At 34.1% G+C, this 65,361-nt stretch overlaps 5 protein-coding genes across 24 annotated transcripts; 1 reads left to right on the forward strand and 4 right to left on the reverse strand.

Annotated features, from left to right (window-relative positions):
- Positions 1 to 3,068: 3,068 nt before the first annotated feature.
- On the reverse strand, positions 3,069 to 13,377 carry LOC110101546. Of its 14 annotated transcripts, none has more exons than XM_028699031.1 (4): positions 12,908 to 13,377; positions 8,331 to 8,353; positions 7,701 to 7,769; positions 3,069 to 3,916 (listed from the first exon to the last, which is right to left on the reverse strand). In XM_028699031.1, the coding sequence occupies exons 1-4, from the start codon at positions 12,934 to 12,936 to the stop codon at positions 3,705 to 3,707; spliced, it is 333 nt and encodes a 110-aa protein (XP_028554864.1). In that variant the 5' UTR covers positions 12,937 to 13,377; the 3' UTR covers positions 3,069 to 3,704. The 14 variants fall into 14 exon arrangements, 2 of the variants coding, with proteins under 2 accessions (XP_028554864.1, XP_020685137.1); XM_020829478.2 differs by lacking the exon at positions 12,908 to 13,377 and adding an exon at positions 11,521 to 12,008; XR_002303702.2 differs by lacking the exons at positions 3,069 to 3,916; positions 12,908 to 13,377 and adding exons at positions 3,923 to 4,066; positions 11,521 to 12,004.
- Positions 13,378 to 14,107: 730 nt separating this feature from the next.
- On the forward strand, positions 14,108 to 22,336 carry LOC110101607 (RING-H2 finger protein ATL74-like). The gene is made up of 3 exons (XM_020829573.2): positions 14,108 to 14,138; positions 15,389 to 15,453; positions 21,884 to 22,336. Exons 1-3 carry the CDS (start codon positions 14,108 to 14,110, stop codon positions 22,334 to 22,336), a joined length of 549 nt encoding a protein of 182 aa, XP_020685232.2.
- A 7,118-nt stretch (positions 22,337 to 29,454) lies between these two features.
- On the reverse strand, positions 29,455 to 37,968 carry LOC110101573 (transmembrane protein 87B). 2 transcript variants are annotated; one of them, XM_020829531.2, is made up of 6 exons: positions 37,654 to 37,792; positions 35,200 to 35,556; positions 32,820 to 33,756; positions 32,634 to 32,729; positions 30,118 to 30,254; positions 29,455 to 29,823 (listed from the first exon to the last, which is right to left on the reverse strand). In XM_020829531.2, the coding sequence occupies exons 3-6, from the start codon at positions 33,699 to 33,701 to the stop codon at positions 29,646 to 29,648; spliced, it is 1,293 nt and encodes a 430-aa protein (XP_020685190.1). In that variant the 5' UTR covers positions 33,702 to 33,756; positions 35,200 to 35,556; positions 37,654 to 37,792; the 3' UTR covers positions 29,455 to 29,645. The 2 variants fall into 2 exon arrangements, with proteins under 2 accessions (XP_020685190.1, XP_020685189.1); XM_020829530.2 differs by lacking the exon at positions 35,200 to 35,556 and having other exon boundaries at positions 37,654 to 37,968.
- Positions 37,969 to 39,639: 1,671 nt separating this feature from the next.
- LOC110101553 lies at positions 39,640 to 42,087 on the reverse strand. Its single transcript, XM_020829488.2, has 3 exons — positions 41,795 to 42,087; positions 41,515 to 41,655; positions 39,640 to 39,806 (listed from the first exon to the last, which is right to left on the reverse strand). Exons 1-3 carry the CDS (start codon positions 42,032 to 42,034, stop codon positions 39,717 to 39,719), a joined length of 471 nt encoding a protein of 156 aa, XP_020685147.1. The 5' UTR covers positions 42,035 to 42,087; the 3' UTR covers positions 39,640 to 39,716.
- Positions 42,088 to 44,241: 2,154 nt separating this feature from the next.
- Positions 44,242 to 56,932, reverse strand: LOC110101548. Of its 6 annotated transcripts, XR_003702220.1 has the most exons (5): positions 56,717 to 56,931; positions 48,499 to 48,975; positions 45,303 to 45,718; positions 44,905 to 45,174; positions 44,242 to 44,463 (listed from the first exon to the last, which is right to left on the reverse strand). XR_003702220.1 is itself a non-coding variant. In XM_028699034.1 (4 exons), exons 2-3 carry the CDS (start codon positions 48,961 to 48,963, stop codon positions 45,299 to 45,301), a joined length of 885 nt encoding a protein of 294 aa, XP_028554867.1. In that variant the 5' UTR covers positions 48,964 to 48,975; positions 56,717 to 56,930; the 3' UTR covers positions 44,242 to 44,572. The 6 variants fall into 6 exon arrangements, 5 of the variants coding, with proteins under 5 accessions (XP_028554867.1, XP_020685140.2, XP_028554865.1 ...); XM_028699034.1 differs by lacking the exon at positions 44,905 to 45,174 and having other exon boundaries at positions 44,242 to 44,572; positions 45,299 to 45,718; positions 56,717 to 56,930; XM_020829481.2 differs by lacking the exon at positions 44,242 to 44,463 and having other exon boundaries at positions 44,709 to 45,174; positions 56,702 to 56,932.
- Positions 56,933 to 65,361: the final 8,429 nt, after the last annotated feature.

Here is a 65,361-nt window from a genome sequence, read left to right on the forward strand (position 1 = left end):
TGTTGGCTTTGAGATTGACTTAAGCTAGTTTTTATTTATAAATAAATAAAAAAATCACCTTTTATCAATCTCAAATCCATCAAATTTTCATTGTTATTTTTAACAATCAAACATGCTAATATATATATAAATATATTTAATTAACGGTCCCGTTAACAATTATAATTTTTAAAGAGTTCTCACAGTTTTTGTAAAGATAAAAAATTTATGTTATGCACAATTATTTTTTTAAAATTTTATTTTCCAAATTATAATTCTACAATTTTTCTTACAAACAGATGCTCCAAATGAATCCTAAATCATTTAGATTTTGCGGTGAAAAAAAAATTGAGAAGTTTTTGTTTTCCAAATAGATCAAATTGCCTCATTTAATTTTTATAGAACCTCAGCACCTCTGAATCATCTATGGATGCTATACTAATCTGAATAAAAGACAAATAGTCTGGAAGTAATTAATAACTCAATGTGCAGATAAAACGTAAAAGCTTCTTCAATGATTTTGGTCGCCTAAGCTGTTTTCTTTTCTCTATTTTCTTTGTTTCTTTGCTGTTCTACTTTGCCTGTTTTGCATGAAGTAGAGTTTTGAAAGAGAGACTAAATCGTATAAAAGCTTCTTCGCCTCCTTCAATGACGACATTTTTCTTGTAGGATCGGAAGTCACATCAAGAGCTCGCTGTGAAGGTAACATTCTTTCTCCCCCTTCGCACGCCTCTTTGGCTAAATACCATAGAAATGACCATGTATTCTTTTTGCCTTTGACGAGATCCAACTCAAATTCTGCTTAAATTATATATTCAACCTCGCACTTGACCTAGCTCTACATCCAGACTCCAATACAATGCCGCCACGTGATGGCCCGATGACCCGACCCAATGAAATTATAATATATGTCGCATGTTTTCCACCAACTCACCGTGTGACCCGACTATACAATGATCTCCTTGTATACATGTTGTCACTGCGGGATATCCGAAAGCAATGTTTCATCATCAAGAGGTGTAAGCTACGATTGTCATTAGTCATAAGTATCTCTATTTTGATTGAAAATGAAAATTTTTAATTTTTTACAACTTTTTTGCTGTTTCAGTAAGACATGTTACTTGTTTCCATTGTCCCCAAGGCCATTATCATCACCTCCTGCTTTCACTGTGACATCAATCCATGTTACCAAACATTACCTCTTCTACGCCAATGTCAAGCTCTTTCAATACCACGCTTTGAGATTGACTTAAGCTAGTTTTTATTTATAAATAAATAAAAAAATCACCTTTTATCAATCTCAAATCCATCAAATTTTCATTGTTATTTTTAACAATCAAACATGCTAATATATATATAAATATATTTAATTAACGGTCCCGTTAACAATTATAATTTTTAAAGAGTTCTCACAGTTTTTGTAAAGATAAAAAATTTATGTTATGCACAATTATTTGTTGAAAATTTTATTTTCCAAATTATAATTCTACAATTTTTCTTACAAGCAGATGCTCCAAATGAATCCTAAATCATTTAGATTTTGCGTTGAAATAAATTGAAAATTTTTTGGTTTTCCAAATAGATCAAATTGACTCATTTAATTTTTATAGAACCTCAGCACCTCTGAATCATATATGGATGCTATACTAATCTGAATAAAGACAAATAGCCTGAAAATAGTTAATAACTCAATGTGCAGATAAAACGTAAAAGCTTCTTCAATGATTTTGCTCGCCTAAGCTGTTTCCTTTTCTCTATTTTCTTCGTTTCTTTGCTGTTCTACTTTGCCTGTTTCGTTTCTTTGCTGTTCTACTTTGCCTGTTTCGCATGTAGTAGAGTTTTGAAAGAGTAAATCCTGTAAAAGCTTCTGCGCCTGCTTCAATGACGACATTTTTCTTGTAGGATCGGAAGTCACATCAAGAGCCCGCTGTGAAGGTAACATTCTTTCTCCCCCTTCGCGCGCCTCTTTGGCTAAATACCATAGAAATGACGATGTATTCTTTTTGCCTTTGACGAGATCCAACTCAAATTCTGCTTAAATTATATATTCAACCTCGCAACGGACCTAGCTCTACATCCAGACTCTAATACAATGCCGCCACGTGGTGGCCCGATGACCCGACCCAATGAAATTATAATATATGTCGCATGTTTTCCACCAACTCACCGTGTGACCCGCTGCAATGCTTTATGGTGCCGAATGTTGGCCATTAAAAGAGAATCATAATACTAAGTTAAGTGTGGCAAAGATGAGGATGCTCAGGTGGATGAGTGGCTTTACCCTAAGAGATAGGATACGAAATGAGCATATACGTGAAAAGGTTGGATATATGATCGCTACATCGAGTTTATGATGTTATTCTCCTTCAAGCTATTTTAGAGCAAATTTTATCAAATATTGCCTATGGGAACATCATTAACCTAGTACTAAAAAATAGGTGTTTCCGTAGTCGTTATTATCAGCAGTTTTCAAACCGGCGTTAAAAGGAGATATATGCAATGGTAAGCTAAAACTAATGTATTACTCCACCCTTTCTTGCCCTAATCAGCTCATTCTACTCATTCCGACTCTTTCTCAATCCGCTCCGTCCTTCATGCAGGTCCTTCAACGAGATGTTCAGGTTCCAAACCTTTTGCATTCTACACTTACTAGATGTTCAGGCTCATCACAATTGAGAGTATTCTCTCATTCTCCTATCAATATTCTATAAGAATTAAACAGATGTGCATATAAAATTTTTTTTTTTAAAGTGTAAAAATAAATTTAAGAAAAGAAATAATAAATATAAACAAGTTAGGCTAAATATCATTCATCTCTTTACAACATTCTCATATGTATTGGAATCATTATTATGCGTTCTATTAATCCTCCGTTATTGCAATAGAACTTGAATAGATTGAACAAATCAAATCAAAGATTATTAGTTTATCAATTGTAATTCATGAATCATGTAATTAATTTCATACCATCTTTTGTTGCATTTGAATTTCATCGTTTGAAGGCATGCTTATTTCTTTTTTTATCTTTCAGTATTTCTATCCAATACTACTAAAAATATGAACTGAAATAGTTTCTCAATTATTATCAATTATGAAAAGCTGCAGTTGAATTCTAAAATAAATAAGAGTTGGATAACCAAGTCAATATTGAGTCGTGAATACAACAAAGGAGTTCAAGTTTTTTTAGATTTTGCAATTCATAGTAAGAATCTAGCTATCAGGAAATATATTATGCCCATGCAAATCATGCATCAACAAATACTTATGTCAAGGAACACATTATCACAATTAAATTCTTTACGGGATAAACTGTTTGGAATCGACATAAGGATGATCATCAAGTTATTGTTAGAGGTGCAAAAAATAAAAGTGTTGTTAGTATGTTGGGGGATTTACATACATACCACTTTATTATATAACAATAATAAAGTGAGCTCTTCATTCCGTGCGTACTCTATTTTATTTGTTGTATTTTTGTGTGGCTATTATTGCAGTGTCCGATTGTAGCTTAGCACTTCAGTTTTATTTCTCCCGAGACATTCAAAAAACGAAATCTAAAAATAAATCTGTAGAATCGGACATTTAGAGAACGAAGCCTAAAAATAAATCGTTAACAATCTGTAGAACTGGGAGCAGTTGATCAAAATAAGGCATATAATTAGTGATTCAGACAAAACAATACACCAAAACTCCTTTCAGATGGTGATTCTCACAAAACAATACACCTAAACACTACACCAAAAATCGGTGATTGTGACTTTAGAATCAACAATTTGTATAAAAATAGCATCCTCAAATTGATGATAATGCATTCTGTAAGACAATCTCAAAGCGTGTTGATTTAGAAAAAAAAAAATATATGCAAACATCTCAACAAACTTTGTAGGAAAATTTGACAGCACAACAGGTTGAAGCCCATGCCTCTTCCACGATCCATCTGTTTCAAGAATAGAAAGATCAAAAGACAAAGCTAATCCGCTACATACTACAACTCCCTTAACCAATTTGATCTGAAAGACCTTTTTATACGTTTAACGCACAATCACTGCATTCTCCGATCTTTATAAAAAGCTGACGAGAGAAATACCTTCAAAGGAAATAGTAAAAAAATCAACAAAGAGAAAAATGCTAAAAAGAGTCATCATGAGAGAACACAATCGCAAAGGGATCTCATAAATCCAGGAACAAACTCTGAGAAAGCACAGCGAAAATCCGATAAAATAAAAAGACTTAAAATAGGAATCAGAAGCCAAATGAGATCACCAGAAAACGAAATGGAGCATAACCGTTCACCAGAAAAATGCTTGAGAAAAAAGTACATCATGAAAATAGCATCCAGTTCGCGAGAGGAACAGAAGACTAACTGCAGCTTAGCGACAGTGCTAAATTGGAGGAAGACACAGCTCGTGAGAGGAATAGATCCTAGCGGGAGTCCATCGTCTAAGATCTCAATGGGTGGTAGAAAGAGCAAGCAAATAGAGGATTCCACGAGAAGAGCAGGCGAGGAGGTTGGGCTTCGCGGGAACAGCACGCGAGTAATTAGGGATTGGCGAAGGTAGAGATGGAGTGAGGATTCGTTTTAACAGAGTGGTATTTTTATTGTTAATTTAATGTTTATATATATATATATATATATATATATATATATATATATATATGTATGTATATATATATGTATGTATATAAAATAAGGTGGCATGTATGTAAATCCCCCTAGTATGTTTGATTTTGAATCACAAACTATTCAAAATTTCAAAATGAGCAACCATATATAAATGATATTTAAGGATTGTTGAGGAATACATTTACTCTAATCAATGAATATATACTATGTAATATACCGAAGTTTATTCTTCTTGATTCATACTTAGGGGTTATAGCCAGAGATCCAATTTTGGCACCAATCTCATTATCAGATTAGAGTTATAAAGACATGAAACCTTTTAAGAAGAGAATGCTAGCTGAAGTTAAGATAAATATCACAACAAATAATCATATATTTTTTTTTATTTGCTAACTAAAATTATTTAACTTACTTTAGGCCAAATTTGAGCTCCCCGCAAACATAAAACATTGTATACTATAATATAATGGTGTTAAGTGGTGCAATTATAAAACTAGTTTGAAAATATAGCACTAGGATAGTTGACCAGAAGATGAGATTATAAAGACTATTACTACAAGAGTAGACCCAGCGCAGTAACATCAGCTTGTTAATAAGTAGTCACAATCCAAAGACAATAAATTAGCAAAATAAATGGCGTACTAAGTTTCTAAAAAACATGAAATTAATATAAAGATTATTTGTTATAGGAGAGGATAGCAGGAAACGTGAAAAATGAAAAAAAAAATTCATATGCATATAATGAGTCGAGTGAACTCTGAAATGAGATATCAATAAACGATACATATTTCAATTGCTTATATATTTTTATTCTATGAAGAAAATTAATTTTCATTTTATGCAATCTATACGAGATCAATGTTATTATGAAAAATCAATCGCACGTATAAAGATGGATGCTGGTAATCTGAAAAGGCAAGAGAAAAATGAGTAATTCACATTATAAATTTAATGAATGCTAAATATATATATATTTTTAAATTTAAGAACATGCTTCTAAAATACTTGTCGAGGAAGGGTTGATGACAAAAGATAGAAATTTCAAGGCCAACAAGAAAGTCTTCAAAGCGATCATAGGGCAGAACACCAAGGGAGGGTACGAACATAAAGCTTCAGGGTCACTCCAAATAGATATTTTTCTCAGAGCAACACGACTCCAGACAGCAACAGTGAAAGCAATACTTCATTTGATCGAGTTGTAATACTTGAGAAGACGATGAGAACACTTTAAAGTAAGGTAAGATAATTCATGCAAAATTACTATGCACAACATACACCACCAGGAAGCTCAACTATGATATATAAAATAAAAAAAATTATTGATTTATTTATCATCTTCATTTTTCCTGATCACTTCTATATTATTAACAGAGAGACAATGATGAATATTCACCTAATTGACAACCAAGTTATAGAAGAAAAGAAGACAATATAAATGAGCACAATATTTTTCTTATATATGACCAATAATTTATTTTGAAATATTATAAAGATTTTAATTTTTTGTTTGACTTTAGGTAGTAATATATATTATGATGTATGACAATATGCATTTTATTATCTGAATAGTTATAATATTTAATGTTACTTAGCCTAAGTTTACAAATATTTGTAATACATGTTCAACTTTTATCATTACCACTCTAAATTTTTAGGCTAAGTAACATCAAGCATTATAACTATTTAAATAATAAATTCATATTATCATATATCAGAATATTAGATTACTATTTAAAACCGAACATAAAATCAAAATCATTATAATATTTCAAAATAAAATATTGACCGTATATAATGAAAATATCATACTCATATATATTATGTCTTCTCTTCTTCTATACATTGGATATCAATTAGGCGAAAATTGATCATCATCTCTCAATTATTAATATAGAAGTCAATGATAAAAATAAAGATGATAAATAAATCAATAAATGTGAATATCTAATTTTTTAATTTTATATATCATAGTTGAGCTTCCTGATGTTGGATATTGTCCATGCTAATTTTGCATGAATTATCTCATCTCACTTTGAAATATTTGCACCACCTTCTCAAGTCTTACAACTCAATTAAATACAATATTGCATCCACTGCTACTGCTTGGAGTCGTGAAGCTCCGAGAAAAATATCTACTTGAATTGATCCCAAAACCCTATGTTTGTATCCTCCCTAGTGTTCAAGCCTCATGATCGCCTTGAAAGTTTTCTCATTGGCTTCAAAATTTTTATTTTATAACATCAACCAATTCATGACAAACATTTCAAAGTTTTCTCATTGGCTTCAAAATATATATATAACTCATCATGTGAAATGCTTACGATTTTATCCATTTTTCTGGCCTCCTTAGATGATAATGATCTTTTTTTACACATGCAACTGATTTTTCATAATAAGAGGTGATCTCATATAGACTGGAAAAAATAAAATTTATTTTTTTTATATAAAAATATAAATATATAAGCAATTAAAATACATCGTTTCTTGCTATCACCTTACGGAGCTCACTCGACTCATCATATCCGGACATGTTTGTTTTTCGCATATTTCATATATTTTGTTGTTATCTCTTATAACAAATAATCGTCATATTAATTTCATTTTTTTAACAAACTCAATAATGTGATTTATTTTGCTAACTCATCTTATCATAAGGTTGTGACCACTTACTAACAAGCTGACACCACTGTACTGGGTTTACTCCTATATTGACAACCTCCATGATCTTTACTTATCTACTATCCTAGTGTTCTGCATTCAAACTAATATTATAGTTGCGCAACTTAACCCCAAGAGATTGTAGTATCTAATGCTTTATGTTTGCGGAGAACTTAAGTTTGACCTAAATAATGTAAATGATTTTAGTTATCAAATAAATATAAATAACATCTAACTATTTGTTATGATATTTACATCTACTTTAGCTAACCTCCTCTTTTTAAAAAGTTCTATATCATTATTGCATCAATCTGAGAATGAAATTGATGCCAAAATAGGATCTCTAGCTACAACCCTAAGTAGGAATGAACCGAACATAATAGACTTTGGTACATTACATGACACCATATTCTTATTTACTTTAATGTGAACCATGTACCTGGTGGCATGCTATGTATGTCTGCACAAGTAGTTTGACCTCTCTTTTTTATCGGAGCACCCTCATTATCTGAAAAAAATAAAAATGTAAGAGGGAATTATATTATTAAATTATTAAAATTGACATAAATAAAAATATATTTAAGTGAACAAAAACATATGAGCCAAATTTCATCATCCGCAGGTGACACATGCCGTCTTATTTCTTGAGATGACAAACTAGCAGACTATTCGTTATTATTGAAGTCACCAGCATTGGACTAATCTGGATGCACCAGAGTCGATGTATTATTATAAGTTCAACTAGTCTACTTTACACTGGAATATCCTCGACATATAACCTTTTTAACACGTCAGAATGAACCACTTCTTGTCATTCCTATTAGTACAAACAAAAACCAAGATAATTATTAAAATATCATGATATGGGACAGAATAATCAAACTAGCTATTTTCGGGTATAGAATCTGTACTTCTCATATTAACTGAAAGAAAAAGATACTTGTAGTTTGCTGGAGTTTAATTAAATGTGCAAGTCACAGGCAGGTGGAGCCATGAAGATGTTCATTTCAGGTATACAATTTTTGATGTAAACGTTATAAAACCAGATGGGAATAGTACAGGTACTCACCATACCATCGATGCTGTGGACTACTGCAAGCAAAACACATGGTTCAACGAGCGACTCTCCCAGCCAACAAGCAATAAAAGTTTATGAATTGAAAACAATAAAATAATTTACAAAAGTATATTGAGAAACTACAGACATCAAGCAATAAAAATTTATGAATTCAAAACAATAAAAGAAATAAACAGATGGAAGAAGCAAATTTAGATGTTTTGGACTTTATTCTTATTAAGGTCCATTCTAGAGTAAGGGTCTAGGTAGCCTTCCAGTTATACAAACAATAAAAAATAAATCTCGAGATTCATGATACTGTAATTCTATCAAAAATGAGTCTCAAGTGCATAGATTGTCCGAAAGAGCTAAACATCATATAACTGCTGCATGGCCTCACAATGCAAAAGCAATCAAATAGCTATATTTTATCTACGTCCATAAGTCTACAAAACTGTATAATAAATAAATGAGTGCTCAAAACAGTACAGTTGAATAGAATACGATATTAAAGGTTGAACAGAATACGATACATAAATTCATGCTTACTTTCTGTTAAACACAACAGATATGAAATTAAATGTAAATTTAAATGTTACGTTATTACCTTTGCATAAATTCATATATAATTGTTATGTCGAGAAAGGCTTGAATCAAAAACATCTCTAGCCTTTACTGGTAAGACAAAGTTTAAATTTTTATTCTTTGGATCTTCAATGAACAGAATAGGCTCAACTTGTGATGAAAAAACAAAAGGATTATCTGCCCATCTATCATCTGTGTGTATTAATCATGAAAAGTTAACCAATGTATTTCCATAATGATCTATTTTAATGCCAACTGAAGTTGTATTAGCCAAATCATACTTGAACAAAACCACGTGAAATAAGTCGGAGTAATCAAGCTCAATAAAATCATTCAGTCAACCATAATAAAAAAAATTTCCGACTTCAATTTTGTTAACAACACCATAATTTTGTGTTTTCTTGTTCTCATCGCAAGTTTTAGTATGAAATTCATACCCATTAATATAAAATCCTTTAAATCTTCGTGTGATTTGCTTAGGACCAACCGCGAGGGATCTAACTTCTTCTAAAACAATTGACTCATCTGTACATGTAATCTAAAAAAAAATTATTAATCAATTTAGGCATATGATATTGAAATTGACTGAAGAGATGTTTTCATATCTTCCTGTTCATTTGAACCAATCATGAAAATGTTCATTAACAAGTTTATTAAGAGCTAATGGCGTTAGAGGAAAGTTGTTGGCTCTTTTTGGTCTCTCTTCCTCCTTGTACAGATAAGTATACTTTGTTAAATGATCACAATGTCGGAGCACCTATCTATGACTTTGAATCAATAATATGTCATCTAACAAAAACATAGACACTTGACCCAAAGGTTTACCGGCAACCAAGAACTTGGAAACACCATCATCCTTAGATGAAATTCTAGTAGAAATGGACTCGGACAAAGTCGGCGCACCATCCAGACATTTTCAGCAAAATGAAATTCCCTCTTTAGTGATGTATCGCTCAGTAATTAACCCTTCAGGTTGTGAATTATTTCCAACAAAATCCTTTAATACTAAGAAAAATATATAAAGTATGAATATGTAGGTGATATACCCCCACTAAATAATAAAACATTTAAGCAATAGAAAAAATATATTACCTCTCAAAAGGGTACATCCACCTATAATGTACAGGCCCGCCAAGTCTCACTTCTTCAACCAAATGAATGAGCAAGTGGACCATGATAGTGAAGAATGATGGGAGAAAGTACTTCTCCATATTACATAAAGTCAATACAATTTCCTTCAGTTTCTTGTCAAGTTCAATTGGATTTATGACCTTTGTGCATATGAATTTCAAGAAATATAAAATCCCAACAATGATGGTGAAAACTTTGTTTGATGGTGCTCATGATTTTAATGCAATAGGCATAATATCCTCAATTAGTACATGAGGATTGTGGCTTTTTAGACATATTATTTTGCACTCTTTAATGTTAACACCCTTAGAAATGTTTGATGAATAACCCTTGGGTAACTTCATATTCTTGAGAACTTCACAAAATATTATCTTATCCTTCTTAGACATGGTAAATATAGTTGGTGGTAAAATATAACTACCATTCGAAAGAACATGAGGATACAATTCACGCTTTACTCCAATTTAAACCAAATCTTGTCGAACTTGTAAGTTATTTATTCTCATAAAAAAAAATATCTCATAAATAAAACAAATGAGCATTAATTAAAATTGCCTCTTTATAAAAAATGTATTATAAAAAAATTTAGCTATCATCAATATTTAATAATTAGAAATAAAAATAAAAAATAAAAAATAAAAAACTTGAGTACAAATCAAACATCTATGGCTAGAGAAAAGTAGGGTGAAGGCTTAGGATTTTCAACAAAAAGAACTTCACTCTCAAAATTATAGCCACATAAACATAAAATATGTTTCTAAATAATAAGATTTGTTTACAAAATTAAGGCTTCGTTTGGGACAACTTCCTTATTACTTTCTAAATAAGCTTTTTAGTCCAAAAATTTCTTTAAAAATAAAAATTAATTAAAAAATTGCTTTAAAAATAATAAAAAAGATGTCTCAAACAAAGCCTAAATATCTAAGGAAACTATGAACTTTGATATAGTTCATTTTTTAATGTCTTGCAATCATGTGAAGAAAATAGCTTGCTATCTCCAAAACGGTTACTTACAAAAATTATACTTGTCATTTAAGGTTGCCTTACACAGCTCACCTTGACCTATTGGTTGAGAGCTTATGCTTCCAATGAAGAGGTCTTGGGCTCGAGTCTTTGTGTATGCGTTGTGTGTGTGAGTTTGCCTTAAATGGCCTAAATGTCCCAAAAAAAAAAAATTTAAGGTTGCCTTGATTCCTCCAACATTTTCCAAACATGTTCAATGACATCAAGATAAATAATAAAAAAAAACGTACAGATTTTTAAGTATAGTCATTTTCTATGATTAGCAAAAGAGATATTTCCTTTATTTATCGGCATTCACAATTTCACATGAAGTTGTTTATTTGTATTAGGATAAAATTGATAAACACGCAGAGTAGAGAAGATGAATAATTATTTTTGTTGGTTCAGTCGTATAGCTCGAACCTCCCGTGATATTTGTTTGATATGTAAAAGGAAAGAAATTGGAAATGATGAGGAAACTTACAGTCTTGGGTTTGGAAGAAATGGAATCATAGCCCCTCAACCTTGAACCTTTTCCTTTGCATGCAAAAATCAGGGAAGTAAGGGAAGGAAGCTGGCTCGGCACTCTCTGTTCTCGAAGGAGAGAACCGGGAGCGGGTTCGTGCGCGGGAAGCACGGGGCTGGCGGGTCGGGCGGATGGATTTGGGCCAGGTGCGGGAGCTGGAGTCGGTCGGAGGTCTTCGCACCGGTCCAGGCGGGATCGGAGGGTTCACGCGGGATAGCAGCAGGCGGAGGCAGTGTGGGCCGGAGGCGAGCTTCGGGTTGGCAGATCGTGCGTAGAAGGCGCTGGATGCCCGATCAGCCGCTGCTAAACCCTAAACGCACGAACAGGAAAAACACTCGCAAGATCCCCTGCTGCCCTCCTTCGCTCTCTGCTTGGATCGGCCGAGGTGTCTCCACTCTCCACTCAAGTTTCAGCCATGAGATCTAATAAAAAGCTCGATTTGGTAATAAAGGGTTTGGAAATTGGAATATTAATTTTGAAATTGACTAAACCAAATATACTAACGCTTGTTTGGGAAGATTTTTAATTTTTTTACTATTTTTTTAAAACAGATTTTTAATATAATAAATTTTTTAATTAAAAAATTTTATATACAAAACTGTTTAAAAAAACAATAAAAAAACATTACCATATGAAAGCTAAGAGTTCGTTTGGTACGACTTTTTTATTGATTTCTAAAATAGAGTTTTAATTAAATTTTTTTTATTTTTGTACTAAAACTCTGTTTTAGAAAGCAATAAAAAAGCCGTCCCAAACGAAGCCTAAATCTTATTGAGTTTGAGTTGATTTGGGTGAATTTAATTTATTTTAATTAAATTTAATTTGATTTAATTTATTTAAATTTAATTTAATTTGAGTTGTGGTTAATTTTTTGAATAAATTTGAATTAAATTTGGTTGAAATTGACTTTATTAACATAATCTGATTTTATTCAAATTAATGAAGTTCGATTTAAATTGGCTCGATATTATTTAATTTTGAGTTCGTTAAAATTGAGTTTATTTCAATGCGAGCCTATTTAATTTTAAATAATTAATTTTATTTAATTTTGACCAAATTAATTCGGTTTATTTAGATTTGTTCATATTTTGTTCACATTAATATTAATATATTTTTAATTGATTGGATTCGAATCAACCTAACCCATTGGTTCGCGCTCGAAGAAGTCAAATTCACAGGAAGACTCGCCCGTCTTAGAATTAGCTTAGGGAACTTATTATCTATGTAGATTCATGGGAAAGCACTTTTTAAGGGTTTGCTGACTTTATATGGCATGGCTAGCACTATCCGTGATATTTGTTTGATATGTAAAAGGAAAGAAATTGGAAATGATGAGGAAACTTACAGTCTTGGGTTTGGAAGAAATGGAATCATAGCCCCTCAACCTTGAACCTTTTCCTTTGCATGCAAAAATCAGGGAAGTAAGGGAAGGAAGCTGGCTCGGCACTCTCTGTTCTCGAAGGAGAGAACCGGGAGCGGGTTCGTGCGCGGGAAGCACGGGGCTGGCGGGTCGGGCGGATGGATTTGGGCCAGGTGCGGGAGCTGGAGTCGGTCGGAGGTCTTCGCACGGGTCCAGGCGGGATCGGAGGGTTCACGCGGGATAGCAGCAGGCGGAGGCAGTGTGGGCCGGAGGCGAGCTTCGGGTTGGCAGATCGTGCGTAGAAGGCGCTGGATGCCCGATCAGCCGCTGCTAAACCCTAAACGCACGAACAGGAAAAACACTCGCAAGATCCCCTGCTGCCCTCCTTCGCTCTCTGCTTGGATCGGCCGAGGTGTCTCCACTCTCCACTCAAGTTTCAGCCATGAGATCTAATAAAAAGCTAGATTTGGTAATAAAGGGTTTGGAAATTGGAATATTAATTTTGAAATTGACTAAACCAAATATACTAACGCTTGTTTGGGAAGATTTTCTACTATTTTTTAAAACAGATTTTTAATATAATAAACATTTTAATTAAAAAATTTTATATAAAAAACTGTTTCAAAAAACAGTAAAAAAACAGTCCCATATGAAAGCTAAGAGTTCGTTTGGTACGACTTTTTTATTGATTTCTAAAATAGAGTTTTAATACAATTTTTTTTATTTTTTACTAAAACTCTGTTTTAGAAAGCAATAAAAAAGCCGTCCCAAACAAAGCCTAAATCGTATTGAGTTTGAGTTGATTTGGGTGAATTTAATTTATTTAAATTTAATTTAATTTGAGTTGTGGTTAATTTTTTGAATACATTTGAATTAAATTTGGTTGAAATTGACTTTATTAACATAATCTGATTTTATTCAAATTAATGAAGTTCGATTTAAATTGGCTCGATATTATTTAATTTTGAGTTGGTTAAAATTGAGTCTATTTCAATGCGAGCCTATTTAATTTTAAATAATTAATTTTATTTAATTTTGACCAAATTAATTCGGTTTATTTAGATTTGATCGTATTTTATTCACATTAATATTAATATATTTTTAATTGATTGAATTCGAATCAACCTAACCCATTGGTTCGCGCTCGAAGAAGTCAATTTCACAGGAAGACTCTCGCCAGTATCAATGTACATTCATGGGAAAGCGCTTGTTAAGGGTTTGCTGACTTTCTATGGCATTGTTAGCACTATGTCACTTTCTATGGTTTCTACGTGAAGATAGGAAAACCTAATAACTAGTAGGATATGATATAAAGTTTGACTTTATACAAAAATGAGTTTAATAGTGCCCGGTGCTGTAATTATGGCTTCGTTGCGACGTTGGATGACCTAGCACATTTATTGAAGGAAACTACGAATCTTTCACTGAATTGACGCCGCTCTTCAATTTGGTAACTGCTCGAATGAGGCGCTCAAAAAATTGAGCGCTGCGGAGCAGAAATGTGAAATTTAGCTCCTCGGCGTTAAAAGGTCCAGCGCTCAGGCACTCATTTTCTCGAGACTCCAATGCTACGGTGTTAAATTTCTGACGCAACGGCGTTCCGATGGGCTGTGGCGCTGACCTCTATGTCAATATAAATGTGCACAATATTTTCCTTATGTATGGCCGATGTTTTGTTTTAAAATGTTATAAGGATTTTAATTTTTTTTAAAACTTAGGTAGTAAAATATATTCTGATGTATGATAATATAAATTTTATTATCTAAATACTTGTAATGCTTGATGTTATTTAGTCCAAAGTTTACAAATGTTTGTGATGCATGTCAAATTTTGTCATTTCCACTCTAACTTCTTCTCGACAACTTTTGTCATTTCTAGGAAGTTGCTCATGATTTCTTGCCAAGTTCCAAGCTTCGCATTTAAGTAGTCAGTGACTTGGCAATCAAGTAAAAATATAGAAAAGGAATTTGAGCAATCCATCTTCTTTATTAGAATTTTGAACTCTGTGCTAATAGATTTAGAAGATTTGATAAATTGGCTTATAAATTGTTACTCTGTCAATTCCTCAATGAAATTGGCTCGCTCATATTCCTATGGATTGTAAGCTGCAGAAACATTAGACATATTGCTCTCAGTTAGTAGCACAAGGAACAGTCCAAATTCATTGAATTTTTAGTAGTTCTGAAATTTGATGCGTGTAATTGAGAAAGAGAGTAGATACATCATGTAAACAACTAATCTTACATTTTCATTGAGGATTAAATTGTATTGATGATATTATCATTTATTCAATCTTTAGGAAAGTATGTAAATATTGCACATTTTATGTTTATGATTACAAATGTATTTTTACATATTTCATTGTTGTAGACCTCTCGTAATTGTGATGAAATTTGCAATTGATGATAAATTGTTAATGAAAATTTTCAAATATGTGCATGCTTAAATTTTTTTTTCTTTTGAAAGAAAAAATTGCAAGAAATGCATTGATTTTAACTGCAGCCATTGGTTCAAATTGCAGTTTTGAAGCGGTTATAATCGTTGCTATAGGGTGTTAAAACTGCTGATATAAATGAGGGGCTTTTCTTTGCTTTTCAATTGAGTGAGATTTGATAGTCGTTGGGCGAGTTTATCTATAGGATTCGCTAGGTGTGAGTCCCTTTGTAGCAATCCGTTGACTACATGCTAAGTATTTGAAAAGGTACATGTGAGTATAAAAGTCCAAAGCTATCTACCTCAATTGTTATGGTGATTGAAAGAAGCGCATAATTAGTAAGTAAAAACGCCATATGTTTGGTTAATTTGAATATTCTTTATTTTATCACACAATTGCACTTTCATAGTTACATAAGTTTAATAATATTGTAAGAAATATAATATGACCTAAGTTATTATTATTATTATTTAAATAAGTTGTAAAGATAAGTATCTATCCAAATGTTAGAGTATAACATATAAACACCATAACCTATAATGTTATATGTGTAATGACTTTTTATGAAAGCAAACCACATAGAACTTGTGTGAAAATTATTCATATTATTCATTATCATCAAAATGTCAAAGTAAATTTCAAAATTTTATTTTATAGTAAACATTTATAATATTTATTACTATAATATGCTATCATTATTGAGAATATCTTTAATTATTATATTTTTCCTTTATTACTCTCTTTAATTGTCTATATATATATATAAGCACTTTTATATGAAAATATAATTCAATTATGTAAAGAGCATGTCTTTCATGCTCTTGAGGCCTTGCATGGCCTTCAAATCCTTTCATCTCTTAATTAACTTACAAAATCATTTCTCCATTTTGGTTAGTTGCACACATTCTTGATTTTGCAAATGCTAATTAATTTTAGTTGAATATGCTTTATTAATCCTCTTAAGAAAGATGAAATTAGTGATCGAGCTCTCATTGTGACTTCCAATCCTACAAGAAGAATGTCATCATTTAAGGAAGCGAAGAAGCTTTCGCGGACTCTACGTAGCGCAATGCAAGCAAAATAGAACTGCAAAAAAACGAAGAAAATGAAGAGCAAAATCAATCTTTCCTTATTCATTCTATATTGAGTTCTGTGTTAGATCATATGCAGAACGTCATTCGAAGACCAACCAAAATGCGCTGCGTTAGGGGTACCGAGCCGCAATACCGAGCAGTATCAAGCCCCGATACCGAGCAGTACCGAGCCCCGATATCGAGCACATGGGTGACATGGCACATTTTGGTTGGTCTCCGGACGGTGTTGGGCATCCGCACAGAATAATTAATCAATTAAAGGAAGCGAAAAAGCTTTCATGGGCTCTATAATTGATGAAGAATATGAAAATATCGATCAGAGGTAACAATGACAACAATATTAATAAGTGCAATATAGAGCCATCATAATCTTCCTTTATTCATTCTATATTGAGTTATGTGTTAGGTTTAATTCTAATTTTATCAGTTACTTGCACAGCTTTTGGTCTTGTTGCTTTTGCTTATCCTTTTTCCTAATTAGTCCTTTGACATTAATACTATCTATCAACTCTATTAGTGCTCGCTTAAATTATGGGTAAACCAAATATTAGGAGACACTTAATTTCATTAATTGTATCAAATAAAGAAAAAAAAAATTTGATGAGCTAATAAAAGATATAATCATATAACTTTAGAGCTTAATTTTATATGATAAGCTTGTGAGAAATGAATTGAGCAAATGAGACAAAATTGTTAAGGTCTCAAATGCCAAAGTATCTAATTTCATGCATTATCAAACTAAAAAACCATGTGGCCTTGATCTTGATAATGATCCTTTAAGGGGCATATCATCGAACAACTTTGCGACATGGTAAAAGAGGCTAGTTAGAACATTTGTTACCTGATTAATTATATTCCATTATCAGCTAATTACATTTACATATACTTAATGGGGAGAGAGCTGGGTCAATTTGCTTAGTCTAGTTAGACGAAATCACTTATGCTAACTGATAAGGGAGTATAATTGATCAGGTTAGCAATGTTAATGAAGTCTTAGATGTAATTATCAGTAACTATTTGTGAAGCCTTTTTCTCCGATTCAAATCGTTGGTCGATGTGTAGGGACGGATCCACCTTAAGTCCGGTGGCGGGGGAATTGCCCCCCTTAAACAAATACTTTTTATTATATCATTTTTCAGTTAATTTCTCTCCCTCAATCTATTTTTTAGTCTTTATTAGAAGGGTTTTTAGGCAATTGCCCCCCTAAAAGTTTTAACATACTATGATTTTTAAGCAATTGCCTCCAGCATAATTAAACATATTGTGTAGATGTGCTATTGTTAGGGAACGATGAACCAAATACAAAGAAAAGACAATCAAAAAATATCCTTACAACCAAAATTTGTTCCGGGGGCGCTGCACCCGATAACCCCCATAGAAGCGCTGCCCCTTGACCCCCGCAGGTCGAATTCCGCCAGGGGCGCTGCCCCCTTTGGACCCCCGACATATCTATGAAGCGTATAACAATCAAGGATATGAACAAATCAGTGTCAAGCAAAATTCTATACTTTTAATTATATGTTTGCCCCCTGAAAATTAAGACGGGTTCCGCCTCTGCTAATGTGCAATCGTACATATAATTATCTATAAAATGTTCATAAGGTTAGGAAAAAAGCAATCAAATTTTAGCCATTAATATAGTTAAAAAAATCGTTGATGCATTAGTTTTATTTTTCAGAGATAAAATTACATTTCCTCATCGCCATTTATTCGTTGTTGCTTCGGCTTCACCCAAGAGAGAGCCCGGAAGCTTCTTCACCTCCTTGGACGACGTTGGATAGAAGTCTGGACGGGAGCTCACCGCAAAGATAACAAACATTATTTATGCATGGCTTTGGCTAGCTTCTCCATATTCAATACAGCTCTAAAGTCTCATCCAAACAAATTAAGCCATGGATTTGTGGTAGAGAATCCTTTCAACAACATAAAAAAAAGAAAAAAAAATGCAGATAGCTAAGTATGAAGTACGCAAAATAATAATATTAATTACAAAGTCTTTATAAGTCCAATATCCATTATTACCATCAACATTACAATATATTATCCAAACTTATGCAATACAATAACGTATCTCTGATAATTAAGAACCACATGATATTATTATTATTATTGTTATAATATCTCCCTAAAATATTTTAAGTTGTATGATTTTTGAACACAAGAGTCATTTCTCATAAACATGATATTCACCTTACCTCATTCAGCCACTTCCGCTGCCACCGGTGGGCTGCCATGCACCTCGGCCGGTCGTTCCCCAACATCAATGTAGACGGCGGCAACATACCTATCAAGGAGCGAATGACGGCAAGTCGGGCATGAGGAATGCGATGAAAGCCATTTGTCGATACAACGAACATGGAACCCATGGTTACAGGTCGACAGTAGCCGAACATTTTCTCCTTCGAAGAACTCGACAAGGCAAATCGGGCATTCAGTCGTCAATATGTTTGTGCTATAACCATAGATTGCCACCGGGATCTGCTTCAGGTCGCTCTTCTTCAATCCCGTCGTCGCCAACTGCGCCACCGTTGCCTCCGTAGTCTCAAACAGGAGCCGCTGAACCCACTGTAGAGTGAATCGAATAAGTGAGTACAACCCTAGCACGCATATTAGAGCGTAGAGGAGGATTGCCGGGATGATGATTATATTCTTATTGAAGTTCCAATGTCCATCACCACCGAGACCCATGGAGGTGATCCGATTAGACGGATAAGACGGCGGGGCAGCCAACATTTTGTATGACCTCATGAACAGTGCCAGTAGCAAAACCTCTTTAAAAAAAGAATGGTGGGGAGATCAAACAACAACAACACAACAAAAACTTCTGTTTTTGATACAAAATGAGAGTGAATAATTCTTAGTTGGTACCTGGGCAGCGATGGCAGCGTCTAGAAGAATTATTCGGAGTCTATAGCAATGAGATCAAGCCAGGTTGCAGCGTGTGCAGCTTTTGAGATTTAGATAATGCTGGGCCTGTTTGGATGCAGGATTTCGGGGGGGCTCTCTCTTGGTCTTGAGCGAAGCCGAAGCAGCAAACGAAATAGCGATGAGGAAATAAATGTACAGCAACAGTTTTTATAGATAAACCGTAGAATTAACTCTCTCATTGCAGTCCTAATCTTAACAAATTTTATAGGTGAGATTACGACTTCAAACAACTACAACAACAACACCAAAAACTTCTGTTTTTGGATACAAAATGAGAGTGAATAATTCTTGGTTTGTACCTGGGCAGCGATGGCAGCGTCTAGAAGAATTATTCGGAGTCTATAGCAATGAGATCAAGCCAGGTTGCAGCTTTTGAGGTTTAGATAACGCTGGGCCTGTTTGTTTGCAGGGAGGGCTAGAGAGAGTACATGAGCAACTGAGCATGAGCAAGTGACTCGAGCTAGTGCGGTCAGAATCAGAAGTGTGTGTGAAATGGAGTTTACAAACACGATGGGAAGGTCACAACTTCCTGAAATGTTGAGTTGTACTTATTTGTGGATCAATTCCGCCTCAAGTTGTAGCTATTGTCCAAGAAGATGGACTTCTACGAGTACTACCATTTGGTGCCAAGGCAACTAATGTAAAACTCCTACACCATCCTTTGTGGCATAATCAAGATGTTTGTTGAACATAAGATCAACTAGATGACAACAAAAGTTCTCTATCTCATTAAGATTTGTGAATAAAGGTGTTTGTCTTCAATGACAGAATAACTGACTCCATCAAAAATTGGAGTGGCTATTACATGTTTCGATAAAGAACAGTTAACCAACTCCAACTAAAACAACCAATTTCTTACAATTAGAACTTGAGACCAAAATCGTGAAATGTTAAAGAGAAAGGGGGCATATGCCACCTCGACAATGCTGGCGAAGAGGTAGAAGAAGACTGCAAAAGGTCCACCATCACTCAACCAAGAGTCCAAATTGGAATGATCAATGGGTGTTTAAGGGTTGTCTAAATTTAGAGTTAACATAAAATTGATGCAGAAACTACACAGACTAATATTATCGGAATATCAACGGATGTTAAAGGGTTGTCAAAATTTAAAGTTAACATCAAATTGATGTAGAAACTACACAGACTATAGTCAACACATTTTTTGGTTTAGTCTTACTTTTAGGAAGAGAGGATTAAAGGCTTCCCACATTGGTTTTTAATTTTGTAGAGCCAAAAAAATATCAAAAAGGTATTCAATATGCAAAATGATCAAGTACATTTGAGTTGAGCATAAGATTTTAAGCATTCAAGAGCTCAAGATAAACACAGAATCTAGCTGTCTGATGACTGAAAAAATGATGATATATCTAATTTGAAAAAATCCCACCCATTCGAAGGCCTAAAAAACATGTAGCCTTTCATCATCTTGCCTATGCATAACATGCAACAAAGGAATGTCAATGCATCAAAATCTGACCTCTTCCAAGCAGAAAGACAAAAATTCTAGAATAATGAAAAAATAATATTCTTGAATGATTTTTTGTCAATAGCAAGTCCAGATGAGCACAACAAACATCAAAATTGAAGATTCACTCTCCTCAAAAACTTAAGTGCATTTCTTCTGTGAAATCAATTACTTGCATGACAATCAAATGTTTTCTATTTACATAAGTAGCATTGAACTACCTTCATTTACATTAATATCATTCAAATATATTTTTTTGTTTCATTAAATTTTGAATGATTTTAATGTACATGAATTCAATAGCTCATTTCAAATGCCTCAAGTTAGTGTTGTAAATAAAAAATATATTGGTGGTACGTGCATAAATCTCCCTAAGAAAAACTTTCAGTCTCCATTACACCGGTAACCATGGCCTAGAAAAGATAAGAAAAAGGGGCAAGGATTATGTTGTTCAAGTGAATGCCATTAATAAAAATATAAGTGCAACATTAATTACAGTCTTGATTTTAATGAATTTGTAGGTGAGATTAAGAAGTTATCCTAATCAATTCTGATTTTATAGAAGTTGTAGGAGAGATGAAGATTTCCTAATCAGTCATGATTAGGAAGTCTTAATCTCACATACAAATTCTTTAAAATCAGGACTGCAATGAGAGAGTTAATTCAACGGTTTATCTATAAAAACTATTTTTACATTTATTTCCTCATCGCCATTTCGTCGTTGCTGCTTCGGCTTTGCTCAAGACCAAGAGAGAGCCACCCGAAGCTTCTTCGCCTCCTTGAACGACGTCGGATCGAAGTCTCCACGGGAGCTCGCTGCCTTTGGCCAACTTCTTCTCCTAAATACTGTCGTATGTCCGCTGAATTCAGGATTTCTTTTTGTAGTTGTTTGAACTCCTCATCATTCTTTTCTTAAATAGGTTTCGCCACTGGCACTGTTCATGAAGTCATACTAAATGTTAGCTACCTCGTCTCCATATCCGTCTAATCGGAGCACCTCCATGGGTCTCGGTGGAGACGGTCATTGGAACTTCAATAAGAATATAATCATCATCCTGGCAATCCTCCTCTACGTTCGAATATGCATGCTAGGGTTGTACTCACTTATTCGATTCACTCTATGGTGGGTTCAGCGGCTCTTGTTTGAGACTACGGAGGCAACGGTGGCGCAGTTGGCGACGACGGGATTGAAGAAGAGCGACTTGAAGCAGATCCAGGTGGCAATCTATGGCTCCAGCACAAACATATCGACGACTGAATGCCCGATTTGCCTTGTCGAGTTCTTCGGAGGAGAAAAGGTTCGGCTACTACCTACCTGTAACCATGGGTTCCATGTTCGTTGCATCGACAAATGGCTTTCATCGCACTCCTCCTGCCCGACTTGCCGTCATTCGCTCCTTGATTTGTATATTGCCGCCGTCTACATTGATGTTGGGGAACGACCTCCCAAGGTGCATGGCAGCCCACCAGCGGCAGCGGAAGTGGCTGGATGAGGTAAGGTGAATATCATGTTTATGAGAAATGACTTCTGTGTTAAAAAATCATATAACTTTAAAATATTTTAGGGAGACGGTTATTATAAAAACAATAATAATAATATTAGGTGGTTCTTAATTATGATAGAGACATGCTCCTATACTGCAGAAGTTTGGATAATATATTGTACTGTAGATGATAATGGATATTGTACTTATAAAGTCTTTGTAATTAATATTATTATTTTGCATACTTCATACTTATTTATTTGTTTTTTTTTTCTTTTTTATGTTGTTGAGAACAAAAGGGTTCTCTACCACAAATCTCTGGCTTAAATTGTTTGGATGAGACTTTTTTTATGTTGTTGAGAAATGACGTTGTATTATTCTCTTCTTAATTCGATGCACAGAGAAAGTTCCTAAGTTCTATTCCAAAGAGTCTCTTCTCTTTGTCTTTAATGATAATTAGACCTTTTTAAATGAAGAATGATATGATTAAAACTTTGAGTTTAAAAGATCAAAGATAGAATTTGCTATCCTTGGAGAAATGATAGACTGAAAATTCATCAGAAGTGAAAGAGATATACTGAGGGGTGTACAATCTGGACTTATGCTTGCCTTGAGTGAGCTGCTAGCTAACATCCTAAACACAATCAATCACCCTATATGTATGCAAGACAAAAAGGCTCTATCTTAATGAATCAAGAATTTGTAGTTTTGAGGTTTAAATCAGATACTCTGTAATATTCCAAAGAATCTACCTATCGCCGTATATGATGCATGCATGAGTGTAGTACAAACATATATAATTTAAAAGCTCAATGTGAACCAATAGAAAAATAATTATGCATTTCATGACATCCAGAGTACATAAATTAAAGAAACATACCAAGGATACCCTCCAAGCAAGGTGCCCGCATCACACCATAATAGAAAATCATCCTAACGATGCTCACTTCGTGTGGGAAAGCAACGATGCACATGACACAAGTAGATGACCTATATTACAGGCTTAAAATGACCCCAATGATCTCTAGGGCTCACAGAAGGTGGGGGGTATCACACCCAAAACCGAAAAAATGGAACATCCTAACTATGCCCACTTCGTATGGGAAAAACAGCGATGCATGTAGCACAAATGGGTTGGCCTACACTACAGATCTAAGGTGATCAGAATGATCTCTAGGGCTTACAGAAGTGGGTAAGCCTTGGCCTATAGGGCCAAAGCTTCATTAGTGCACTAATCTATGGCCAGCAACATAAACATGCTAGAATATATATTAAACTAAAAAACTACTAGCGAAAGTGTGTGTGGTGAGTAACAATTTCGATATATAATTAGAGGTCTTTTTACAAGTTGCAGTGATTATACATGACCGTGGCATGCCCACTCAAAAGCTCCCACGCAAATGATCCCATTTGATTCACATATGTAGGACACATTGTACCTCGCAAATAATAAGACAAGAGAAAACATGGGATGAGCATAAAGGCTATTCAAAAAAAGAATGCAGATAAATAAAAATATAATTAACAAAAAATTCAAGATTTGCATTTATAAAATATATGAATGTTATTGCTAAAACATAAAACAAGGTGAGAGTTCTCTAATTTGGAGAGAGGAATTGACATTAATAGCAAAATAAAACATTGGCCTAACCTAGAGCTATAATTCGTGTCATAACAAATAAGTCTATGTGTGTGTAATAGCTATGTGGTTTTGGGTATATCCTATGCTGGATAATTAGTTCAAATTATTTTTATTTTGATTTGTTAAAGGTTAAGAGAAAGATTTTAGTTTAAGTTTAAATCTTAATATTTTAAAATTGATTTTAAGAATTTTATTTTAGTATTTAGTCGGTTACCATCTTTGTTGTTCACCGAGGTTGTGAGGTTTATTTCATCAGTCTTTGGGCCGTTAACTTAATAGTCTCGTAGGTCTGGGTTACCCAATGGTAACCAATTTTGTTGGATTAATTTAGTTGATTGTAAATTAACAAAGAAAGATAAATTAAATGATTTATTAACCAGAAGATTTGTTGATTGATTTTAAAAGATTAGCTTAAGGTTTGGATTTCTCTCCTAATTTTAGTTTATATTTGCTCTCCTAATTTAGTCTACATCTTTTAAGTTTTAGATTTGTTAGAAGTTGATTAATGGGTCGATTATGTTTAGTTTAAGCTTATGTTCAAGTTTGCATTTTAAAGATTATGAACATTAATTATGATTTGATTTAAAGTTAAATATTTTAATGCATTTTGATTAGGATTAAGAATGAATTGTTGGTTGGTTATTAATGAGTTATAGCACACTAAATCTAAGAAAATGTGTCATTAAGTTTATGTTTTGATATCTTTATCCTATAAGGAGCAAATATCCTAAGTCTATGTTATCTAAGACTCGATCCTTAATTTTTGTCTTTATGTGTCACTAATGTTATAGGGGATAAAAGGGAATTCATTTCTAACCCTTTGGACGTTCGTGCATGCATCAATAGGTTTAGAAATCTATAAATAAAACAAGACAATATGTAAAAAAAAAAGTAACAGAAAGACGAGAAGTAAAGAAAAAGATTACAAAAATGTCAAAAAGAAAGGAATGAAAAAATCAAAATAATAAATGGAATGTAAGCATCTTACTATTGGACATGCCTATTCAAAGCCAAGCACGCCTCTAAAATGCCATTCACTCCAATTCAATACAATAAGAAAAAGAGAAAAAGGGTCTTGATGCTATTTGCTATTCCCACATTCCAAAATAAGCACTCGAAATACCCAACTCAATCACTCACACTATATCCTATACGAAGCCCAAAGTAACGAAGGAAAAACAAGCCCCCAAAACTAAAACCCAAATAAACTCTTACTCCATATTTATCCAAACATATCTTTAGAAGTAAACACAAACAAAAGAAAGACAACTTCCACATAAAGGGTCATCTCGTTCTAAGAAAAGAGATAAAGAGCCCTCCAACACGAAGCTATTCGAAAAATTCTCAAACCTAAAATAACTTGTAGGACCTCCCAAAATGAAACGACATGAAACATTTCTCAGTCCACCAAAAACTTCTTTCAACACAAAACAAACAACAAGTGCTTTTCCTTTTGGCGTGGGATTAATTCATGAAAATCTTCTAACAAGAAAGTTTCATGAGGCTCTCTATTATAAAACATTCACAAAGCACGTAGTAGAACTTCTCGAGGCAAAACAATTCACAAAACTTTTTCTAATAAATACAACTCATGAAACCTTTAAACATAAAATAAGTCATAGAAGTTTGGACATAATGTGAATCATAAAGTTTTTCAATATAAAACATCTCATAGAACTTTCTAACCATAAAGTAATCCATAGAGCTTACCAACATACTTCTACCCTTTATACTTCATGACACCAAAACATCCAAAAGAAAATTACACGTTTGTATCCAATGTTAAAACACAACGGAATTTATGAATTTCTCCAAATACATGATTTTTGCTATCTAAACATGAGCATGATCTTTCCAACTTAAAACAAATCAATGTTCTTTTAAACACAAAAAGAGTCATAAATCTTTCAAACATGAAGTCACTCATAAACTTTTTAAATCACACTCAATAACATGACTTTCCATATAAAACTCAAATAAGTGAAAAAAAATCAAGATTTAAGAATAAAATGAAATTATTCTATCATTCGTCGTAATTCTTTGGAACTAAATATCCTTCCAACCCATTTTATTCCCTAAGACCTTCCAATCATAAAGCCAATCATAAATCTTTTGAGCATGAGGCAATCTATAAACTTTTCCAACAAAAGGGGAACTTCACAAGGCCTTCCACCCTGAAGTGCATCACAAAATCTTCCAACATAGAGCAGATCTTAAAATTTTCTACCACAGAATGCTTTGCCACGACTTTTGAAGCTCACCAACAACTTTCCAATATAACACAATTCTTAAAGCTTACCACCAAATTTCCAACCTTCTCATTTCATGCCAATTCGAGAAATGACCAAACTTCATAAGCATAAAAAACATCGACAATGCCAAAATTCACGAGGAAGGAAGCCCAAACAGCCCATAATCTTTTCGCTGTCAAAACCACGCCCAAGGAAGAGGAAAGGGAACAAAGCACATCCACTTAAGAAAGAAAAGGCAATTTGCGGCAAGAGGGATGATCCTAGAGAGGTCATTTTTCTTGCTTAGCCATAGAGACTTGTTTAACTCAATATCTTCAATGCGTAAATAAATATACCGTCATATCAAACATCATTAGAAAGTACATTGTAGAGAAGATCCACTCCATAAAGCTAACGAATATGTCAACAAAAATCTAAGAGAATAAAGCATTTTTTTTATACATGTGAGATCATGATCCAATGAATGACAAATTTCAGTAATCATAAAGGATGCATTCCCATGTCAAAAATTCGTAGGATAAGGAAACCATGTCAATTCACACATCACCCAAAAATACATTCCGACACAAAATTTCTTCGATACTTCTCGTCGAATATATGTATAGCATGTGATATTTCAATGGGGAATATGAATAATGATTTAAACTCAATAATATGTGCATTACAAAGAATGAGAGCATCAGATATTTGTATCAGAAACATGATTTCAAACCAATTAAATTTATACTCATAAGATCAACTAAACTAATTTGATCTCCCAAAATGAAGCCTTGGTAAAACGGGGGCATAAGAACATCATAAATTAATCTTCATGTTTCAAGTAAAAGAGGGCTCACATATTTTGGAAGATACAAAACCCATTTGCAAGCGTTGAGTAAATAAAAGAAAGATCTATAACTCCACATATTTCATCAAAGAAACAAATTCGTCCTCATTTTTTTTTTAAACCTCTAACTAATGATTTTGGGAGAACATCCATGTGTGTGAGACTATCACATAAAACCTCTATATGAGCAGAATAGTTACAACTTTCCCTTAATGACATTTCACCAAATATTTGGTGTGCAATATCTACAAAGTTGCATAAAACAAGTTGGCATGAAAATCATGATTTGTACACTTATTAGATTGAACTCAACCAATCAATCTACACAAAATCTTTCATGATTCACACAATAATCATTTTAGAAAAGTTCTTATTCAAAAGACATTCAAAACATCACATTAGCAACAAAAGATAAAGGCTAGTCCACTACACTTTACTCCAAAAGGTTTCAACCTTTGGACTCCGCATGAAATCCAAATGTTGAGACAAAGATGGGTTATGATAGTTTAAACATATCATCAACACATGCTTAGGAAAAGGGATCAACAAAACTTATCATGAAACATCAATAGCAAGAGAGCCCTAAACATCTCATTAGAGAAACTTTGGGAGAAACCTAGCAAACATAGTTATGTCCAACCTCACAATGACAAAGAAGACTCAAAGTGAAGTCTTTATATCTATACATGCTAGCAAAACATTTGGTAAAAAGGCTTGATATACAAGCTTAAGTCTCATGAGTCACCAATCAAACATCACAACCTCTCCTCAAAGACATTTCTTTAAACATGTGGCATGTAATAATTGTAAGCTCATATAAAACCAACTAGCATGAACACCATGATTTTTACACACACTTGATTGCAATCATATAAATAGCCCACACAACCTTTCATGATTCATATAAACAACTCAATAAGAAAACACCCATGTATACTTATAGAAAAGAAAACCAAGAGAATACTAAATTTCAGATTTTTGTAAAGAACTCAAGTGCTATTACTCTTTAGAATGCAATACTTAAAACTCAAAGCATTCATATGGTAGTATTCAACTCAATGTCACAAGATTTCCTCAGATTTCTTAAGAAAAATATAGACTGCTTCACTACTCATATCCCAAAAATAGATGTAAGGGGAAGGAGGAAGTAGAAGCATGGAGGAGTAAAAGAAGAAATGTAGAAGAAGTGGAGATAGAAAAAGAAGCAAGATAAAAAAGCTTTGCCGTCTCGATCCCGCCTCCATACATGGAATAAAGCTTTGCCGCGCTCGAGCTTTTCAAAAAGAAGTCTGCATCTATCCGAAACAAGTAACTCACGCGACTGCAGCCTCTTGTGACTTCGAGCTTCAAGGCAAATCGGGACCGTCGATGACATTTCTCATTTTGTTTTAAAAAAGTCAAATGAGCCTTAATATAATTCGATTGGGCTAAATCAAGTGAGACCCGAGTACAAATTTGACTCAACCTGAGGCAGTTTGGGTTCGAGCGGATTCAATAGATTTAATCATATAAAGCTGAACCCATAATCGGCATCAATCAAAAATTAACAAAAAAAATAGGCTCGACGTGACCGACATTGAATTGATCATAACCGATTGAGTGTAGTCGGGTCAGATTCGACTCGATTGGGGCCAATTTGAACTTAATATAATTTAATGAATGCAAATTTAATTAAATTAAGTTCAGATTAGCAATGATTCGGCTTGGATCTAACTCATCGTGACTCAATTGAATTGATCAAACATGATCGAGAGCAAAGCGTACGAAAATCGAGGTCAATACTAGCCTCGTCAATTATACTCCCTTATCATTTAGCATAAGTGATTTCGTCTAACTAGGCTCAGCACGCTACACAGCTATCTCCCCATTAAGTATATGTAAATGTAATTAGCTGATAATGGTATATAATTAATCAGATAAGAAATGTTCTAACTAGCCTCTTTTACCATGCCGCAAAGGTGTTCGATGATATGCCCCTTAAGGATCATTACCAAGATCAAGACCATATTGTAGTTTTAAATTGTTAAATTTATTTTAAAATTAATTATATTTGTTTTATAATAAATAAAAGAATTTGAGAAACTGGAATGCATAATAATTAATTAAATACTAAAAACATTTGAATGATACAAAAATAATAATATAAATCTATAATAATTATGAGATAATATTATTTTAAAAATAAATAATTATTAATTTTTATCATATATTTAAATATAAATAATTACTAATTTTAAATTTAAACAAAATATCTTCCATCTTTAATTTTAATTCATATTTAATAAAATTTTAATTTATAAATAAAAATTAATAAAATTTTGAGATTCATTCTGATACAATTTTCTCCTTCATTGAGATGAAACCCATTGCACTATTTTTACATATTGCTTTCAATAGATAGCCTGAGAACTTCCAAACATGACAAGAAAAACTCCGTAACTATGCTTTTGAACAATCTTATATACAGACAGAAGAAACTGTAAATCTTCTCCTAATATCCTTCATGATAATGGCTTTGAATGCAAAAGAACCACAAAAATGAAAAAAAAAAAAAAGAACAAAATAAAGAGTGCAAAGAATCGAAGGCAGCAGCATTCATTACTCTCTCTTGTCCTCTTCAACCTCAGCTTCAATATCATAAGCATCATCATCGTCATCATCGTCATTTCTTTCTTTCTTTTCTACTTTAGTCAGGCCAATATTTCCATCTGCCATTCCTTTTGTTAAGGATTGAGCTTCTTCATCATCAGCATCTGCTTCGCCTGAATAGGCGTATCTGTTGATAACAGATATACAGACTGTTTAAGGAGGAGGTTTTTTATGTCTTTCTCCGGAGAAATTATTACGTGCGGAGTCCGGTTATGTCTGGACTCCAATAAAAACGTGACACGTGTTCTTGTACGCACTATATGCAAATTACAGAATTATGTGCGTATAAACTTATATACATAATATACACTGTGTACAAATTTGAACATATGTAGTATTTTATTGGAGTCCGGATGTAAATCTATGTCCGGACTCCGCACATAATAATTTCTCCGACTAGATTTTTAGAAAGAAATATTACCTTTGAGAGCTTTGAGATGGTCCCCAGAGATAGCACAAGACACAGAGGAGTGCAAAAGAAAGGATGTCCCAGAAGGCGGTGATAATCCATGCACTCTGCCACCTTTCGCTGAATGGGTCTGTTGCTTTGAAATAAACCTGTAGAATGGTTATACATATACAGTATATCAAAGGTGAAGATGATATATTTTCCCAGTAAATATATAAATTGTTGAGGTTGCAGCATTGATAGCCACATATCTCTTGACGTGAGATTTGGCTGAGAATTAAACCCTCCATTTAAATTAAGGTTTTATTTGAGACAGCATTTTTTTTCTGTTTCTTAAAGTTGCTTTTTAGTATTAAATTTTTAATTTTTGAACTGAAAAGCAGCTTTAAAAAGTAATAAGAAAGTCATCCCAAACGAAGCCTAGGTTGCATCCCCAAAAGACAAAATCACTACGTGGACGAATCTTCAAGGTTTTAAAACTTTCAATTTCAGTTTTAAGGCATGCACAGATCTAAAAGAATGCACAATTTCAATTTTGACAAATGTGGTGTACAGTTTTGGATGCAATTTTAAGTATTTTTTTACCGATTAAATTTCAAATTTTGAAATGACATATTTAAAAATATTTTCATTGAAAATTCTAAAATAACAAGAATTCTTACTTTTGGATGATTTCTAGACCGCTATCAGCCTATCATGCAAATCATGCTTCCTGATAACGCTTAAATAAGGTTCAATGCCATAAATGGATTGCAGGTCTTTGTGCCAGTATGATGACCTTAACCATAAATTAATTATAAATATACAATTTTGTATACAAAATAGGTATAAAATAATTTGAAAGATGCAATCATTAATTTAATCTATCATATTTTTCACAAATAAGATTTACTGAAGAAAAAAATCATATACCAACATTTTATTTTTCTAAAACTTACCAACATGCAACATATAGTTTAAGAAATAACTGTTGCTATTAATAAACATAATATTAATAATAAGTTGATGTTATTCGATACTTTATTAGTTATATAATGGATAGTAACAATACCATGACTTTCATGATTGTTTGTATGAAAAAGATATACCCAAATCTCCCTAAGCTTGATTGGTTATTTGATGTTGTTTCTTCTATTTTATGGTACATGAAATGTTTATACTCAAAATAGTAGAGCAGAAAGCGTCACATTGTGGTTTGAATTCTCATATTTTGAATTGAGGAATTTAGGTTTGTTACGTCCCAAAAAATTTTACGGCGGTAAAACATTAAATATCTTAGCTTGTTTAAAGATTTAACATGCACGCAAATAAAAATTGCAGGATGTAACATAATTTAAACCTTGAAACTGATGCTATAATACGTTGGGTACTTATGTCTATCTAACAACTAGTCTTAATCAAAAGTTCTCTCTTGCCATTGAAAGTGAGGGATAATTAACCATGGAGGCTTACACTTATAAGAGACTTGAAACCAAATAATAACTCCTTGAGAAATAAGGGGAAAATCTTTGAGTGATGTATTATCTTAAATTTAATGTCTTCTGAGAATTTACCTCAAAACAACATCCATTAAAACTCTCCTCGATAAAAACGTGCGGAGAGGCCAAGGCACTAATTTTCAGTGCCCTCGGTATCTTCAATTATTTAATGGATTAACTTAACTAGTTCAGGACCCCATGTTTCTCCCATTTTTTTATTTTCCATGTAAAAATTTCTAAAGTATCTTGCAACATTTATTTGTGTGCATGTTGAATTTTTGTACAATTTAAGAATAAACACTCTATTGCCAAAAAAAGGACAACCCATGGGGCTTATCCCAGCAAAAATAATCCACTAAATAATTGAAGATACAAGAATCCACCCTTACTATATGGTGCTTACTATATTACCAAGCACCTAAGTCATCTTTGCAACTAGCAACTTTAAATAAAAATGGCCTTTTTAATCTCAAACTGGAGATGGTTTTTGTCAAATGAGTTTTCAAATTGGCATTCAAAGCTACTGAATTAGGTGGCCCGTGGAGAATTTGGTTCAGTCTTGCATCACCTAAATTTCTAAGTTTGTTTGGTTTATGTGATTATAAGAATTCTATGGATTTCTGAATTTTTCCATACGACATTAAGTGAACGCGGATTTCCCTTCAAAAGGTCATAATAAATATGCTAGGCAAAAATAGTTAGATTGACAAAAGATTTATGTATAATAGGTATATGATTAATTAAGTTCTATTTGTTTGAAGTTAATCCCTGTGTCTTATTAAAAGCATGAAAGATTCCCTTATTATCTTGATCAAGCAATCCATCAAACAACTTCCATTGCAAACTATAGACAGAATGTAAGAATAACAACGCCTGCATCCAGAATTCCAAATGGCTTCCATGGGGAATGTAAACACAGATTAAAGGGACTGCTAGAGAAGTGGCGAGTACTTTTGTAAGAAAACAAAAGAATGCAATTAAAAAAACTGCTTCAACGATTTCATGGAATGAAAAACAGCTCCTGCAAGGTATGAAAGAATGAACTCTTACCTCATATGCTATCCAAGCAACAGAAGCAATTACACAAACTGCCAATGCATTTGTAAATTTCCTATATATTTCCAACTTCACGGAACTCCTCCTTGCCTAAGACAGACGAAGCCTGAAGAAAGTTAAAAGCAAAGCCTTTTCTTGTTCCTGTTATGACCAAAAATAGCTGAAAATTTTCAAAGTTACCTGTAGCTTTTCCAGCGTTCGAGAAAGAGATGTAAAAATCCAGAGAATTAGAAAAGCATCCAAAAAAGCATCGGGAAGCACTAGAAAGAGCCTTGTTTTGCCTGAAATATCATTAATTGTTCCAACATTTTCTGTAATATCTAGCAACTCCGATGCCAAAAAGTAAGTCACGCCAAGTAAAAGCACCTTAGAAGTAAGACCACCGAGTGTTGGCCGCACAACCCCATATCCCATTGACACAGACAATAGAAGCAAACGGGAAACTGTTTTCCTCACAGCTCCAACAGTGACTACCCACGTTGTAATACCAACAGGCCTTGCACCTGTGCTATTGAAATTCAGATACTCAAAGTACCAAAGCGTCATTTCAAACAAGCCAAGAGCAATAACTAGGGTTATCCAGTTTTGCAATGGCAATATATCCTTCCAAAACCTCATATATTGAGAGAACCAGATGATGCCAAGTAGGAGATATGCAACTGACATGAATATGTAGAAGTTCATCAAAGGGGCCATCCTTCCTGGCAAATAACCATCAGGATTCTTCCAATATGCCATTCCAGCCATTGTAAGATCTCTAAGCTTAGGGTCACAGGAGATAAAGAACAAGTTGTACATTCCTGTCTTTGTTATGTAAACATCTCGGTCATCCATTGGTGCATATAATAAATTAGCACTGAAATATGTATTTATTACAACAGGCCATTCAGGATTTACAGATGATGGTCGCCTTATAACATACCCTTGTTTGCAGCCCTCAAGCTTGGCAAGATCAGGAGTGCAACAAATGGATCTTTGACCACCATAAGCAGATCCACCTATATTATCCCGGTCAGCAGCTTCAAATATTATAGCTTGGACCAATCCTGTGCTGTGCTCCATGCTTGAATGCAGTTCTGCTGCCTCATTTGTTCTCCAGAATGTAATATTCTTAAATCTGCAGCAACACCCATTTTAAAATCTGAATGTGCAACATAAGATAATTTAGATGTTACCAATGCATTACCAAATGGTGAAAAGCGTCCATCCAATTTTTTGAATAGGTAAGTGTGCTTTGCAATTAAATACAAATCGCTTATTCTATATTCAAATGCTGAGTAATAAATGATCAGATATAATTCCTTTAAACTTGATGAGATGCTAAGGATTGCAGGTACATAATTCATTTGCAAGTTCAAATATACCAAAAAGATGCACAAAGCAATGACTTCAAACTTAAAAAGAATTGGACTTCCATGTCGGAACCGATAATTCTCCATAAATAGTAAAATGATCAATTAAGGTTTTACCAGGGAACCTAAACGCAAGTTCGTCTTTTGACTTGCCAGCCAAAGAGGCTTCAAGTATCATTTTACAGAGGAGTTCGCTATGCAATCAAGTTTTTTTGGTTCACACCTCAAAGAACGTGAAAGGCATTTTCTCAAGCAACCAAAACCTTCGACAAATAAGTATTATACATGAGCAAATTTAGCAAACCTAGGTTTAAATGGAGTTGAACAATTCTAGAAAAAAAGAAGAGAGAGAGAGAGAGAGAGAGAGAGAGAGTTATTAATACTAAAAATTCCCTTAGTTATGCGCAGCAACATAATTTAGGAGCCTATGACGAAAGGTATCATCTCAGAATATCCACTGGCTCTAGGTTTGCTTGTGTACTACTCTATTTGCATGAAAACAGGAATGTCACATTTTTTGCACATGTGCTACAGTGAAATTGAGATTTCTCTCACTTTCGAAAGAAAATAGTGCCTGTGGAAAGAATCAAAGAATATGATCTTCTTATTGAAGAAAATAATGTATTATACGTACATTATTATGTAGCAGAGCCATTTCATTCTTACTCAAATAAATAATAAAGAGTGTATTAAGTGCATGAGCTCCTGCCAATAGAGGATCTAAAGAGAAGATGTACACAACTTTATCCTCACATTATAAAGAATTTACTTTTGTGATTCAATGCAACTTATTAAAGTATCCCATATTATCATCCGCCCCACCAAGTTTAGGAGGTAGGCCACTTCCCTTGGCATCTCTCTCGATATGCCCATCATCATAATGTACATCTAATATATCAAATGAACTTCGTCTCTTTCCTAGACAACACTAGCCAAATCATTTAATTTGTAAAGCCTCTTAAAAGGAAGAAAAAGACTCCCGGAGAGAAGCTTCCTAACTCTCAAGAGGGGGATGCTCCTTAACAACCCATGATAAGAAGAAGAATAAAAAAAAAAGAATGACAACAAGTCTTTAAAAAGTAAAATCAAGACATCAAATCCTCAGTCAAATCTCGTTTGTGACTGCAGAAAGATCAATGACCAACAAAAAAAATTGAAAATGCATAAGTTTAAGAAGGACGACGTAGAAAAGAGCATGAACAACCTACCTTGAATCAAATAAGAAACAAGTTCAACATTCAGACTCAAGTCTATCATTAATGGCTATGTTGAGGGGATATATAAGAGCTGGTCTCCAATCTCGGCATCCAAAAGGAGCTTTCACCCTACGCATTCCAATCAAGTGTAAATTCAATGCAATCATCAACTGTACAAGTCAGAAGAATTTGATCTCCTCAAGTATTATCAAAAGGATTGGATTGGAGAAGACTGCAAATCCTCATTTGTACTCCCATAATTCCGTTCCTTCTTGTCAAAAGGCATGTGGATTAATCAACAATGCCATCTAAACTTCATCGTCACTCAAGAGTTCAGCAATGATGCGGTATGCGAGGTGGTCTCCTTTGCTATTTACAAATAATATTTGAAAAACCATATTTATGAGATCATAATACCATAGACTTTAGAAGAGGACAAAAAATGCAAGTTTAATAAAGACATATATGCTATACCTTAAACCGGAATAAAGACTACTGGTCAATTGATATGGTGGCAACAAGGCAAATAAAGAGAGCAATCAACAGTTGTGAACGCTTTAATATGTTCATCATCCCATAGGAGAAACCAACCAGTAGGGTGTCTCTTATAAGTTGGGGAGGGATTAACAAAGGAGTACGCTTCTCTCTTTTAAGAACTTAAGGATACTTTCTTTTAAGAACTTATGGGTTTCTATCCAAGAAAGTGGTAGAACATTATATTAAACAAATATTAGATGTTTTGTTCTTGAACATTGGGATGTGTTGCAACTTGGTGATCGATAATGAAGAAATCAAGAAACAAGTAGTTGGTTTACTTGACAATGGAGTAATCAAACTAAGGCTTTGTTTGGAACAACTTTTTTATTGCTTCTTAAAACAGCTTTTTAATACAAAAAATAAAATTTTTGTACTAGAAAGCTGCTTTGAGAAGTAGTAAGAAAGCCGTCTCAAACAAAGCCTAAATAGTTCTCCAAAAAGCTCGACTCTAGTCAACAAACCATTACTAAGGTAAATCAAAACTTTGTATGGTAGAATAAACATGATGACGCATTCCCCTTATTGAAAAGGAGAAGACACGAGTCGTTTATCTTAACCTTGCCAAATATACAATAGCCTTTAAGATTTAAGCTAATACATTAATGCATATTATTGGGGCAATTCTTATTCAAAAGTAGCGGTTTGTAGCCTACTATTGTGATATTTTAAAAGCACACACAAAAATTAACTTGCATTTGCCACAATCTTTTGCACCTTATCAAGCATTGAAGCCTTAGCAAACTTATCTATTTAGGAAGGAAATCTTAGTTCACATCAAGACAAAACTAATACCTCCAAGACAACAACAACAACAACATCAAGCCTTTACCTCTTCAATACCTCCAAGGTTCAAAACATAATCAAAGTTCCAACAAAGCCCATCACTGCATCACATAAAGTGGATAACTTACCTACAACAATTCAACCTCGTCATCAAATATCAAAAAAGTGTAATCGAAGTTCCAACAAACCCTCTACTATTATAAATTCTTGCGATCGCTTATTGTGCTTTCCTCTACTATGATTGCATTACTAACCTTGCATGATGAATATATTTTATAAAGGAATGGTGATGACTTCAAACAATATCTTAAAAGAGGCACAATATAAAGGATCCATTCTAAAAGAACGCTATTTTACAAAGGAACAACTTTGTTATCCAAAAGGTGGTGTCCTCTTGAAGTGCATGAGGGAAGCACATACATCAAAAGTAATTGTACACTTAGGCGTTTTAAAAACTCTTCTAAACTTGTGGTGCTACATGTATTGGCTGTGCATGAACTGTAATGTGGCTAGATAAATCAGAGGTTGTGTTCTTTGCTGTACTTCAAAGCCCTCCAATTGCAAAAAAAAACTCTACATTCCTTTGATAGTTCCCGCTGCGTCTTGGGATATCATCTCCATGGATTTCCTTGGAGACCAACTAATGGCCTTTAAAGGTCACAACTATGTGTTCGTTAAGGTAGATAGGCTTTCCAAGGTGATCATCCTCATGTCCTTGAATTCAATCCCAGATAAACTTTTATTTACATTTTTTGAATTCAATCCCAGATAAATTTGTTTATTCTTTATTTCAGATACATAACAATCAATCATGCTCTTGCTGCTGAATGCTAGGCAATATAACACTGAAAGCGCGACTCAATCCTCCTCTAAGCAAAAAAGTAGTAACTTAACTCTCAATCTAAAACTATAACTTTCGCCCTTCAGATCTCCCTCAACAACCAAAATCAAGCATTTAAAACGTCTAAAACTAGAACTACCCAACAAAGCATTGCCAGATCTAGACTTCCAAGTACTTCTACAATGGAATTCACTTCGATCTCCTAAAATACCCCGAATCATCCAACAAACAGAATGAATCCAAGGATAATCAACCTAGATCCAAACAACCAGAAAGTATACAGAGTTTCTGACTTGGGCGATTACCGAATAAAGGAGTTGCCACCGCCAGAGGCAACGATTCCCTCGCTTCCGCCGGAAAGAAGGAAGGCATTTCCGACCTCCTTGAAGGAATCATCTTCGTAGGTATGGATCGATCCCTCCACCTGCCCTATCCCGATCAGAGTTGCGACGGCGAGAAGAACGGCGACAGCGCTTGAAAGAGCGGCAGAGAATCCCATGAGAGAGAGAGAGAGAGAGAAAGAGAGAGAGCGGAAGCGAAAATTAGGTTTCTCGGCGATGAAATTGAAGTGTTAGGGTAGCAGGTAGAGCGCTGATCATGTAGCTGCCGACGGGGAAGAAGAGATCGATGATAAAACGTGGTTCTGATCTGGTGGGGATTGGATATACGGCACAGCGGAGGGAATTTGGTCATTAGCGTAACATTCGGTTGACACGTGGATAATGAAATGAAGCGGGAAATGACTATCTAACTCAAAGGTTGCTTAAAGAAAAAAAAATATGAATTTATATAACTATCATAATATATTAATATCTAAAATTTATCAAATATATTTTTTAATGTATTTATAAGCTTTTTTAAATTTTTTATTAAAACTCCTTCCATTTTTTATCTATTTGATTGTTACATATAAAAATAATGAACTAATCTGTGTTAGGGGTGTAAGTGAGACCAACCAACTCGAGCTCAACTCATTTATGTGCTCGTGAGCCAAGCTTATCGAGCTCACGAATCGAGCTCGAGTTCAAGCTTGCGCCGGCTCGGCTCGTGGCTCGAATAAATATTAATATTTTTTAAATAATTGTATTTTATTTATTAAATTTAAATATTAATAAATTTAATAAAAACCACCTAAATTTTATTTAAATGTTAAACATTTTATATATATTTTTTTACAATTTTGACTAAGTCTTAAAAATCTCGCTTAAGTTTTAAAAATCCCGCTTAATTTTTAAAAATCCCGCCCATGGCTGGCGAGCCAGCTTGAGCTCGTTTACAGTGAGATGAGCTCGAGTTCGAGGCTCTCTTTCAATCTAACAAGCCGAGCTCGATAAAAGCCTAAACTCGACTCGACTCGACTCGACTTGTTAACACCCCTAATCTGAGCATTTGAACCAAACAAGCTAATTGCCCTCTTCACATGATCGGCTCGAGCTCCATTTCAAGCATTTTTGTGCATCCGACCCTCTTTCTAATCGTGTAAATCATATAAATTTCATCATTACCACATAATTTACGTTACTGGAGAGAGGGTTTGAAGAGAGTATTGGACTAGCCGACTCGGTCACATGATAAGGTCGGTCGCCTCGTTCGGCTCAAAAGAATGAACAAAATCAATCTAGTTTATAACAAAAAATAGACATCCTTTAGTTACTATGATAAATTTGTTCTACAAATACTTACATGGCAATCTTAATTAAAATTGTCTTTACTAATAACATCATAATTCTATTTTACATGAAAAAGAACACAATAAACATTCAAAATAAATAAATCACTTTAATATTATTTTTACATAATTTGAGGATGATATTCTTATTTCATTTATAAATTTTTTTTTACAATCTTTCTCTAACTCTCCTTTTCTCTTAATTCAATTTTAAGTTGACTAAATTCTCTCTTAAAAAAATAAAACAAATTCAATCTAATAAGGTTTCTCTAATCTTCTAATAAATTTCGATCATTTTTATTCGATGAATTTGAATCCGATAAGTTACATACATCTAAGAAGTACAAGAATGAAAATGCCAGAATATTAATTATAATATTTTTCCATAAAATATATACAATGAGCTATAAAATCGTATAAATTACAATAAAAATAGTATCATATATCATATTATAAATTGCACTAATCTCAATGTAAATCGGACAATCTTAAGGTTAAATTAACATTGACTAATCTAAGAAAAAAAAGCAACAAAAAAAAAAAGTTATCTTTTAAGCTATTTTACCTTATACTCATTAATTTATTTAGCTAATTTCATAAATTAAAAAAAGCACAAATAAAATACATGAAAGCTTTGCATCAAATAACTCTATGAACATCTCTTGTAATATTTGAATATTATTATTATTTTTATAATGTCTAAATATGATGATATTTTTCAGACTTGAAATAGGATCCCATAAGCCTCCATCTGCGCGAAATCCAACGCACCATAAGCCTCCATTGATTCTGCCATATTAGAATGAAACAAATCACCATTAGTTTAACTCCTAAGTCCCCATAATTATTAGGGTTGTTGATAAATAAATGACATGATCATGAAATCTGAACTACATCGGATCTGAAATTTCAGGGTACAGATTGACCAATTTAATAAATGAGTTATGCTCGAGTCAACTTTCCAACCCATTTTATTATCAGGTCGACCCACCATTTCAAATTGATCATTATTGATGGGTTTGCTTTATGTAGCATCAAATTTGTCTTTATAATTATCAATGCTTATCAAATATAACATTGTATATTAAAACCTCCTTAATTAAAATTTATTAATTGATATTGTTAGAAAGACTATATTGATATTTCAACATGTTTTGTGCCACTCACTTTGCTTTAAAATCATTTTTTAATATAAATAGGTTAGTGTGCCGGGTCAAATTTAATTTCAGGGGTATGACCCATTTAGTAAATGGGTTAGATTTGGGCCAATAGGTTAAAAATATATCAATTTCGGGTGAATTCAAATATGATCCTTTAACCCATTTTCGACAACCCTAATAATTATATTGCAAATACAAACAATCAAATTTACCAATTTATATTGTTTGATTGACCTCAGTAATATATTTTCCAAAGCATTTGATTCAAAATATATTAATTACATCACATTCAATCAGACCAAAATCCCTTAAAAAAATATATTAGCACCCTCACAATAAATTAATCAAGAGTAGATGATAATCATTCATAAACAATATGTACAAATTGCAAGATAATTTCATGATGTTTATTGAATAATTTTTTTATTCTATAAATTATAGGGAAGTTATATATAAAATAAAGGACAAATTTATAAATATTAAAAGTCAACCCATGTATCTATTATTTTACAAGATTGAATTTTAAATCATTATTTTTTATGATCAAAATTTTCCATTTTATTATTTATATAGAGAAAGCTTCACTCTTCAAAGAAATATTAAAAAAAAACATTAGGATTTACTTTCTTTAAGTACTATTTCAAAAGGAAAATTAAATTGCATACTATTCATTCTTATTAGACCACATAAACTTAAAAATCTCCAATTTAAAATTTTATTTATTTATTAAGTATAGTATAATTATATGGAGGATTTACATATACACCATAGAATTTTTCTATATTTATGCATTTAATAATTAAATCTTTATATTTATTTATATAAGATTAATCAGATAAAAGTTGACAGAAATGGAAACGGGAGAAGACGTGCAGGGAAAGAAGACAGAGCAGAGGTAGAAAAGATAAAGTATTTGATTAACTTTAGGTAGCGTGTACAGAGTTCTTTATATAAAGAAATACAATGGTAAAACATGTAATAAACTGTAAGTATGAGACTGTTCGTTTACAAAAGTATCATTAATATTAACTTATTTAAAATTTTAAAAAATAGCTTATATCTATTAGATATTAAAACAATTTATAAAAAAGGATAAAAATTTAATGTAATATGTAAATAGATAGTAATTTTGTAATATTAATGTAAATCCTCTAATTATTTATACAAGTGTTATTTAATTGATAAAACTATTCAAAATGTATTTTTATATAGGTTTTTTTTCCTTTTTTTGATTTTTTATATAATAATTTACTATTTACATACATTTTTTTAAAGGGAGTACATACTGTTTTAAAAAAAATCACATTAAAAAAATAAACTTTTGCATCATTCCATACACATACTCGGCCGACGCGCCACCGCCGCTTCTCCTTTCCACCGCCACCGTCCATGGCCTCAAGCCGCTCATAATCTGGTCCCCACCGCGGCCGCGGTCTCACTCCGATTACCCGAAACCCCCAGCGAGATCCCTTTGTCATCTACATTCAATATCCAACCTCAAAACCAAATTCGCAATTCCATATTAAAAACAAAAAAAAAAACAAAAACAAAAAACAAATTCAAGATAGCGATTGAAGATTTTCGATCGCGGATTCTTCAATTCATCGATTAGCTTACCCCATCATGAGTAGCGAATGCGATCTGCCATTTCCTCCAATCTGGGCGCGCCACCTGTCGATCGCGGTGGATTCGCCGGAGCTGCTGTGCGTAAGCGAGGAGCATAGCCCTGCGGTCGAAGCTGCGGGTCGTCGACTGCCGGAATCGTCCGGCGGCCGGTCGGGTTACCGATCGCAGCACTTTGGGCCGGTGGACCGGTGCCTCGTAGAAGGAAATGGATATCCTCTGCTTCGATTCCATATGGGCATTGAGATATGGAGTTCTGTGGGGATAAATAAATGGTTTCTTCTTGTCTTTTGGATGATGGACCGGGTCTTTTGTCTAAATTTTTAATATTCTAATATAAATTAAATTAAAATAATAAAATTATTTTATATTAACATAAAATAAAAATTTTATACAAATCACTAATTTTAAAATAAATTTATCAATTTTTAAATTCATTTTGATATAATAGACAGATATAAATTTTGTATTGATAATTATTATTATTTTTTAAATGTATGTAATTAGTTTGATTATTTTTTGTTATTTGGTAGGGATTTTAAGAAAATTATCGGTTGTGGAGTTGGTAGAATATAAAAAGGTGCGAATGAAATATTGATTAATTTTAATATTTGAAGAAGGTATGATTTGAATGTGTACTATTAAAATTATCAAATAATAATGACATATTAATATATATTTAATATATATAAAGATGTTATAATTTTAAAGGAGGCACATATCTACTTATGGCTCTTTTAAATTTGTCTTAAATATACTATTATTAAGTGCTTGAATATTTGTGAGGATAAATAAAAAGTTTAGTAACATAGCATTGAAAATAATCCTTCATATATAGAGATAAATTAAAAAGTAACTCATAAGAGACCTAAGATTTTCCCGTGATAAATCTAAGAATGAAAAAATCAAACCCGATAGTTAAATCCTAGATGGTTGTGGCCAATAAAGTTATCTCAAATAGTCCCACGTGATTTAGGCTTTATTTGAGACAGCTTTCTTACTGCTTCTTAAAGTAACTTTATATTACCAAAATTAAAAAATTTTGTACTAAAATGTTGCTTTAAAAAAAAAATTAAAAAGTCGTCTCAAACGAACCCTTAGTGCACCCTTTTTCCTTGATTCTTCTATCCTAATAGTAGTTTATAAATCTATCTAAAATAGTCTTATGTGACTTAGGGGACATTTTTTTCCTAGATCCTTCTACATATCCTAGTTGATTTAGAAAGTTTCCTAGAAATCTTAGAATACCCTATGAGGTGGATAGAGGATTGTCCAAATTTAGGATCTCATACATCTTAAACTCTTATAAACATCTTGATGGCGAGGTTGAACCAAGGGTGGATACTTTTTATTTATACGATTATACGTAAGTTATATAAAAATTAAGACTCTTATTATGATTGTTGAGAAAAAATGTTGGAGGGAGAGCAATCTTGAATTCGTCCTTGCTTTTTTGAATTGAATACACCGCCAAGGAAATTCTCGGACAACAACAAAGAGGAATTCAAGATCACTCTTCCTCCATGTTTTTTCCCAACAATTGATAAATATTAAATAGAAACTAAAATGCATTAATTGTATATGTGAAAACCACCCATAATGAGAAATTTAAGTAGCTTACTACAAGCTAGATTAACTTAAGCAAATTAAGTCCTCCCAAGCAAAGGCAAGCAATCAAAACAAAGCTAAGTCAAGTATGTTCCAAGCTAAGCCAAACAAAGTGCAACTTAGCCTAGCCAAGTTTAACAAAAAGCCTATCAAAGTCAAGTTAAGCCAAGCCAATCGAACCTCATAAGCAAAACCAAGAAATGACATGCTAAGCTTATAAAAATAAAAGAAGAAAAAAAAAATGGTGATATTTGTATCTAAGAGAGGTTTACGTGCATATCAATTATGTAATTTTCATGTATTCAACAGGTAGTCAGTGAGTCATAATGAGTGAACTCGTACTTCATGGATCCATAAGGAGAACTCACCCAAGGGTCATTGATCCCTAATTAACCAAGACATGTAAATCGGAGTTTTCCCTCACAAGAATAGTTAAGCTGGGCTAATCACTCAACTTTTCACTTGCCCTTTAGCAAGAACTGGCCATCAAAGCCACTCACCACCATCCTTGATGGAGCATTGATAATCATGCTCATCATCTCAACTGCATAAAGACATCTATTCAAGAGGGTTCTAGCTAGGGGTGTAAGTGAGTCGAGCCCGCACGAGAGCGACTCGAGCTCACGAGTCGAACTTAATGAGCCACGAATTTAAGCTCGAACACATACTTGAGCTCTTATATTATACGAGTTTGAGCTCGAGCTCAACCTAGCTTGGCTCGAAAGCTCATTGAGAAACTCTATTAAATTAAAATATATTTAAAAACTATTGTACATCTCAGGCTGAGGAGCCTTGAGCTTTAATGAAACATGCTCCTATAGCTCTTCAAGTGCTGAAATAGAATTACCATCGATATTTATAGTCATTCTCATTTTTCTGTAAAATACAAAGAATTTAGGCATTCAGGATTTATAGAATATACAATTCAAAATAGAAGTAGACTAATGATCCTCTACAACCATGAACCATGCAAAGAGCCAAAAAAATAATTCATTTGACTAAGAGCATCTTCAGCTGAACGTCATTTGCCGGTTCAAGCTCCAGGGAGCATCCATCTGAACGACAAACATAAACGCATTTTTACATTTTATCTCGACTGTGAACAGTACGACACAAATTCACTCGAACTGTAACTGAATGTCATTCCCACACTCAGTATAAAACCTAAAAGAAAAGCAAACTAATAATTATTTGGTTGATTAATTAATATTTATAATCTCTAAAATCGAAATACAAATTTTGAATCTTTGACCAAAACAAAGTTCATAGATCAATTTTTTTCCTCGGAAATTTAAGTCAATTAAGATAAGCACACACATCACATAGGAAAGATTAGAACCTAAGACCTCTTAGTTGATAATTAAAACTCCCGACAAGCGGACATAGGTGAGTTACATAACCAAAATGATTTCAGTGACTACCATATAAGCTGGAATGCTGGATGGGAGGGTATATGCTTCAGGCAAAAATTTTATAAACACTATAACACAAACTACCTGAAGCTCAAAATCATAGGCATCATAGAAAATATCATCGTTGCTAGAAAAATTATTCAATGCAGATACCGAACGGTCCGGAGACCAATCAGAATGCGTCATATCACCTGGTATACAGGGTACCGAGGAACGGTACCAAATAAAAAAGTAACATGATGTATTCTGATTGATCTTTCGGATGCCGTCCGGTGTCCACTCAGAATAATTTTTCTCTTTGCTGAGCTTTGAAGTTCCACATGACACAACGTTCGGAAGTAACAGAATGATGAACTGCATATAAGGAAACAGAGCTGATTATTTTTTATTTCTTAAGGAAAAGCTACTTTCTCATAGAATATAAGTGTGAAAATAAATTATAACAATAAAAGTTTAAGAAAAGCACCATAAACGATACCTATTGATACATCCAGTTCCATCTTGCCAAAAAAGGCCTAAAGCCATGCATCCATCTCCCCTGTATCCTCCGTTGCCGCCGCCGCTGCCGCCTGTGACGATGTACTCTGGGAACATTTGTAGTTCTATGATAATAAACATCATTAAGATCTCGAAAAACTCGGTGTTCGGCGCCGTACAAAATGCCATTATCTAAGCTGTTATGAAGCTCCCCCCGATCTATCACATAATCTCCCAGTATCACTGAGTTTGGCATGGAAGAGCTGATGAAGCTGATGACATCCTGTCTTTCTCTCTCAAGCTCTATCTCTCTCCACCTCTTTTCAAGCTCAGGATCTACCTCCAGAGGTTTGGGAAATGGATGATTCTCTCTTATGTGTTGCTGTAGCTCCAGGAATGTTCCTATAAAGGAACACTCACCCTGCATTCATTTTGTACATAAAGCAAAGCTATCAGAAACCCAAATGATAAGTCAGCTTTTTAAAGCTTGGGGGGAGGGGGGGAGTTGTAGACCAAAACAAGGGCTCTAGAAAAGTAGAAATTATTCTGTGTGAAGACCGGATGTAGAACGCCGTCAAGAGACCAACCAGAATGCGCCACATTCGCGGTACCGAGCACATGGGTTACGTGGCGCATTTTGATTGGTCTCCATATGTTGTTTGCCGTCCGCACAAGATAATTAATCCCAATATTGAAAAAATTTTAAAATTATTTTCACCCGCTTGTAAAATCAAATGCAAAGAATCAACAACTATTCTATGTGGAGACCAAAACCAAGGCCCTAGAAAAGGAGAAATTATTCTGTGGAGACCGGACGTAGAATGTCGTCCGTAGACCAACCAGAATGCGCCACGTCCGCGGTACTGAGTACAGAGGTGACGTGGCACATTCTGGTTGGTCTTCAGACGGCATTCGGTGTCTGCATAGAATAATTAATCCCAATATAAAAAAAAAATTAAATTTCTTTTCACCCGCTTTTGTAAAATCAAATGCAAAGAATCAACAACTAAAGAAGCCAACATCAAAACTTTTTTCAAACTGTTATAAATGGTCTGAAGATACAAATCCATCTAAATCATTTTCTTTATTTAAGTAGGAGCCAATCCAAGTTAGATAAATCTTATACAACTTGTCATGTTCTGTTCAGCCAATTCTCATCTCTTCCAAAAGCTGTAATATTAATTTTTACTTCATGATATTCCGGTGTTCATAACCATGGATGATTTAATATTTGATTCATAACTTGGTAGGACAGCTTGATATACTTGGTTTCAAAAAATTATTTCAATAATATATAATTATTAGAATGGAAAAATATATCTAATTTATTTGATAGTTAGAAACTCTTACTTGAATTTTTTGACATTTCACGCAATTGAATGGTATATGATTTCTCATTCTTTGAAAGTATTTTTACTATCGTATATCTTAGATTGGTAACCATTAAATTGTTTGAAGGATTAATTCAGGCCCAACCAATCGCTACTCCATTTGAGCATCATTTCCTAATAGTTACAATTGCTCAGTTGGCACAAAATAAAAATTCCAAATAAACTACATTTACGTGAACATTCTATAAATTTTGCTTCCAAGGTTTCAGATTAAAGTGATAATCAAGCATACGTTAATGTCCTAATCAAAATTTTGAGTATATAAGAAATGAAACTATTCATGGTTGTTCGACATGTTTTACGTTGTCAACGACTTAATCCAACCCTCCACTTTTCTCATTCAAGGCTTGGGACCTGACATTGGCAATGTTTGATACAAGAGCTATTAGTAGTGTTCAATCACAAGGTGGTTTGATCAAGTATTTTCCTATTTTAGTTGGATTACATCAAAGATCAATTTTAAGCTCATATCTTTTTGCTTTATTCATGGATGTTCTTACTAGACATTTGTAAAAGGATATACCTTGGTGTATATTTTTTGCTGATGATATTTTTCTGGTTGATAAAACTAGCGCGAGGGAGTTGATGAAAAGTTTGAATTATGGAGGTCAACCTTAGAGTCTAAAGGTTTTAATAAGTAGATCTAACACTGAATACATGGAGTATAATTTTAGTAGTAATATTTCTAATGGTGGTATTGTGACATTGGATGATCAAATCATTAAAAAGAGTGCATGTTTTAGACATCTTGGTTCTATTGTTCAAAGTAAGGGTGAAATAGATAAGGATATCATTAATAGAGAATTCAAGTTGGATGATTGGAGTGGATGAGTGCATCGGGCCTATTGTTTGATAGAAAAGTTTCCCTCAAACTTTAAGGGAAAATTTTGTAAGATGGTGTTGAGACCCGAAATGCTTTATGTCGCAAAATATTGGTCACTAAAAGAGAAACATCAAATTAAGTGTTGTAGAGATGAGGACGCTCAGGTGAATGAGTGGCATTATACTTAGAGCTGAAATTTTGCATTTGCATTCTAAAGAACAAAAAAGGATTACAAGGCCTCCAACAAGAAAAGCTAACAAAAAAGAAAATCTAAGAGCCCGTGGGCCTATCTAGCGGGCATTATACTTAGAGACATAATGCAAAACAAGTATATATGTGATAAGGTTGGAGTAGCTTCGATCATAGATAAGATTTGAGAGAGTCATCATAGCCTCCTGATGACACTGTTAAGAAAGTATATGTATTAGATCTCGACTATGTTAAGAAAGGTAAAACTAGACCTAAAAAGATTTGATTAAAAAGTATCTAAAAAAACTTTGTTAAAAACTCATCCTATAACTCACCTATATCCAACTTTTGGGCAATGAGGATGAAAATATAAAGTTCTTTTGTCCTTCTTTCAAGATATTTTCACAACTTAAACTCAAAAGGACGGTTGTGAAAATCAAATGAAATTGTGCAGACCAAGAAAAAAACGTCTGAAAAATATGCTTCCTGCTCTTAACTTTATAGCATATATAGATAGAAAGACTTTATGGGGATTTCTTCATAGCATAATTTAATCCCTTGCAATATTTAAGTTAGTCAAACCCCTCTTACCCAGAAAATTAAAGAGAACTTGGCACACATTATTAGCATAAGATACCGAAACATCTCTGAAAACATGTCATTTAAGCCACAATTCAGCTTATAAATCAAGCAGCAATATAATACAACGCTGTCTGGTGTTAATGTGAATCAAAAGTTTAGCCAGCAAGCTCATCTGACATAGAATAGCAACCAAATAAAAAATTATTTCTAAAGTACCTGCATGCAGCTCCTTCTTTTGTTATCCAGGTACTTCCGAGCTGGTCCTATTACAGTCCACCCTTTCACCTGACCACGGCAGAGAGGGCATTGTGGACATGGAAGCTCCAATACCTTTGATTTATTGCAAATAGCTGAACTATGTTGTGGCAATGTTTTCTGGTTGGTGGATACGGAAACTGTGTATGCCTTCTTGAATAACTCAAGGCAGTTGGAATGTTGGTAGCTGGTGTTGCACATGTAGGGGCGACAGCCCTTTTCATGAGAAGCGCAAAGTAGTAGGACTGCATTGTGTGGTGGTTCCATGCACACAGCACAAGTTGCAGACTTCCAATCCATATTCATAGATGATGACAATTGATCTTGCTTATTCTCGTTATCTTCTCCCATATCATGGGAAGGAGAAGAGTGAGGAGTAAAACAGCCGAGATGGGTGGAGATACGGCACCCTCTGGTTCTTTCCATGCTAAGTAAAATCTGCATAAGACAACACCAAAATGAATTACAATACTGAATTTTAAATTTTTTATGAATCGGATAATAAGAACTCATCTATGATGAAAATGAGAGTGTTGGTTATGATGGTACTAGATAAAACAAAAGTTTACATGTACAAGTTTCAATTGTGACCACATAAGACAACATAAGCTACATAAATATTTAGAAAAGTTGTTTCTCTGTAATCAAATTTTAATGAATTTAAGCTCTGTTATCACAAGGAATGCTTCCAATTTGAACTTCTACACTAGAGAAGAGAATAAATAAAGCAACAACAAAGTCTCCTCCACGTCTAGCCCCATCTTGATAGTAGATGATTGTATTTTCTCTTGGCTAGACAAGGTGATAAAGGTGATATATTTGTTCATATCTCTAACTTTATATGAAGTATAATTTTTTGAAGTTTAACGGATTATTTGATCTCTATGAGATCATGAACATACTTACTTCAGCCAAAACATGTAGATTTCGGTATTCTTTTTTGTGGAGCTTGATTTTTTCCAATTATTTTGTTTTTCATCACAATTGCCTCTAAATTGGGAGCACTCACTTTCCTAACACTTCATTTATGAGAGCTGTGATTATTCAAAGTTGATTTAGGAGTCTTTTGGTATTGTGAGAATTGCTAACCACTAAATTTCTCATCATATTTGATTTATAAGTATATTACAATTGTAAAATATAAAATATAATACGTTCATACAAAATTAATTAAAAGGTTGAAAAATAAAAATTATGTAGAAAAATTACATAGAACTTCTATATTTTTATGTACAAATATGGAGGTATGATTTTTTTCAATTATTTTGCTGTTCATCACACTTGCCTCTAAATTGGGAGCACTCACTTTCCTAACAGTTCATTTATGAGAGCTGTGATTATTCAATGTTGATTAAGGAGTCTTTTGGTATTGTGAGAATTGTTAACCACTTAATTTTTCATCATATTTGATTTATAGGTATATTACAATTGTAAAATATAAAATAAGATACATTCATACAAAATTAACAAAAAGGTTGAAAATAAAAATATATTTAAAAAAAAAAATTTACATAGAACTTCTATATTTTTATGTACAAAATATGGAGGTATATATAGACTCCTCAAGAGTCTTATAATAGAAATAAATCCAAACTAACTATAAAAAAGGGGGGAAATAATCCAAGAGGTAGGTCGACGGCTAGAGGAAGCACACATATTACAATCCTAGGGCCATGAGAAGATCGATCCAATGGTTAGAACCTTGAACCCATGCACTCAATAATCCCTACCAAGATTGAATAACATGCGACATACTTGGGTGGGTCGTGCATGAGATTGGTATGGAAGCCCATGCATGCATAGGGTGTGCGGTATCCCAATCTTCAACAAAAATTTAGGCATATTAACATTTTAAGTATTGTGTCTTGTCAAACAAGACGTATCTTTTCAAGAATTACCTTGCACCATATTCATGTCGTGTCACATTCGAAGGCATCGTAGAATAGAATTGACTTCTTAGAATCAAGGGAAAAACAGTGTTGTTGTGAGGTCCAAAGTCATGGATGAGGAAAGTGGAGGGTTGCGTTATGCAGTCGACAGCTAGCATAAAATTTGTCGAATAATCATGACATGAATCCGAAATACTGGGCGTTACCTATAAGCGACAAGTTGTATGACCTGAATACAATGAGAAGTGTGCGAGGGTTGTAGCACTGGCGCCCGATTACAATGTTTAATAAGCAACGGTTCTCACATCATGACAGATATGGGTAAAGAAGCTGATCCATGAAATTAAAATTAGGATAAGAATATGAAATATAAGTTCTTTTAAAAGTAAATTAATGGAATCAATAGATATTATGATTCATAGGAAGATAACTATTCTATGCATTCAAGAAATAAAATGGGTTGGAGAGAATGCTAAGAATATTTAATAGTTTAGGATTTACACTATGGTATTCATGTAAGAGTTGTTCTAGAAATGATGTACGTGTGATTATAGAAAAAGTTTGAATGATAATATTGTAGAAATTAACCGAATTGAAGATAGAATTATAATTTTAGAGATTGTTGTTGATGTTAAGAATATTATTATTATAAGTGCTTATGTAACTGAAATAGGTTTGGATGTATTTAAAATTAAAAATTTGAAATGACTTAGAAGAATTAATATCAAAAATATCTCTTGAATAAAGAGTTTTTATTTGAGGATATTTAAATAGACATGTTAGTAAAGAAGTAGAAGAATTTAAAATCATTCATGATGGCTATGAGTTTGGAGCAACTAAATAAAGTGGATGGATTATATTAGATTTTTCTCTAACTTATGATTTTATAAATGCTAATAATTACTTAAGAAAATAAATGAGCATCTCATCACTTATAAAAATAGATATAGTAAAACTCAGATTGATTATTTTCTTATAATAAAATTAAATCATTTATATTACAAAGATTGAAATTTCATTATGAGTGAATGTTTATGAACTCAACATCACCTACTAGTTTTGAATTTTAAGATGAAGGGGCGGAATATAAAAAATAAAGAAAAATATAGTCCTAGAATTATATGAGAGCATTTAAAAAACACAAACAAAAATATTTTTGAGTAAAATTGAAGATATTGAGATTTTGACTGTGTATAAGCAAACTAAAATTATGTAGAAAAAAGTAGCTAATGATATTAAAAAAGTAGAAAAGAATGTGCATAGAGTATCAAAAAGAAAAACTCCTAATAGTAAAAAAATTTGGTGGTGGAATCAAAATGTGCAAGAAAATATCAAAATTAAGAAATTTTGTTATAAAAAATTGATTTAAATGTAAAAACTTAAAAAAATTGGAATGATATAAAGATACACGTAAAGAGTTTAAGAAAACAATATGTGATTTAAAATTTTTTGTTTTTATTGATTTATATAATAGATTAGATAATAAAGAGAGGGAGAGATGTATGTATAAGTTACTCAAGCAAAGAGATAGAAGAAGAATTTAATTTAAATGAAGAGCATTAAGAATGAAAATCAAAAAATATTTTTACTAGAAGAGGATATTCAACAAAAGTGGATAAGATATTTCGATGAGCTTTTCATATTTTTTCAATGAATATTACAAGAGTATGATTGACTTCAAAAATCTGAGCACCCTAAATAAAAATAGAGATTTTCCATTTTATCGACGTATTAATAAAACTGAAGTTAGAGAGGTTTTAAAGAAAACGAAGTGTGAAAAAGCTATTGAACATGATGTTATTTCATTAGAGACGTGGAAATGCTTAGCAGATGAAGAAATTTATTGGCTTACGAAACTTTTCAATATTATTTTGAAGACTTAAAAAATGTCAGAAGAGTGAAGGAGTATATTGATTCCTATTATAAGAATAAAGGTAATACACAAGAGTGTGTGAATTATAGAGGAATTAAGTTAATGTGTCATAATTTAAAACTATGGGAGATGGTTATTGAGCATAGGTTACGACGTAATATTAATGTTTCTAAAAATCAATTTGGATTCATGTCGGGTAGGTCCACTATGGAAGCTATAAATTTATTGAGAGGTTTGATGAAGAATTATAGAGAGAATAAGGAGATCTATATATATGATATTTATTGATTTAGAGAAAACTTATGATATAAAGTTCCAATAGAAGTGCTATGGAGAGTTCTAGAAAATATATGGATTAATAATGTTTATATTAAAGTCATTAGGGATATGTATGCAAAAGCTATTACTTAAAGTTCAAACGCAAGGTGGTTTGATCAAGTATATTTCTATTTCAGTTGGATTACATCAAAGATTAGCTTTAAGCGCATATCTTTTTGCTTTAGTCATGGATGTTCTTACTAGACATTTACAAGAGAAGGTACCCTGGAGTATGTGATGTGAAACAACATGAATTACTTAAGAAATGAAAGAGAGTGAATTAACAAAGTATTCCTAAAATATAGTTATTACTTATGACAAGGAATGATCCTCGGAGTTCTTAGTCTTTAACTTGCTTAGGCAAAGAAGAGCGAAGTCGATTAACCAAACAATTCAGGGAAACGCAAAGAAGAATTGTAATGCTACGACGGTAAACAAGAATCCACGATTTAATAATGAGAGCTTTCACCTTTGGAGTCCATACGCTCAAATAGTATAGGCTTTAGCGGCAGAAGAGTCTCCACATTAGAATTAATGTCACTCCGAGGAAGAAGGAACCTAAGATCGTCGTTCTTGGAAAGATGGCCGGAGTGGTGGAGGAAGATGGTCGTCCAATGATGATCCAAAGTCCCTTTGATCTTTGCTCCTCGATCACGTCAACTAAGGCGTATTGGATACGGTCAATGTAGTCTTCAACGGTGTCGTCGAAATCAAAGCCCACGTCAAAGAACGGTGATTGGAGAATGTCGACTTGATCTCGATCTCGGGTTCCGCCATGCATCCTTGTCGGGAGATGAAGGAGCACCGTTGAAAACAAGGGGAAGAGGAGGGGTGGAGGTGGCGGATAGGTGTGGGAGGTTTAGCCATGAGCTAGAGGGAGGGGGGAAATTTAGGAAAACTGAAATTAAATTCAGCTCCAAGTGGTTTTGGAGGGAGATTAATTTGAAATTTCAAATTAATTCAATAATGACTAGGAGCGTTAATTGAGGAGGTAATTGGGGCTGATTTGGTGGAGCTTTTAATTTAATTTGGGAGAGAGAGAAACCCATTAAAGGGGGCCGGCCACATGGAGAGAGGGGAGAGCACAATTGTCATAAGTAGAGTGGGGACCACAACTTTATTCAAGGTTTTAATTAAAATCTGAATTGATTCTCAGATTTTGTAAAATAGGCAAGTTTCCAAATAGATGAGTAATCAATTGGGGAAGATTTGAATTTCAAATTTGTGTAACTCCTCTTAATTAATTTCCCAAATTAAAATATGGTTAATTAGGAAAGTCATTAAGAGAGGGGAATTAAAAATTCAAAGGGGGGAGCTAGAGGGGGGTGGCGCAAGGGGGTCAATGGGTGGCTAAGCGGGCGCTGCTGCTGCTGGGGGGTTTGCAGACCGGTGGCCTGGGCGGCGGCAAGGGGTGAGGGGAAGGGAGGAGGGGAATTTCTAGGGATTTGATTTTCTATAAATCCACTCACCTCAATTATCTTCAATCCGGATCTCCACGAAAATAGATTGGCGAAAATTTAGAAATCTCGAAGATAAAATAGTTTGGCGAAAATCTAATACTCACAAAAAGATCTATCTTCTCCAACGAACTCACTAAGAGATCGAGGAGGGTTGAACTCACAAAGAGAACATAAGAGACAAATTTTTATTCATCAAAAACTAACTCAAATACAATGATTAATCCTATATATAGGCCAACCGAAAATAAAAATTATAACAACGACATTGTCCTTGGGCTAAAACAAGCACTAACTCCCTTATAGGGGTACAAATGGAAAAACATGAAATATAAATGACATGAATAAAATAAAATATAAAAATAAAGACTATGAATCACGGCCGTCGCTCGACGACCCCTCCGATGGTAAGTGTGCCGAAATCTCCTATGGATGTCCTCATCAGTATGTTTTTTAATAATAATAATCTTCTTGTTGATAAGCTTAGATAGGAAGTTGAAGGTAAACTTGAATTATGGTCGCCAACCTTAAAGTCTAAAGGTTTTTGTTTGAGTATATCTAAAACCAAATATATTGAGTGCAATTTTAGTAGTAATAGATCTAGTGGGGGGATTATGACTTTGGTCGATCAAGTCATTAATGAGAGTATACGTCTTACATATCTTGGGTCTATTGTCCTGAGTGATGGTGCAATAGATGGGGACATTATTGGTAGAATTCAATTCGGATGGTTGAAGTGGAGGAATGCATCAAGCATGGTGCGATAGAAAAGTATTCCTCAAACTTAAGGGAAAATTTTGTAAGATAGTGGTAAGACTTGCAATGCTTTATGGCACAGAAAGTTGGCCATTAAAAGAGAAGCATTAAATTGGGTTAAGCGTCATAGAGATGATGATGCTCAGGTGGATGAGTGGCTTTACTCTTAGAGGCAGAATGCGAAACAAAGATGTCCATGAAAAGGTTGGAGTAGTTTTAGTGACAAATAAGATTAGATAGAGTAGCCTTAGATGATTTGATCATATAAAAGTTTGATGACCCGGTTAAGAGAGTAAATGTATTAAATTTGACCTATGTTAAGAATGGCAGAGGTAGACCTAAAAAAACTTTGTTAGAAAATATTAGAAATAACCTATTTTTATTGGATTTAAATGAGAAAAATGAGTCATCTAGCCGAGCCCACATAGTGAGATAAAGGTTTGATATTATTGTTGTTATAGAATCAAGAAAAATAATACATTAAGCAAAGCCTATAATTTATTTCATCTATCATAACCTTGTAAACTTATAGTTGAGAAATCAACTGAACATGACCACTTCGACATCTCCTCCAAGGATACTCAATACCCCTAGCAGGTTACACATAGAATCAGGCAAGTGTATTTTAGCCATCCAATTAAAATAGAAACAATCTAGAGAAAACTTGCAATGTTATGCCCACATTAGAGATGTGAATTTTGCATACATGCTTAGGGTGCGTTTGGGACGCCGTCTCCACTGCGGCACGGTTTGAGACGCGCGCCACCTCCCACATCAGAGATGTGAATTTTGCATATATGCTTAGTATGGTGCTTTAGAAGCCATCGTTTCATATATATGTACACACTAGCACACCAAACGGTGACAAAATAAATTTATCGAGGTTGACAAATTTTAGAGGGTGACTGAAAAAAAAAAGTCTGATATGAAACAATTCAAAGAGAAAAAGGACCACTTCAAATTTTAAGTTCATCATCATTAAATTAAAGGTCCTAAACGAAACATATTATAGATTTAACTGCATAGTAGTGAATTTTTAAAGCAAACACCTACTCGTACCTACCGAGAACCTCAATATTGTTTGAAGCATTACCAAAAGCATGAGAAGAATATGGCAATTGTTTAACATGCAGAATCATGGTCACATTTGACAACGACAGAGCGGTAAATTGATGCAATCATCTTTATTGAATTAACAAATATGCAAGCACGCACAATGTATATCGTAGGTAATCAGATATCTAAAATGCCAGGAAAACTCCCATAATGACGCAATCATCTCGGTCCTATACCGAAAAAGCTTTCCTTAAATCATTATTAAAAAAAATGGTCCTTTTGCTGCGGCTGCTCTTTAGAATTATACAATAGCAAAAACTATAGAAAGTAACAGGCAATTGGAAACCCTATAATAAAATATTTCAAACCCATCCGATTGATTCATCATAACTCCTATAAAAAAGACGGGGATCCTATTCCCAGCTACGTTTCACCAACTCAACAGCAAACTCTTTTTTATTTCCCATTTCTGCACGTTATAATACACTGATCAGCAGCCAGCTTGACCTGTGGGATCCATGAATGACACCTTGATCACCATTTACAAAAAAAAAAGATTGTACAAATGCAATTCTCAAAACATCGCCGTCCAATCTCAAAATATCTTCGTACAAATGCAATTCTCTCTCACACACACAAAACCCTAGATCCCAAAAGCTCAAGCAAAACGACGCAATCACATTAAAAAGCGTTGCAAGAGAACCAACGAGGTGCCCAAGGAATAAAAAATATATGCCCTAGACTATAAGCAGAAATGCTGAAATGAAGATAAGAAAGCGGAAAAAAAAAAAACTGCAGCCCTAGAAGATCAAAACCTTAAAGATCTGGACCTCGGGGAGCGCGAGGAGCGGAAGCCGACGGCGTCAGTTGATTCGATTCCGGCAAGGAACGTTATTAAAAGCTTCGCCGGCGGCGGCGGTGGCCCGTTCGGATACATATGATTCGCTATTTGCCGCCTTTTATATCCATGTAGATAGAGAAAGCGGAAGCCAAGTCGTCACGTTAACGACATCGTGACAATCATTCCATTCTCGCCGGACACTTCGAGATAGCATTTTACAGTGAGCCAGGGAACAGTGTAAGCGTCGAAGTATATGGGCCTGGCTTCCTGGGCCGTTAAACACGTCTGCTTACTAGACCTGCTCGTCTAAGGGTCCGTTTGGGACGGCTTCAGGGCTGCTTTGTTTTATAAAAAATTAATAAATGTCTGTTTGGGGCATCGCGGCAGAGCTGAGTCAGAAAAATTTCCGCGGTCCGTGGCTGCTTTCTGCGACCTCTCATGCCTCCCGCGGTCCGCTGCTTTCCGCAATTTCCAGCGTAAAAATGTCGTAAATGCCGCGACCTTTCTTCATTCCGCTGCCCCAACGATCCGTAAATCAGCATTTTTCTTCTTCTCTGCTTTTTCGCCTCCAAAGATCTGGATGGGAGAAAGCGAGGCCGGCTTCGCAGTGGACGCGCCACATCTGGAACGAAGAAGGGGATTCGGGCCAGACGCCGGAACCGTGGGAGTCCGAGCCACTGCGAAGCCATAATGCCGTGGTAGTCCGAAGTTCCGTGGGAGTTCGAGCTGGATGGGAGAAAAAGCGATGGGAGAAAGCCATAACGCCGGTGTTCCGTGAATCATGGAATCATAAGAGATGGAAGCAGATTTCGCCGGTATATTTTGATGGGAGAAAGCCATAACGCCGGTGTTCTGTGGGGATTCGGGCCGCACCATCTGGAACGAAGAAGGGGATTCGCCTCCAACGTCGACTTCCGTGGGAGTACGAGCTGGATGGAAGAAAGCGAGGCCGGCTTCCTCTGTCTCGATTTCTACCTCCCCTTGCGTCATAGAACCTGTAATTTTCAGAAGGTTTCTTCTGTTTTGAACGTAAGCGATTGAAAGCTGATCAGTGAAGAGGTCGTCGGCAGACGAAAAAGGAAATTGAGGGCCGGTGAATTTGAGAATGGCGATTGAGAGGAGTCGGCGAGATGTGCAGGAGTAAAACCAGGAGATGGATACTGCAGCGGTGGCAGCCATTTTAGCCAGAGCTGGGCGGTGGAGGTGGAGGCCGGTGGCGGTGGGGCCTTCGTTGGTTGATGAAGTGATGGAATGCGAGGACGGGAGAGGAGAGACGTTATCTGTTGTGACGTGGGAATGCTCCATTCCACTGGATAAAGGACAATTATTAAAAAAAAAAAGGGGGTGTGAATGGTGTGGATGCGAATCAAGGGGTCAAGGTGAAGGTGTAGGACAGCAGGGGAGCGGCGGCGAAGGCGTGAAGTGCGTCGGAGTAGGAGTAGATCATATAAATTTACAAATAATATTTGATATTTAAGTAATTTTATTTCATCACAATATATGTAAGAGCAATACCGAGTATTACCAAAAAATACCGATTTTTCTAGAAAAAACTCAGTATTTTTTTGTAATACTCGGTATTGCTCTGTATTATTCGATATTGGTCTTCCCAGAGTGATATTCCTCGTTATTATCAAACAATACCTAGCAATACCGACCAAATACTGAGCAAAAATCGAGTAACAATCCTTTGACCGAACGTAGAATTAGAGGACGTAATAAAAGTTCAAGTGAGAGTTGAGTGTTTAGAGAACAGGAATTCCTTAACATGGAAATAATGCCAAGTTCTGCTGTGATATAATTAGGCTGTCATTAGCAGATGTGTTATTTTATTAAATAATTATATAATTAAGAGATACCTAATAAATTTTTTATTCAGATTAATTATTTATTAGCTCTTATATTAATTTGTCCTACTTGATCCGATAAAAGCAATGACGTTATCTTATCGTGAGGCTTAAGTCATCTCATTCATAGACTTGTAAATTTATTTTTTATTAATAAATTATTTAAGTCTCGTATGATCAGACTTAGCAGATTCGATAAAGACTACTAATTTATTTTAATTATTAAAAATATTATGTGCCATAAAATTTGTTAGGGATGTCAAAATTAGATCACGGGTCGGATTTGGGTTCAGCCTGGAACTGACGTGACACTAGTTAACACAACCTAAATCTGACCCATTTTTTCATACGGGTCAGGTATTTCAACCCGGATCATACTCATGCGGGTTGTCGCCCGACCTGACCAACGGTCATGTTTTCATTCAAAAAATGAGCGCGTGCGACTCTACTGACGATCAGGGCAAACAGGGATCGTGAGGCCACGAGTGCGGGGAGGCAACAGTAGCAGTGCGAGTCGGTGACGACGGAGAGTTGGCGACCGCGATAAAGTCTGTATGAAGGCTACGATATGCAAGACTATATATAGAAGTAAGGATAATAGGAATGTCTCTTTAAAAGATATATCTTAGATTTCGTTTGGTACAGTTTTTTTACTGCTTCTTAAAATAACTTTTTAGTGCAAAAATTATATTATGTACTAAAAAACTGATTTAAGAAACAGTAAGAAAGTCGTCCCAATTGAAACTTTGGTCCCTTAAATTTTTTTTTCATTGATTTAAGTTGAAAATAAATTAAGCGGAAGGGCTTTTATAAAGGAACCCTTATTACATCCTCTGACTGAATGTAGAGGAGCGTCCGGTCGGAGGCCAAATCGTGCCAAAAACGAGAAAAACCGAGCAAATACCGAGCAATACCAAACAATAATGAGGAATACCATCACGTGAAGACCCAATACCGAGTTATACAAAAGTTGTACCAAGTTTTTCCTAGAAAAAACTCGGTATAGCTCGGTATAACTCGGTATTGGTATTCACAGAGCGGTATTCCTCGTTATTATCAAATAATACCTAGCAATACCGAACAAATACCGAGTTTTTTTTGTGGGATTTTGCCTCCGACCGGACGTTCCTCTACGTCCTTACACCGGACCTAATAAAAGTTCTTTATAAAGGCTTATCTGTTTGTATAGTCAACTTGTCAAAATTCAAATTCAATTTGCTCTCGTAAACTTCAGAGTTCAGATTTTTTTGGAGAAACTTCCATTGTTTTCACACAGAAACTTCCATTGTTCTTATCTTATATAATTGTGAAAAAAATATAATAAATATTTAAAACAAATGCTTTTCAATTACTCCCCTCTCATATAAATTTATTTTAGTAGGAGTATATTATATAATTAGTTAATCAACTATTATAATATTTTAATTTTAAAATAAATGTTATTACTTTAAATTTTAGTTAGGATATTTGACTTTTTTTTTCAATCGTTGACAAGGAAAAAAAAAGTCAACCAAATGCAAATACAGCGTTAGATTTCCAGATAATTTTATTATTATTATTATTAAAGTAAAGTATGGTTTTTCCGTGCTTCACGCCCTAATTGCGTTTCCAATTTGTCAACCATTGTAGATTGAAATTCACATGGTTTCTCAAATGTTTTAAAATTAAATTTAAGATCATTAAAAAAATGTGATTTTTATGAACTTATAATCAAACTAAACATTGTGATTAGAGGAACTCATGGACAACAAGAGTGATCCTGTATGAGTTCAGATTTGATTAACGGCTCGTCGATTATCGTCGCTTGACTTTAGTCCTCTGGCCATGATTACTGGACTACGGACATTCTATCATTTGTTGTTCGACTATGATCTTCCAACTAACATTGTTCGACTTATGTCATCTGATCGCTATCACCCGACTTATGTCATCTGACCACCTAGTTGAACTTCTACTACTTGAGTTAAGTCATAGCCATAAACTTTGAAGGATAATCCAAAGTCAAAATAATTTTCGTATTTGATTCAAGATACATATGGCAATTGCACGCTCCCATTTGAGTTACAATTATTCACATAGAGATTCATACTTTGTTTGTTTGAGCGTTTTTTTGCATTTTCCGTTTGGAAACGGAAGATTTTTTTTTTTTTTTTTGTTTTTTAGTTCCTGTCCAAAATCACGTTCCCATACTCCTTTTTTTTCTATTTTCGCAGTTTGTAAGAAAGCTTTTTATATGCTTCTCCGTTTTAAAAACTCCATTTTTCTCCATTTTCTGAACTAGTGTTTTTTTAAAATTTCTTTTAACAAAGCACAAAAAAAAAAAAAAAACAAACGAAGCCTCAATCAACTCCGCCACATTAATTGAAGTCATTGAGTAATGCTTTGACATGTAACTTTAGATGATCTAAACACACTTACTAATAATCTCAAATAGGTGAAGCATCATTGATTGATTTCTCTCAATCTCATACACAACTGGTTAACATAATTAAGTAACCCTCTGATATAATTTAGAATAATTATTTATTTATCTTTTAATTAACACAGCTAAAACACATTTTTAGATGTCAAATGATTTTTTTAATTGATAAATGAAGAGCGATATGAATTCAAAATGAATTTAAAATGAATTTTTAAATTGATAAATGACCAGGCATCAGGTGGTAGTCCGGCAGAGCTCAAGGCCTCAGTTCGTGGTCCGGCGGAGCTCATGGCCTCAAGTGGTGGTCCAACTAAACTCCAGGTGTCATGTGGTGGTACGGCGGAGCTCAGAGCCTCAAGTGATGGTCCAGCGGAACCCCATGCGTAAGGTGGTAGTCTGGCGGAGCTCAAGGCCTCAGGTGATAGTCCGACGTAGCTCATGGCATCAAGTGGTGGTCCGACGGAACTCCAGGAGTCATGTGGTGGTGCGGCGGAGCTCAGGGCCTCGTGGTGGTTTGACGAAACTCAGAGCATCAGGCGGTCCGGCGGAGCTCAGGGCCTCAAGTGATAGTCCGGCGGAACTCCAGGTTGTAGTCGAGGAGGTAACGAGGCAAGAGCAATCTCTGATCTCTCTCTTTTCTCCTTAGGCTTGTGGTCCCATTTTAAGAAAAAGGGAGGGTCTATTTATAATTTTTCTAGAGTGGCATGGCCCGTAAAAAGGAGGAGGATCAAGGGCAAATGGTGAGTGGTTTGGATGGACGGTCGATGTTGAATCGCTTAATCCTAGATGGTTTGATAGACATTTGAAGGTCTTAATGATGTTAGAATTCCATGATCTTGGATTTGTCTCGTCGAGCTGCTCGATTCGACTATAAGCATGTCACATTTGGAAACCATTTGCTCATCCAAATTGTGTTTGAACCTTCCAACAGTGCTTCGGGTCCTTGATCTAGACCCATTTGGGCTCATATTGAGTCAAATTTGGTGACGCTGGGTTCATATTTAAGATATGTTCAGAATGACTATAAGTTTGCTGAAATCGGAGTTTGGATGGTCCCAATTTTAAATTCAGAAGTTTCAAACTTGATTTTACCTCGAGATTCATGCCCGATCATGAAATTTTGATGATTATGTATCAATAACCTTGCATAGGTTAAAGTTCAAACATTCTTTATGGGTTTCCTATGACATATTCCACATAAGTTAATGATGTCAAACAACATTATGATAAATAACCACATATATGTTTTCCCTTGACCTCTTATGCATAGGTTGATATCATAGAGTAAGAGTCTGACAAATAACATCAGATAAATCAAATATCGTTGATAGACTTCTCTCAACATTCTCCATCATATATTAACATTTAGGGTGACATGATATTCTAATAATTTGTGGAATACAATTTTAAAATAACACTTTACAATCCTCCTAAACTTGAATAAGAAATTTGATTAATATTGCAACATTGACTAATGTCGTTATTATATCAATCAATATATGCAAGAAAAGTGAAACAAACATCCAAAGAGCTCAGTCTGCTATGGGAGGAAAATTCTATGAAATTTGAATCGCTCTTGCATAAAAGTTGAGTTTTCATCAATATTCAACATAACTTCCAATAACTTAATTGTGAACATCAACCAAGCATGTATATTGCATAGAGAAACAGGGGCTATACATATAAAAAATTTCATTTTTAAGCAACAAATTGAACAATTAATATCAACAAATTTTTTGTCAACATCATAAGAGATTTTTCGGAATCTTTTGACACCTCTAAATTCTTACCTTAACTTCATATGAAGATCCAACTCATAAATATATAAATAAGAAGACCATGGGTGACACCAAAGTTCTTAAGTGGAAATTCAAAAGAGGAAAAGACCATGTGGCCTCGCACAAAGGATATGGTATATAAACATTGCTTAACTCATGAGTTCATTAACTAGTATAGCTCAAGCCCGTTCACGGTTCAGCTTAGGAGTTTTTTTTTAACCCACAAAAGGGCCTACACGTTAAAAGGATAAAAATTACATATCCTTAATGAAACTAAAGCTACCAAGAAATACAATAATTGAAATAAAATCTATGACAAATTGTTCCAATCAATTCTATAGAACAAACATAAATAAAAGAAACAACCAAAGTTAACCAAGATAGCTTGAATTGAAACAAAGGCCAACCAAGCAAATGCTCCAACAAAAGCTCCCGTCAAGAGCATGACAAGCAAGAAGAGTAAAAGATTCACAAGTCCAAAATTACTTCTTCTTAGTTTTTTTCTTTTACGATGCTTGTCACCATGGGAAAAGGCTTTTTCAATAATGCGACTCACATTCAAACTATACATGCCTTGAAACTCATCCGTAGGATCATCTAAATCCTCATCAACACTCCCGCAATGAGATGATAAGGATTCCTCCATCCAATCAGTATGATTCACAGAAGTCTCATCCATATTCAAAGCCAATTGAGCTTTCAAGGCCTTACTAGGAAAAAGAGAAATATGAACATCAATCAATGTCACATTAACATTCAAAACATCATTATTAGAATACATAACCACTTCGAAATCAGCCAAGGGAGAGTCATGAGATGCAATAACCAAACTACTAGCAAAATAAATCAGCACCACGATATTAACATCACACACTCCATTGTTCATCATCTCCATATGAGAAGCAACATGAGTAAATTCCCCACTAGCCATTAAAGCTAAATTTTTCATCAACCCCTATTAGTGTCCCCACAAGCCTCCAAATCCATAATATTATATGAGACAAGACGATAGCAAGAGAAGCAACAAAGATATCCAAAACCAACAATTCGAACTCAGCCGAAAGCCCCACATCACTAGCATTCGAAGGATGATTCAAATGCCCATTATCCAAATGACCCACAACCACATGATCGACATTTTAATGCACGGATAAATCAACAGAAATATATTCATGCACATCATTAACAACCTTCTTAGCTTCATAAATAGAAACAGGGTTAATCATATGAGGAATAAGAGGATGTAAAATGTTACAATCCTGTCTCGAGTGCCCAACAATTTATAATGAAAACAGCAAGAAGGAAAATTTTTCATGACAAAAGATTAAATATAATCCAAGTTTTCAGGACCAACCCAGACCTTCTCCGAAAATTGCTTGGTAACATCTAACTCAACCAGAACAAGTGCAACAACAGGATGAGTGCCAAAAGAAGTGGCATTATGAGGTTTAGGCTAGCCAAACAAAGAACTAAGGCCATGAAGGATTCAAGGAAAAAAGAGGCGAGGCATTAGGTTGGAGAACAAAACCCAAATCAAAATAACAGGGGATTCAACTTCAATATGAAATGTAGGTGTCTATTTGAACACTTTCATAAAATAATTGTTTACAAAATATGAGCGATGAGCAAACACTCTATAATAATTCAGATCATTGATAAGCTTAATCAACACATGCTTCAAGTTGAGAACAATCATAGAGAAATCACCATAAAGCTTGAGGTTAAAAAAAAAATCTGATTGCATTAATAGATGATCTCTTACCCAAAAATTTTCCAACCAAAACAAACTCTAATGGGGCAACAAGTGCAAGAACTTCCTCTTCTGAAATTCATAGTGATGGCAACCCGGCCACGATGAGAGGTGATTTTGAGGTCATGAAAGTTTAAAGATGGAGAAGCACGAGATAAAGCATCTCTAAAAGAACGAGAGCTATTCCCATTCAAAAATTTGGGATCATTCAAATGACAACTCACTATTAATCCAAAAGGCCACACGAAAGAGGAAAACACCGAGCAAGAAAAAACGTAAACTCCATAAGAAATGACCGAGGGAAAGGAAATGAGACTTCCATGAAGCCGGATCAACCGCCAAAGTCTCCGAGAAAGATGACGCAAAGGAGAGAGATCATGTCGCTACATTGCTGGTTCATCCATCCCAAACTAGGCGGAAGAGAGGGAGGAGCGAACGATCCGTCTGCTCCGACTCTTACATGAGTGTGTTGTCCGTTTGAGCCTGAGAGAGAGAGAGTGTGTGATGCCCCGGAATCAAATAGTGAAAGGATTCGTCTGATATTCTGATCGAACTCCATTCCAGTTGCCTTGTTCGGACCTGAAAATTTAAACCACATATAATGAGCTTACAAAGCCCAGCAGGTCACCAAAGCTTACAAAGAACTAGTCAAATAATACGTCGACAGTTCCCTCCCTAAAATGTTATAATTGGAAACAAAAAACCCGCGAAAATTCTTTGCCTCGCCAATGTAGACTATATCAACTTCGTCTCTTTAAATAATTAAATGCAGCAATTTATAATTATTAATTTATTATCATCATCAAATATAATAACAAAATTTATTTAATGATTATC

Source organism: Dendrobium catenatum, unplaced genomic scaffold (assembly GCF_001605985.2).
Source record: "Dendrobium catenatum unplaced genomic scaffold, ASM160598v2 fragScaff_scaffold_1209, whole genome shotgun sequence".
Classification (NCBI taxonomy): Eukaryota; Viridiplantae; Streptophyta; class Magnoliopsida; order Asparagales; family Orchidaceae; genus Dendrobium; species Dendrobium catenatum.

Coding starts and splice junctions, on each gene's coding strand:
- LOC110101546 (XM_028699031.1), bottom strand. CDS start 12,936: ATGATTCCATTTCTTCCAAACCCAAGACT. Junction 8,354..12,907: donor TTTCTTCCAAACCCAAGACT/GTAAGTTTCCTC, acceptor TTTTGCTTGCAG/TAGTCCACAGCATCGATGGT. Junction 3,917..7,700: donor CATACATAGCATGCCACCAG/GTACATGGTTCA, acceptor TTCTTGAAACAG/ATGGATCGTGGAAGAGGCAT.
- LOC110101607 (XM_020829573.2), top strand. CDS start 14,108: ATGTACATTCATGGGAAAGCGCTTGTTAAGG. Junction 14,139..15,388: donor TGGGAAAGCGCTTGTTAAGG/GTTTGCTGACTT, acceptor TTCTTTTGAAAG/AAAAAATTGCAAGAAATGCA. Junction 15,454..21,883: donor CAAATTGCAGTTTTGAAGCG/GTTATAATCGTT, acceptor AACTTCAATAAG/AATATAATCATCATCCTGGC.
- LOC110101573 (XM_020829530.2), bottom strand. CDS start 37,847: ATGGGATTCTCTGCCGCTCTTTCAAGCGCTGTCGCCGTTCTTCTCGCC. Junction 33,757..37,653: donor GGTGGCAACTCCTTTATTCG/GTAATCGCCCAA, acceptor GTGTTGCTGCAG/ATTTAAGAATATTACATTCT. Junction 30,255..32,633: donor TTGCTTGGATAGCATATGAG/GTAAGAGTTCAT, acceptor ACCATTCTACAG/GTTTATTTCAAAGCAACAGA.
- LOC110101553 (XM_020829488.2), bottom strand. CDS start 42,034: ATGGAATCGAAGCAGAGGATATCCATTTCCTTCTACGAGGCACCGGTC. Junction 41,656..41,794: donor CATTCGCTACTCATGATGGG/GTAAGCTAATCG, acceptor TATTGAATGTAG/ATGACAAAGGGATCTCGCTG. Junction 39,807..41,514: donor GGCGCGTCGGCCGAGTATGT/GTATGGAATGAT, acceptor CTAATATGGCAG/AATCAATGGAGGCTTATGGT.
- LOC110101548 (XM_020829481.2), bottom strand. CDS start 48,963: ATGGAAAGAACCAGAGGGTGCCGTATCTCCACCCATCTCGGCTGTTTT. Junction 45,719..48,498: donor AAAGAAGGAGCTGCATGCAG/GTACTTTAGAAA, acceptor AAATGAATGCAG/GGTGAGTGTTCCTTTATAGG. Junction 45,175..45,302: donor AGATGGAACTGGATGTATCA/ATAGGTATCGTT, acceptor CCTTATATGCAG/TTCATCATTCTGTTACTTCC.